At 47.8% G+C, this 71,648-nt stretch overlaps 2 protein-coding genes and 1 pseudogene across 3 annotated transcripts in view; 1 reads left to right on the plus strand and 2 right to left on the minus strand.

The window, feature by feature from the left end:
* The first annotated feature begins 9,596 nt into the window (after window positions 1-9,596).
* LOC309818522 (serpin A3-8-like) lies at window positions 9,597-25,478 on the plus strand (annotated as a pseudogene). Its single transcript has 5 exons — window positions 9,597-10,247; window positions 11,929-12,200; window positions 14,713-14,860; window positions 20,610-20,730; window positions 25,381-25,478. The product of its transcript is annotated as a serpin A3-8-like (transcript).
* Window positions 25,479-38,837: 13,359 nt separating this feature from the next.
* On the minus strand, window positions 38,838-45,420 carry SERPINA3 (serpin family A member 3; the record flags this gene model as incomplete). The annotated part of the gene is given in 5 exon segments (XM_082648258.1): window positions 38,838-39,065; window positions 40,125-40,275; window positions 42,811-42,949; window positions 42,952-43,083; window positions 44,769-45,420. Coding segments are annotated over 5 exon segments (1,302 nt in total).
* Window positions 45,421-68,124: 22,704 nt separating this feature from the next.
* Window positions 68,125-71,648, minus strand: part of SERPINA5 (serpin family A member 5) — an 11,733-nt gene continuing 8,209 nt past the window's right edge. Inside the window, exons 4-5 of the mRNA XM_082648189.1 lie at window positions 71,205-71,352; window positions 68,125-69,119 (exon numbers count right to left, since the gene is read on the minus strand). Coding sequence (XP_082504315.1) covers window positions 68,931-69,119; window positions 71,205-71,352 — 337 coding nt within the window. The 3' untranslated portion in view covers window positions 68,125-68,930. The remainder of the gene's footprint in view (window positions 69,120-71,204; window positions 71,353-71,648) is intronic.

Raw genomic sequence — 71,648 nt, forward strand, 5'->3', positions numbered from 1 at the left:
ATAAGCAGCCATAGGAAATAACACATCTGTCAACCTCTAGGTTTTGTTAGGTCTGATGGTGAAGGAGCAGCCCTACCTCTCCCTACACTGGTTGTGTTGAGCACCGCCTTTTGGAGGTTCCTGGGACAGATCTTTGTTCTGTGTTCCCCTTGGTCTTTCTCAGCCCCAGAGACAGACAGTCTCAGCCTGGCTAGTCAGAAAGTCAAAGTCAGGGACTTCCCTTGTGGCACAATGGGTAAGAATCCGCCTGCCAATGCAGGGGCACAGGTTTGAGCCCTGGTCCAGGAAGATCCCACATGCCATGGAGCAACTAAGCCCATGCGCCACAACTACTGAGCCCATGTATCACAGCTACTGAAGCCCACGCACCTACAGCCCATGCTCCACAACAAGAAAAGCCACCGCAATGAGAAGCCCTCGCACCACAACGAAGAGTAGCACCCGCTCGTCGCAACTAGAGGAAGCCCACGTGCAGCAACGAAGACCTGATGCAGCCAAAAATAAATTAAAAGATTAAAAAATTAATAATAAAAAAAGTCAAAGTCAGCCCTCCCTCCAGGGATCTCTGTGGGCCAAGCTCTTCCCAAGATCCCCTACGTCCCAGCTTCTCCCAGGACACTTGGACTCTGGTCTCCAGGTATTTGTCCACCCATGAGACAGGAAAACTCACACTGGTTGTTCCTGCAGGTCCCCTACAGCTCAAGGCTCCATCAATGTGCAATACCAACTTGATTAATACCCATGATTAATATCTTCCTTCCCCGTCTTATCAACCATTTTTTCTCTCTAGGTTATCAGCCTTTAAAAATGATCATTTCACTCAACATTAACCAAAAAAATGTATCTCTCACTCAGTGGTGACTGATGGGGACAGAGCATGCTTTCAGCTAGGACCCCACCCCACCTAAAGGACACAGGCTTCCTGTGCAGATCCACAGACAATCAATGCCTTAAAAAAGCCGTGGCCCCAACACTTGTGCAAGAATTATACTCCCAAGACTGTAATTTTCTTTCATATGCTCAAGCATGGAAATGTCTTCCTATTTTTTTTTAGGAAAGAGCAGGAAGGGTAGAGAGAGCCTGATTTTGGCTCTGGGTTGTTTTTTTTTTCCAAGCTCTACCAGCTCTACCATTTAACAGGTGCGGGTCCTTGTGCAAGCCATGAGATTAGATGTTGGAATTTTTCCTTCTTCCTAAACCACTTTCCTGGAGGTTAGCACAGACCAAGACCTAATAATCAAAGTAATCAACATAATCAGAAGCATAGCTACACAAAGAGGCAGTCAGTTGTAGCAAAGTCAGACAGAGACTATCTACTAGATGTTCTGCTTGTGGAACATGCAGCAATGACCTGGTCCCACCCAGGGAGTCCCACCTGGAGCCTGGTGGGACTGAATGGATGATTGACAATCTGGCAACCTGACCAGGAGCTAGGAGAAGGGGACTGGGGGAAATGAAAGAAGCAGAGGGTTTTTCAGGACCAAGAGGCCATAGAAGCAAGAGAGAGATGGAGAGAAGAAAGGAGAGAAAAACGAGAAGGTTCCAGTGGGGAAGGGCTTCCCTGCAACTGCAAGGAGGGTGGGATGGAATGGTGAGGTGGGAGGGAGGCAAAGAATTTCGCCCAAACCCCAGACCTCTATGGGCCATTTGTGGCTGGAAGCTGTGATGTGAGCCTGAACTAAAGGAGGGAAATGCTTCTTCACGTTTATGAATTCCATGTGCATCTGGTCACTTCCCAGTAAAACCAGGTCCCTAGCCAAATATGCCCACAGATTGTTTCTGTGCATCTCACAGGCTAAGAATTATATTTTAATATATTATATATAATATTATGAAAATATTTAAAAATTATATTTAACTTCCATTTATAAAAGTTTGCTAAAAAAAGGAAAAGAGAAGGAGACAAGGGAGGGGAAGGGAGGAGGTGACCAGATGTGTCTCTCAAAATGTAAAATAGTCACTCTCTGGCCTTTTACAGAAAACATTTGCAGGCCACTGGATTACTGACCCCAAACTTCCATTAAGGGTAACGTTCTAGAACTAGAGAGATGACTCACCTTGACAGTAGGAGATTTACCTGTTTCATTCCCTGCTGGATGTCTAGCTTCTAGGTTAAAACCTGGCTCATGAAATCACTTGTCTAATGTGTCATTTAAAGCTTGTGTTTCCTTATTTATTTTCATTTTCAATGATATGTCCATTGGTGAAATTGGGGCTTTAAAGTCCCCTACTATTATTGTGTTACTGCCAATTTCCCCTTTTATGGCTGTTAGCATTTGCCTTATGTATTGAGGTGCTCCTATGTTGGGTGCATAAATATTTACAATTGTTATATCTTCTTCTTGGATTGATCCCTTGATCATTATGTAGTGTCTGTCTTTGCCTCTTATAATAGTCTTTATTTTAAAGTCTATTTTGTCTGATATGAGAATTGCTACTACAGTTTTCTTTTGATTTCCATTTGCATGGAATATCTTTTTCCATCCCCTCACTTTCAGTCTGTATATGTCCCTAGGTCTGAAGCAGGTCTCTTGTAGACAGCATATATACAGGTCTTGTTTTTGTATCTATTCAGCCAGTCTATGTCTTTTGGTTGGAGCATTTAATCCATTTACATTTAAGGTAATTATCAATATGTATGTTCCTATTACCATTTTCTTAATTGTTTTGGGTTTGTTTTTGTAGGTCTTTTCCTTCTCTTGTGTTTCCCACTTAGAGAAGTTCCAATAGCATTTGTTGTAAAGATGTTTTGGTGGTGCTGAATTCTCTTAACTTTTGCTTGTCTGTAAAGCTTTTAATTTCTCTGTCAAACCTGAATGAGATCTTGCTGGGTAGAGTAATCTTGGTTGTAGGTTTTTCCCTTCCATCACTTTAAATATGTCCTGCCACTCCCTTCTGGCTTGCAGAGTTTCTGCTGAAAGATCAGCTGTTAACCTTATGGGGATTCCCTTATATGTTATTTGTTGCTTTTCCCTTGCTGCTTTTAATATGTTTTCTTTGTATTTAATTTTTGATAGTTTTATTAGTATGTGTCTCGGCATGTTTCTCTTTGGGTTTATCCTGCATGGGACTCTCTGCATTTCCTGGACTTGATTGACTATTTCCTTTCCCATGTTCGGGAAGTTTTCAACTATAACCTCTTCAAATATTTTCTCAGACCCTTTGTTTTTCTCTTCTTCTTCTGGGACTCCTAAATTCAAATGGTGGTGCATTTAATGTTGTCCTAGAGGTCTCTGAGCCTGTCTTCAATTCTTTTCATTCTTTTTTCTTTATTCTGCTCTGTGGTAGTTATTTCTATTATTTTATCTTCCAGATCACTTATCTGTTCTTCTGCCTCAGTTATTCTGCTATTGATTCCTTCTAGAGAATTTTTAATTTCATTTATTGTGTTGTTCATCATTGTTTGTTTGCTCTTTAGTTCTTCTAGGTCCCTGTTAAACGTTTCTTGTATTTTCCTCATTCTATTTCCGAGATTTTGGATCATCTTTACTATCATTATTCTGAATTCTTTTTCAGGTAGACTGCCTATTTCCTCTTCATTTGTTTGGTCTGGGGGTTTTTCACCTTGCTCCTTCATCTGCTGCATATTTCTCTGTCTTCTCTTTTTGTTTAACTTACTGTTTTTGGGGTCTCCTTTTTGCAGTCTGCACGTTCGTAGTTCCCATTATTTTTGGTGTCTGCCCACAGTGGGTGAGGTTGGTTCAGTGGCTTGTGTAGGCTTCCTGTTGGAGGGGACTGATGCCTATGTTCTGGTGGGTGGGGTTGGATCTTGTCCTTCTGGTGTGCAGGGCCACACCCGGTGGTGTGTTTTGGGGTCTCTGTGAACTTAGTATGACTTTAAGCAGCCTCTCTGCTAATGGGTGGGGTTGTGTTCCTGTCTTGCTAGTTGTTTGGTATGGGGTGTCCAGCACTGGAGCTTGCTGGCTGTTGAGTGGAGCTGGGCCTTAGTGTTGAGACGGAGATCTCTGGGAGAGCTCTCACCAATTGATATTATGCGGGGCCGGGAAGTCTCTGGTGGTCCAATGTCCTGAACTCAGCTCTTCCACCTCAGAGGCTCAGGCCTGACACCTGGGCGGGGCACCCAAACACTCACAGCTGCATGGCTCAGAAGAAAAGGAAGAAAAAACAAAATAAGAGCAGATAGAATTCCAAACCAAATGGTAAAAGCAAAACTAAACAGACAAAATTATACAAAAAAACATACACATACACACTTACAGAAAGAAAAAACAAACAAAAAATAAACAAGAAAAAACTAACAACAAAGAAACAAAACCAGACAGAACCCTCAGAGAAATGGTAAAAGTAAACCTAATCAGACAAAATCACACAAAGAAACATACACACACACACTCACAAAGAGGGAAAAAAGGAAAAAAAATTTAAAAAAAGGAAGAGAGCAACCAAACAAATAAACAAGTCCACCAATGATAACAAGCACTAAAAACTAAACTAAGATAGGACTTCCCTGGTGGCACAGTGGTTAAGAATCCACCTGCCAATGCTGGAGACACGGGTTCAAGCCCTGCTCTGGGAAGATCCCACATGCCACAGAGCAACTAAGCCCACGTGCCACAACTACTGAGACTGTGCTCTAGAGCCCATGAGCCACAACTACTGAGCCCGTGAGCCACAACTACTGAAGCCCACATGCCTAGAGCCCATGCTCCACAACAAGAGAAGCCACCGCAATGAGAAGCCTGCGCACCGCAACGAAGAGTAGCCCCCCTCGCCACAAATAGAGAAAGCCTGTGCGCAGCAACGAGGACCCAACACAGCCAAAAATAAATAAATAAATAAAAATTAAAAAGATAAAAACGAAACAAAACAAAAAAACTAAGCTAAGATAAACATAAAACCAAAAATAAATCAGATGCAGAAAGCAAACCCCATGTCTACAGTTGCTCCCAAAGTCCACCACCTCAATTTTAGGAACATTTGTTGTCTATTCAGGTATCCCACAGATGCAAGGTTTATCAAGTTGATTGTGGGGATTTAATCCGCTGCTCCTGGGGCTGCTGGGAGAGATTTCCCTTCCTCTTCTTCGTTCGCACAGCTCCTGGCGTTCAGGTTTGGTTTTGCCACTGCCTCTGTGTGTAGGCCACCCTCAGGTGTCTGTTCCCCGCCTAGACAGGAGGTGGTTGAAGCAGCAGCTGATTAGGGCTCTCTTGCTCACTCAGGCTACGGAGAGGGAGCGATATGGTAGTCATAATTGGAATACGGGACGAGCCTGTGGTGTCAGAGGCCAGCGTGACATTGCAGCAGCCTGAGGTGTGCCATGTGTTCTCCCAGGAATGTTGTCCCTGGGTCTCAGGAACCTGGCAGTAGCTGGCTCCCAGGGGGCGTGCGGATAGTGACCTGAGCTTGCACACAGGATTCTTGGTGGCAGTGGTGGCAGTGTTAGTAGTTCATGCCTGTCTCTGGGGTCAGAGCTGATAGCCATGGCTTGCGCCTATCTCTGGAGTTTGCTTAGGTGGGGCTCTGCTATCTGTGGGCACATAGAGCAGGAATCCCGTCTCCTCACGCACCCCAAAACAATGGTCTCTTGCCTCTTAGGCAGGTCCAGACTTTTTCCTGGACCCCTTCCTGGCTAGCTGTGGTGCACTAGCCCCCTTCAGGCTGTGTCCACGCAGCCAACCTCAGTCCTTTCCCGGGAATCTGACCTCCGAAGCCCGAGCCTCAGCTCCCAGCCCCTCCCACCCCGGTGGGTGAGCAGACAAGCCTCTCGGGCTGGTGAGTGCTGGTCAGCACCAGTCCTCTGTGTGGGAATCTCTCCGCTTTGCCCTCCGCACTCCTGTGGCTGTGCTCTCCTCCGAGGCTCCAAAGCTTCCCCCCCTCCACCACCCGCAGTCTCCACCTGTGAAGGGGCTTTTAGTGTGTGGAAACCTTTCCTCCTTCACAGCTCCCTCCCATTGGTGCAGGCCAGTCCCTATTCTTTTGTCTCTCTTTTTTCTTTTGCCCTACACAGGTACGAGGGGGAGTTTCTTGCCTTTTGGGAAGTCTGAGGTCTTCTGCCAGCGTTCAGTAGGTGTTCTGTAGGAGATATTCCACATGTAGATGTATTTCTGATGTATTTGTGGGGAGGAAGGTGATCTCCACGTCTTACTCCTCTGCTGCTTTGAAGCTCTCTCCCACTTAGTCTATTTAGACATGGCTTCCTTTCTCAAGAAACGGGGAGTGTATCAACATGCAAATCGAGCTATATACCTATGATTGAGCTGTATTGCATTTTAAACTTATCTGAGTTTGTGTTTGGAGATTCCTATCATATACACACACTTGCAAACAAACATAACTGGGAAATGTTGTTATCTGCTTTTAGAGATAAGGAGATGACAGTTGAGGGATTTCCAGTAAATGTCTTGAGGTCACACAGCTGGTGAGTAGACCTTCAGGATTCAGGTTTATCTCATGCCAAAGCCATACCCTCACCACTAACACAGTGGTCTCCAGTGGATTTGGTGGAATCCCTAGGGGTCACAGAGGTTTGCCATGGTTTGTCACGGATGGTTGGTTGTGAGTACGAGGCATGAAGGGACGGGTTTTTCCCCATGAGCCAAAGAAAGGCCTGGGATTACTTCAAAGAGAATGTAAGGAGACCTCAAAATCAAGGATGAAGGACAACCAGCTCTTAAGGTGAACCAATAGTGAAGGGTTAACCCAGGACAAAGGCCCAGACACAGCAGGACTGCAAAGACAGGTGGCGCCAGAGACAAGACGCCCCAGATATTTGTGCTTTGACGCTCGTGCTTTTGACATTCTCAGGGAGCCCTCGGGCTAACACCCCGACTCTGGGAATGGGGGAGTGTCTCAACATGCCAGTCGAGCTATACACATATAAGGTGTATTGCATTTTAAAGTTATCTGAGTTTGTGTTTGGAGATCCCTATCATATACACACACTCGCAAACAAACATAAGAAAAATGACATAAAAGAAACAGAAGATAATGTTCGCTAGGGATGTCCCAGAGTGATACAATTCTGGGGAATATTTTCAAATATTCTTCTTTCCATTTTCTGGGTTTTTACATGGTCCTCAATGAGTAAATCACAGAAAGGGGGAAAAACTAAGAAGAGTTGATGTTTTTTCTAAAAAAGAACAATAGTCATGAGGATTTTTCAAAGTCCCTTTTTCCATATTCTGACCTTTCACACATTCCTCAATGAGTTTTATTAAACAGGAGAAAACACTCTCAAGGAAAATTTTTTTTTGTTTATTTTTAGTTTAGGTTTTTAATTTTTTTTTAAGGGACAAAAAGCAGTTTCTGTAACTAGGTTGTTCAAATAGATCTAATAAATCTTGTTACCAGGAATGGTCATCTGCCCATTTCCAGTCTGAGGACAGAACACTGTGTTGTCCCCACAGACATTTCGCAAGCAGGGGAGGAGATCTTTGCGGGATAAATAGACAGCAGCACCCATGAGAATCCAGCATCCCGCGCAGGTGGCGGCTCTGGATCCACTCCCCACGTCCCGCTTTCCCAGGCAGTTAATCTGTGACGCTCCCACATTTGGAGAAACCTTTCTTAGGGTGGTTCTAGTACTCTGCATGGGGCCTGTGGAACATGAGGCAGGAGGGAGGCGGGAGGACCTGTGTCACGATGCTGGGAGGCTTCTGCGCCCTCTGAAGACCAGTCTTCTCTCTGGGTCTCAGTTTTGATTCTGCAAAGGGAGGGACATGCCACCAGGGCTTCTGGGGTCATTTCTGCCTTTGACTCTGGGGGATTCTTTTCTTTTCTTTAATATTTATTTATTTATTGGCTGCACTTGGTCTTAGTTGGGGCACTCGGGATCTTCGTGGCGGCTTGCAGAATCTTTAGTTGCAGCATGAGGGCTCTTAGTTGCAGCATGCAGGTTTTCTGAAGAGGGATCGAACCCCAGCCCCCTGCGTTGGGAGCACAGAGTCTTAAACACTGGACCACCAGGGAAGTCCCTCTGTGGGATTCTGATTTGAGCCAGCTGTGCACCCCATATAGCTGTGCATCCACCGCCAGGGTCAGAACTCCCACCAGGGCCATGAGGCACGTCTCCTTGTCCGGCACAGGGTGCTTCTCTCAACAGGGCCGGGTGGACAGAATTAGTGCCCTGGGTCCCTCTGGGCAGAGGCTACAAGGTCTCCAGGGGAGTTTCCTGGGCTACATTGTCCCTGAAGGGCCCCACAGCCAAGCAGGCAGGAGGTGAGTCTGTCCAGCACTGGAAAGACAGATTGCTCAGAAACAGAGCCCTCCAACCAGGCCAAATACACAGGTACTATTCCTCCAGAAATAATTTTGGGGATAATGTTTGACTCTTTTTTGAAAGAAATGGTTGCATCAGCACTAAGGAAACTGACATTTGGGACAATTGATCACCTCTGTCCCCCGGCTTGTCCGAAGGCCTCTCCACCGGCCTCTGGATGAGACTCAGCTCAGCTCCCGCCCCTCCACCCCTCCCAACTCTCTTCTCCCTCCTCTGCCCCTTTTCTCTCTCTCTTCCCTTCTTCTCCTCTCCCCCACACCACCCCAGAAGCCCTTTCTCCTCTGAACTCTGAGATGACGGGGCAGAGGCTGGAGGTAAACAGTCCTGTTTGCTGAGGTCACCAGCTTAGACCTCAGTCTCTCCTGGAGGCTTCCAGGCAGTAGCTCTGTCTCCTGTCCCCACGGATCACAGCTCTGGCTTGTAAGGTCCTAAAGAGGGTGGCATGTGGAGGTGACACCGTTGGAACTCTTCTTATGAGCCCAGAACCTTCATACTTCATGTCACCTGAGCCATTCAACATGGACAGAGATGGGACCTGAGGTTCAGTCACTTGCTTGTCACACACAGCACTCACAAATGGCCAAAATGAAATCCTTGCCCAGGACTCGGAGACTCTGAGCCCACCCGGCTTTCTCCCCACTAGGAGGCTTTTCCAAGCTTACGGTGGAATCAACCACCATGTGTCCACCTGCCAGGGGCTGAAGAGAACACTCTACCCTCCTTGTTCTTTACAGCAACACTGATCAGGCCCACCTAGGCTCCAGCGCTGGCCCCGCTGCTTGCGGTGGCCTCTCTCACTGAACTCTCACTGCAACGAGGTACCACAATGAGAGTGCCCCCCTAAGGCTACACGCTTGTCATCAAGAGGCCGGGAGAGGTGCTGTGTCCTCTGACTCAGTCCAGGGCTCCGTCCTGGGGGGCAGACAGGGGACATAGTGGAAACGGAGCCCCTGCTGCCTAGTCCCCTCTGACGGTGGCTGCTCTCCCAGCAGGAGGGGGATGGGTTCTCACTGGAAAGCACCTCACACCCATCACCAGCTCCCCCCTGGAGCCAGGCAACCCAGGCTTCTCAGCCTCGCTCCTCTACTTCCTTGCTGGGTGACCTTGGAAAAGCCCCTTTCCCTCTCTGTGCCCAGTTTCTCCATTGGGGAAATTGGTAACAATTACAAGACTTGCTTCAAAGGGTGAGAGGGAGCCCAAAGCCTCCTCATGTATGTTGGGAGCCCAGGAGGGTGCCTAGAACTGGGAGGTCACAAAGCAGCAGAGGCAGAGAGAACAGAGACCACGTGGGGACACTGGGTGGTGGTTGGGCCATCATCTGACACACCGAGACTTAAAGGAGCTTTGTTTTTCAGAGATGAGGGCAGAGGGAATGTCCCCCCTCCTGGCTCTGGGGCTCCTGGTGGCTGGGCTCTGCTCCAGTGTCCACTGCCTCCCAGGCGGCGGGCTTGACCCGGAGGATGTGACCCCAGAGGACCAACACAAAGGGGCACTTGTGGACGACCACACTTTCGTCTCCAGTAACACCGACTTCGCCTTCAGCCTCTACAAGCAGTTGGCTTTGAAGACCTCCAATGAGAACGTCATCTTCTCCCCCCTGAGCGTCTCCATGGCCTTGGCCTTCCTGTCCCTGGGGGCCCGCGGACCCACCCTGACGGAGACCTTGGAAGGCCTCAAGTTCAACCTCACAGAGACCCCGAGACAGAAATCCACCAGGGCTTCCAGCACCTCCTGCAGACGCTCGGCCGACCCAGCAGCCAGTTGCTGCTGAGTGTGGGCAACGCCATGTTCGTCCAGGAGCAGCTGAAGCTTCTGGACAAGTTCAGGGAAGATGCCCGGGCGCTGTGTGCCTCCGAGGCCTTCTCCACCGACTTCCGGGATTCCAACACTGCCAAGAAGCTCATCAATGACTATGTGAGGAATAAAACGCAGGGGAAAATCGTGGAGCTGTTCAAGCACCTTGACAAGCTCACAGAGATGATGCTGGTGAATTACGTCTTCTCTAAAGGTGAGTGGCCAGAATGGGGTTCGGGAAGATAAACGAAATTAGTTCTGAGGCTCCGGGACTATGTCTCTTCTGGCTCAGCCACCTGTGTTGTTAGCAAACCATTACAGAAGGGGCTCCCCGTGGCTTAGGGGAGCCTAGGCACCAAGGCCCCGCCCTGACCATAGGCTTCATCCACTTTAGCTTTATCCAAATTCTACTTCACTTTACAGGACATGAGTGCAGAGGAGCCGCTACTTTGTGTGAGGCAGAGAGAGACTTTTTTCTGACTTCAGCTTGCCTGGCTGCCAAAAGAAGAAGCTGTTCTTTCAGCTCTCTCCGGGGTGGCCGGGAACTCCAGGTTCCTGCCTGTTGAGATGCTTTCGGACACGCTCAGGAAGGCCTCTGCTGTGCGCACTGTGGGCTGTGTCTGACCTGGGCTCCCTCTAAGGGTCTTGGTCTCCGGGGCTTAAGGTGGGGCTGGCAGCCATCTTCACGGTGTGACAGCCTCTGAGCAGCCTGGACACCCCAAGGCTCTTCAGTTGTGTGCTTCTATCATCTTGAGGGTGGGAATGACAAGGCCACCATCTGGGGAAAGTCGCAGGAAGACAATATCCAGGGCAGTGTATTTTCCCAGATTCTAGTTGGACCGGTGCCCAGTCCCATTGATAGAAACTCGATATTGCAAACCTCAGCCTGGAAATTCATAAGGGTCAGAGTGAAGGCAGATAGATTTCATATATGGAGCCAGTAGTGCAATAGAGACCCAGAATAGATAAGGACAGGAAAAACTATCATCGAATCTGGGCGTGGTCAGGTGCCTAAGAGACACTAGCTGTGGGGAAACAAGTTAGCCCTGTACTGGGGGCTCCTGGCAGAGCCCAGGGCTACCCTTCCTGGGTCTGTGTTTTCGTCTATAAATGAAGGCACAGAATTGCATTTCTTTGGAAAAGGAATCCAGGCCAGGCCTGCTACAATTGTTCTTCGAGTCTCCTGTGCTTTCCTCTCCTATAACCCTGCACTGTCCTAGGATTTTATCCTCCGAAATCTCCCCACCAGGGGCACCCTAGCCAGCCCGGCGTTCTCTCTGCTCCTGCCTCTAACTCTGGGGACACAGGCAGGGGTGGAAACAAAGCAGGAAGCGGGGGTGGATACACACTCCATGAAGCCCCAGGGCCCTAATCTCCCCAAGAAGCCCCCATCACTGAATGCTCCATCCTCCTGCGGGGAGACCCCAGCTCTCTCCTCTGCTGACCCCGCCCTGCCCTCCTGGTACCCATGTGGCTCCTGCTTCAGCCTGGCTCACAAGGCTGCGAGGACATGTGTCCTCCCTGCAAAGCCAGTGACTAGCCACTGGTCACTAACACTGTTCCCTTTAAGGACCAGGAGCTCCCATTTCTCTGCAGTCCCAGCCTCACCCCATCTCTCCCTTGCCCTGTCCTGTTCCTGTTGGTTTCTCACGTAGCACAATTAACCAGGTTTGTTTCATGTCCCCCTTCCCAATCCAGACCTCTGGGCTCACCCCCGTCCCCAAGGGCCTACCCACCTGCCCAGGTATATGTGCAAACCTAGCAGGGCCATCCCTAGAGGCACGTGGGGGGCTGCTGGTGTGGGGAGGGTCTCCCCTGCTCAGGGACCAGGGCAGAGGAGTGAGACGCCTGCAGCCCTTGCACCACAGACCCCTCACCTGTCCCTCCACCTCTAGCCCAGTGGAAGAAGCCCTTTGATCCCAGCCATACTCATAAGTCAGAGTTCCACGTGAACGAGAACAGGACAGTGGAGGTGCCCATGATACCATTGGGGGCCTGGAAACGCCTTACTTCTGGGACGAGGAGCTGCCTGCACCGCGCTGGAGCTCAGGTACACCAGCGACGACAGCGCGCCCTTCATCCTCCCTGACGAGGGCAAAATGCACGACCTGGAGGCCAAGCTGCTCCCAGAGACGCTGAGGAGGTGGAGAGACTCCCTGCAGCCCAGGTGACTGTCCCCAGGACCCGGAGCTGTGGGCCCACCTGCCTTCTCGGCCCTTCCCCCTCTTCCAGGACTCCGGACCCGCAGCCCCCGGGCCTCAGTAATGTCCAGGGGCGGGGGCAGAGGTGGGAGGGCCCGTCCAGGGCTGACCTTGCCCTTGGCTGCCTGCGTGGCTCTGGGCCTGAGCTGTTCCTTCTCTAAGATGATGACATCAGAGGGGGCGGGGCTGAGGGTTCCTCTGACACTGACATGCGCTGAGTCCTGAGGATCCTCACACAACCCCCGACACTCATGCTGTTCTCTCCGTGGCTCCACCTCTTGCAGGTGGAGGGGGGCGGATGGGACTGGGATCAGTTGGGGGCTCAGGTGAGACAGACGTGAGCATCAGCTTTGCACGGGCTAAACATTAATTCACTCATTTATTCATTCAACCATTCAGCACTGATTGAATGAATGAATGAAGATCAAGCTACGTCTGAGGGACTAATTTAGACTCTGAGTGTAGGTCAGCGAATAAAACAGTAAATTCCCTGCCCTACGGGCACTTACTTTGCAGTTGGAGGAGACAGACAGGAAATAAATGTAGTAAATTATTTGCTAATTTGAGAGGGGAGAAATGGGGAGGTGGGGAGAGTAAAGCACAGTAAAATCGTGAAAAAATGGGGCCTGCAAGTAGCTTGTGATTGTAAGCAGGGTGGCCCTTAGGTGATGTTTGAGGTGAGGGATTGAGCCATGTGCATATGGTTTGGAAAAGCATTCCTGGCTGAGGGAACAGCCAGTGCAAAACCTGTAAGACAGGAGGGAGCCTGGTGTGGTTGAGGGTTAGTGAGGCCAGAGCAGCAGAGCAGAGGGAGTGAGAGGGAAAGTTGGGAGAGGTCAGGACCCCAGGGGGGATTCAGGTCACTTGGAGCCTTGCAAACCCCTCGACGCGCCCCCCTCTAAGGGAAATAGAGACTCATCACAAGGTTTTGGGCCAAAGAGTGAACGATCTGAGTCATGTTTTAAACGGATCACCCAGGTCGTCCAGTGGAGAACAGACAGCCGAGGACCAGCATGGAGGCAGGGAGGCCAGCCAGGTGCCCAGTGCACTCACCCAGGGGAGCCGCTGGGGATGCACCAGGAGGAACCGGGAAGGGCGGAAGGGGTCAGGCTCTGGATAAACTGAGTGCAGACACAGGAGACCAATAACAAGGGGGACAGCAGAGGGAGAGGCACTTCTGGGCGCAGTGTCTGCTGCAGCGGAGGTAGGGAAGGTTGTGGGCAGCTATGCAGATCCTAGGGGTAACAGGTGTGGAAAGTACATTATAAACCGCAAAGAATGAGAGACCTGCCTAGACGTGACATTGAGGCTGCAGTTCCTTCCCCAACCCCTGTCCAGGGGACCGGGCGCCTTGGGGCTGCCTGACTCTCAGCCCCTCCTCACTGCAGATCCCAGGAGACTCCAGGACACGGGACCCACCCTCCCCCTGCATGTACTCCCTTCCCAACCCTTTCCTTCCTCCAGTACCAAGAGCTACCACAGGGCGGGGGCTCAGTGAATAGTTGTAAGTGGATAGAATATTCATCAGACATCTTTGATTTACAAGCACTGGGGGGACAAGCATCTACACGTTCCTGGCCCATGGAGGGCGCTCACTAAGAATCTGTTGAATGAATGGATAAAGGGCGGGGGGAGGGAGGGAGGGAGGGAGGAAAGATGGCCTATGAGGAGGAATAGGTACCTCCCTGCTCCCAAGGGACTCAACGTTTAATGGGAGCCACAGCCTCCTCCTATTTGGCATCTGTAAGAGCTGACACCGTGACAAGAGTCTTAAGGGAAATAGAGACAGAGAGAGGAGGCATCTGTTGCTCCAAGAACCTGCTGCCACCTCTGCTCAGAAGCGGATGCATCCCTGCCCTCAAGGAGCTCACTGGGAAGACAAGATCGAGATGTTGGATTGGTTGATTCAGGTCCCCAAGGCCCTTGAATGCAGCCCCCAGCCCTCCACGTCCCGCCCAAGCCCCTTCCCGGCCCCTCCCCTCCCCACTGCCTGCACTCACGCTGCCTCTGTGCTGTGGGGCAGCCCTTCTCTCTTCCCTCTTTCCTGCAAGTGCATCCTCCTGCCTCCTGGACTCCTCTTCACCCAGTCAGCTCCGTTCACTCCTCCGGGACTCAGACTCCATGCCGCCTCCTGCAGGAAGCCTTCCTGGTGCCCATGGAGCAGCCGCCCCAGCACAGTCTCGCAGCTGCTGGAGTTAGGGTGTTTCCTGCACCCTACAGGCTTGCAGGGGCGAAGCAGGGCCAGGTGTGGTGCTGGTGCACTGCCTGGCATTTTAGACTCCTGCCTATGGGAATGCATAATTCACAGTTTAAGGAGAGTAAGCAGGAGGGGTAAAGAAAATGTGGAAAAGAACCTGTATTTCCAGCAAGAAGTGGGTGGTTGGAGAGGAAACCAAGGAAGACCACGCCAAGACATGGGAGAAAGGCAGGCTCTCAGTCCAGCAGACGTTCAGGTTTATTTTTCTCATTTCCTAGAAGAAGAGTTCACCCCCTCCTTCCAAAGTTTTCCATCTCCAGCGATTATGATCTGCAAGACATCCTTCCCCAGATGGGCATGGGGAAAGTCTTCCCCCCGGCAGCTGGCCAGTCAGACATTAAAGATGCAGAGGCGCTGGTGGTTTCCCAGGTGGGTGTTTAAACTTTGGACAATTCATCTCCACATGGGAGCTTGAATGGTGAAGGCCAGCCAGAGTTTTGTGTAAACTTGAATGAGTAAAATAACTGTATTTCTCTTTACTCAGTCATCTTCCCTGGACTCCTCAGAAGGGCTTGGTTACAACCATCCTGGGGGTGGTCCCACCTTCCCTGCAACATATTGTGACATGGAAGCCCATCTAGCGGGAGGGCCTGGGGTGGAATCAGCTGTGAACCCCCGTCTCATGCTCCAACTTTTACTGCCTATGCAATAAGTAATTCAAGTCCCGTACCCCTCACTTTCTTCATCTTTAAAAGGAGCGTTATAGCCCTTGGCTCATGTGCTATGTCTAGCAGAGCAGGTAAGAGGTAATAGGTACTAACAACAGCTACAGGACAGTATATTCCATCGTGATGGAAATATACTAAGAGCACAGGACAAGAACACCAGGGCCCCTGGTACTGTGATCCTAGAAGCAGAGAAGTCAGAGTGAATGGGGGAGGCTGGGCAGCCCTGCAGCCTCCCCTGCACCCCACCTGCCAAAGGACCTGGTAAAGGAGGCGTATGTGCCAAGGGGCCTGCGGGGTCCAGGGATGGGAAGCCATTTCCTATGCAAAGTAACTGAGCGCTAGGGCAGGAGAGGAGCAGAAAGCAGTGTCCGCCCATCTGCTACCTTGACGTGGGGGGACTGTGGACAGTTGCCTGTGCCTGTGACAGTTGCCCCCTCCCCTAAAATGGGGGGTGTTTTGAACTCAGACAGAGAGGGGTCCAGATCAGGGAACCCCTGCTCATTTCCTCTCTGACCCTGGCCCAGCACTCACAGCCTTTGACTGCACTTTGCACATCTGTGCGTCACGACTATGCAAACCAGCTGACAAGTTTGTTGGGAGAGACAAACAAGTTGAACAGGTTGACAGCACGGTGACGGCCAGCGGCAGAAGGTGGATGAATGTCCGTCCCCTTGGAGGCACTCAGGCAGCTGCTCACCTCCCACCCACCTCGTCTCTGGTGGGTAATGCTCTGGGGTCCCCCTGGTGGTCCGCAGCGCTGTGCTTGACGTGGGCAAGGAGGGCATGGAAGGAGCTGCTGCCATGGGAAGCAACTTGATCTACAAGACTAGAGAAGTGATCACTATGCATTTCAAAAGGCCCTTTGTGTTTCCCATACTCAGGAAAGACACCCAGAGCATCATCGTTTTGGGCAAAGTCACCAACCCCAGTCAAACCTAGAGCTCTCCCCTGAGTGGCGGGTCCCCTCGCTAAGGAGCTGGGTGCCCAGCTCCCTGGGGGCGGCCTGGTCCCTGTGCCCCGAGGAGCCCCCTGCCTGGTCCCACCTGCTCACCCTGGTGAAGGTGACAGTGACTCTGCTGGGGGTTTCACATGCCCAGGGAGTCTGTGTCCTGGTTAGAAGGAGGCTCTGAGCCCTACAAGAGCAATAAGCCACCTTCCTTGGACTGGACTCTTTCCCGTGTGTCTCCACCCTTACCTGCATGATCCCATGCCATGGGCAGCCTGGGCCCCGAGGCCAAGCCCCCCGACCTCCCACACACGCTCAGCCCGCCCCAGACTCTGGGCCCCTCAGCCTCTGCCTCACCAGCCAACCCAGAAGCAGGCTTTGTGCCTGTGACCAAGCCCACTGGACCTCAGGCCCAGGGCTGGGAGGGGCCCCTGCTGCCCGATGCCCACTTCCGGGGGCTCTGGTCCCAGGTCCAGGTTCACACTTCCATCCCCCAGGGCCCAGGATGTGCCCTCGTGCTGACATTGCAGGGGCTCCGACCCTCACCTCTTCTGGCACAGCCCCTGGACCCTTCACTCCTGCAGCTGAGCTGGGCCTCCCCCCAGGATCTCCCCTGCTGCCCCCCAGCACCTCAACCTGGGAGACCAACTACTTCCAGGTTCCCAGACGAGCTACTCCACCACCTGACGAGTTCCACATACTCGCCTGACAGAGGATTCCCCCTCAGCAGCCAGAACGGGGGTATGGGAGCAAAAGGTCAATAAACACACACCTGCAATAAAAGGAACCCACTTGGTTCTTCATGTCCCTGATGTGATCAGGGGCTGTGTCATCTCCAGGAAGGTCAGCTCCCGGCATAGATGATGACGTCACTCACAACTGAACGGTTGAGATCTCTCTGCCAGGCAGCCTGCTCAGACCTTTGCCTGGAATAACCCGTTTAGTCCTTGAAATGATCACATGAGATACTGGCTGTTACTCGTCCCATTTTACCGCTGAGGAAACTGAGGAACAGAGAGGCTCAGTCATTTCCCCCAAGGCCACACAGCTACTAATTATTGCCGGCAGGATGTTATCCCAACCTCCCGGATCAGAGAAACACTCTAAACCACAGAATGAATCTGCCCTCAAAGATTTTCACAGCAGTGACCCTCATGGGACTTAGGAACTGATGGGAAACACGGATGATGAAACAAGGCTCTGGAGGCTGACAGAGGATCAAACTCAGCCTGGGAAGTCGGCGAGCCATTCCTGGAGGAGGTGTTTTTTGTGCTGCCATCAGAGGAAGAATAAAATGCGGTAGGGTAAACAGAGAGGAGAATGTCCTTGGCAGGAGAAAGACATTTTCAAGAACGCGAAGGAAGCTGGGCAGACCTGGAGCAGGAAGCGGAGGGCCTGCAGAGGTGATGGGGCCATGATGGAGCCGCTGGACCACTGGGGGCCTGGCAGCCCAGTAAGGATGCTGGAAAGTTTCCATAGACCCCTGGGCAGCTTTAAAGGAATTTGAACAGAGGGTCTCTCCGAGCAGATTGGCATAGTAGAAAAATGAGTCCAGCTGCTGTGTAGACAAGCAATTCAGGGCCAGGACAGTGATGCAGGCTGGACATTAAAGGGGATGTTGCAGGAAATGGGGCCAAAGCCCAGGATGGAGAGGGAGAGCAGGGATGAGTGGAAGGCTGGGAGGAGAACCCATGTTTCTGTGAGTGGACGTGGGGAAGAAGCTCCTAGATGATGACAAAGCATCCCCTGAGGAAGGACCCCCAGCATGTTGGGAGGAGGGCAGGGGACACCCTCACATTCAGATCCCAGATGTGTGGTTCCCTGGAGACAGCCAAGGGATCTGTTCAGGCGAGTTCAGGAGAGAATCAGGGCTGGAGGGAAGCATGAGGATTCGTCCCCCAGGATGGGCAGGTGAGCGCTGAGGGGAGGAGGTCCCCTAAGCTGAGTGCCATGGGGTGAGAAGGGGAGGGCACCCGAAAGGGTGGGGCACCGAGGAGAAGGAACAGAGTGGGGAGGAGGGAGGGGCATGGGAGGAAAGCTGTCACCCCAGGACCACAGGAGAGGTACCCAGGGGACAGCGGAGGGGACTTAGGGGTAGGGAAGGATCAATGGTCCATGGGATGCAGTGATCTAAAGCCACAGGGGACGGGGCAAGGGCAGGGTGAACAGAGTGAGGGGAGGCCTGCCCTGGGCTGGAGGGGGAGGGAGGGAGAGCGAGAGGGTGTGCAGATGGCCTTTCTGGAGTTTAGCCTTCAGGGTGGTGAGATCTGGGCTGGAGTTGGCTTGTGTGCTTTAAAGACCCTGTAACCTTGGGCCCATTTGTGTGACCTTAGGAAAGATTCAGGAGGTGGGGCGACAGGCACCAGGGCTGCAGCGTGGCACAAGTCCTAAGGGACAGTGAATAGAGGCGACTTGACCCCATCCCTAACCTGGGGCTGCACACCCAGCAGGGATGCTGCATGTGATTATATAGTTTCCCAAATCCATTTTTTGAAGAGAATATCTTTTCCCCATTGATTGGTTTTTTGATCCCTAGTCAAATATTAATTGACTGTATGTGCAAGAGTCGACTTCTGGGCTCTTTATTCTGTTCCTTTCATCTATGTGAATATTTATGCCAGTACCATACTGTTTGATTACTATAGCTTTGTCATACAGTTTGAAATCAGGAAATGGGATGCCTCCAGCTTTGTTAGTTTTTCAGAGGTTTGCTTTGGAAAATTGCAAATATGTGGGGATTGAACACACCCCGAGGTGAAGACAAATGTCAATGTCACCTTTGGAGAGAATTGAGAACAGGCAGGGGGTCACCCTTTTGGCAGCCCATGGGAATGTGGGAATCTACACTCTGCACATCAAGCCTGGCTCCATAACCTACTCCTGATGTCCTTTATTACCTGTGTGACCCTGGGGGGACTGAGCCCCTGACCACCCTGAGCTTCTCTCTCCTTGTTTGTAAAATGGGGATGAATATTTTACAATAGCGTAATAGTATTATGATATGTAAATACTACTGCTCTCCGTGGGCCCCTCAGCCTCTCTGGAAGGTGGTTAATTTTAGAGGAAAACATGTATCACTGTGGTACAAGCTGCTCTGAAAGTAGGTGTGGATCTGAAGGCGAGGCTCTGCCAGGCTTTCAGATCTGGGGCAAGTTACCTAATCTTTGTGCCTCGGTTTTCTTATCTCTTAATGGACACAACAGTCTACCTTGTTGGGATGTGAAGATAATTCAATAAAAACTAATAATGTCCCATGCCTGGCATGATACTAAAGCCTTCATACTTCGATTGCGTGTGCATGTGCATGTGTAAGCACTTACATATAACACACGACAAGTGTTCATAGATGTGTATATGAGTAATGCCTTACTGGCTCAGGAAATAACTTTTCTTCTTTAAGAAATAATCTGTCGGGCTTCCCTGGTGGCGCAGTGGTTGAGAGTCCGCCTGCCGATGCAGGGGACGCAGGTTTGTGCCCCGGTCCGGGAAGATCCCACATGCCGCGGAGCGGCTGGGCCCGTGAGCCATGGCCGCTGAGCCTGCACGTCTGGAGCCTGTGCTCCGCAACGGGAGAGGCCACAACAGTGAGAGGCCCGCGTACCGCAAAAAAAAAAAAAAAAAAAAAAAAGAAAGAACTAGTCTGTCTGTTCATCTGTATACTAGGACCATTAATTTTAGCCTTATCAACTTCAAGCGGATGAGAAGATCGAAAGAGACTGTGGCTGTCAAAAACCACTTGAGACCCACAGAGCACTGTACAAATGTGAGGAGAAGGAATTCAATGCTGAATTAAGAGCGTGATTAAGGAGGGAAGCATACAATCCTCTTGGCTCTTTTGGAGGAAATAAAAGACCTTGAGGCTTTGGGATTCTTCCTGTTCTAACCCATGCCTCCTGGGACCTGCCAGAGGAAGGGGACTCATGCCCCTTAATTTAGTGCTTGCTTCCAGGGTTACTTCAAGTGGCGATCACAGCCCTCCTGCAGAAGAGTCACCAGAGAGGGGAAGGAAGGAGAGCTTAAATGCAGTGTCCCTGACTTCCCCCTGCCCTAAATCAGTCTCCTGGGGTAAGTGCAGGATTTTAAACAATCTCCCCAGGCAGTTGTCATGCACACTGAAGGTGCAAAATATTTCTTTGAAAGAAACTCAACAAGTAGCAATAAAATGGGACAGATGATGAGCTCCCCATCACTGGAGGTGTACAAGCAGATACGTCAAGGATTCAGTGGGCAGAAAATTCTTGATTGCCTCCTATGTCTAAGTCAGCAAGGGAGGCTTCTCAGATGCTGTGGAAAGGAGGGTTGTGATGTATTGCAGCCCTGACTCCGAGATGGAGATTCCACATTGGATATATGTTCTCTCACCTCTGAGGAGCACGTGATTCTCCAGGACTGCTGTAGTGTCATCCCGAGCTCTTCCACGCAGGCCTCGAACTTCCCCAGGATCTGCCTCTGCACGCTTGTGGATGCTTTTCTGGGCCTCCACCTGTTACTGCGTGGCCTCCAGGGGCCCGGGCCGTTAAATGTGCATCAGCCCACGGTCAGGGTATCTGAGCAGCAGATCCTGGAAGCCCTCCTGGATCTGGGCCTCGCACCCCACGTTGAGGTTGAACCAGGCCCTCCAAGAGGTGGGTCCTGCTGGGTGTTGGGGCCCCGAGGAAGAACACGTCCAAGGCCAAAGAGATGGTTACTGGGGAGAAGGGAGTGTTCTGTCCAGAGCACCCAAAGCCAAATGTCTGTAGAGGCTGAAAGCAAAGCCTACGTTGCTCTGGGAGAATTGGGGGCAGCCCAAGGCTGTCCTGGGGGCTGGGGTTGGTGAGATCAGAATCTTCTTGGTTAACCAGGGCCAGACAGTGAGCCACAGCCATGAACACGGTGATCAGCAGCTACCACCGACGGATCTCCGTCCTCGGGGCTCCTTGGTCTGGAAACAGGGGCAGGAAAGGACAACAACAATGACAAAAGTAATAGTAATGAGTGATATTACTGATTCTCGGAGTGTCTGCTGTGTGCCAGGCGCTGTGCAAATGCTTCAGGGTCATGACCTCTTTTTTTAAATTAATTAACTAATTAAACTTTTTATTTTATATTGGAGTACAATTGATTAACAATGTTTTAGTTTCAGGTGTACAATGAAGTGATTCAGTTATACATATACATGTATCTATTCTTTTTCAAATTCTTCTCCTGATCTACAGAATATTTTTTTCATCCTCACCACAGCCCAGTGAGGAAGGAAGGCGCTGTTTTCACATCTGCATTTGACAGAGAAGAAAACAGAGGCTTGGGAAGGTGAGGGAGCTGCCCAAGGTCAAGCAGCTGGTAGGTGGTGGAGTCAGGACTGAACCCAGAGCCTGGTGGGAGGCGGATTCATGACCAGATGAGCGGATCATCTAGCAGACAGCCTGTCTGAACAGAAGCGCCGGTACCTTGTGCACCTGCTGCGAGCGCCTGACACAAGCCAAGGACTGCTGGCAGCCAGCAGTATCTGTAAGAGGAGCAGAGTGGAATCCGCCTCTCACCATTGTGGCCTCTCCTGTTGCGGAGCACAGGCTCCGGACGTGCAGGCTCAGCGGCCATGGCTCACGGGCCCAGCTGCTCCGCGGCATGTGGGATCTTCCCGGACCGGGGCACGAACCCGTGTCCCCTGCATCGGCAGGCGGACTCTCAACCACTGCGCCACCAGGGAAGCCCCGCACTAGATTTTTTTAGGTAGAATTGTGAAGGACAAGTGGTCTCTCTCCCTACACTGGTTGTGTTGAGCCTCTAGGAGGTTCCTGGGACAGACCTTAGTTCTCTGGTTTTCCTGCTCTAGCTCAGCCCCGGGAACAGACAGACTCAGCTTGGCTAGTCAGAGAGTCTAAGTCAGCCCTCCCTCCAGGGGGCCCTGTGGACCAAGATCTTCCCAGGATCCTCTACGTCCCAGCATCTCCCAGGACCCTTGGACTCTGGTCTCCAGGTGCTTGTCCACCCATGAGACAGGAAACCTCCCACTGGTTGTGCCTGCAGGTCCCCTGCAGCTCAAGCCCCATCAATGTGCGATACAACTTGGTTACTAGCTATTGATTGATATCTTCCTTCCATGACTTGTCAACCATTTCTTTTCTCTAGGCTTCTTATCAGGAGCATTTAAACCTGCTCACTTTTCACTCAACTTTCAGTTTTCAAAAATATATGTCTTCCTCTCTTTTCCCCTCCAGCTCCCCTTTGTTTCTCTTTGTCTTTGATGACAAATTGCTAGAAAGAAATATCTCCCCTTGCTGTACCCCTGTGCACCACTGATTCTCTTCGAAACTCTACAATCTGCTTCCGCCCCCCATGTCTCCACTGCCATTGCTCCTGCGAGCCGCCAAAGACCCCACTTGGTAGGTCCAGCCTATCCTGTGGACACTGTCCTTTCCTCTCTCCCCACGTGTCCCCTCTTCCTAGTCCTTCTCTGTCTCTTTGGGTGCCCTCTCTTCCTTTTCCTTGTCCCTTAAGTGTGGTCATTCCTGATGACGGGGTCCCAGGCTCCCCTCTCTACACGCTCTCACCAGGAGGGAGTCCTCACCAGGAAGTCTCGTCTCTCCTCTGAATTAGCAGATTTCCAGGCCCTGCTCAGATTTCCTTGCTGAATGCCAGATCTGTAGAAGCAAATGCTCACTGTTCTTTTCATCGTGGATGCCGGCCAGGCATCTCAGGTCCGTATGGGAGCTCAGCCTCTTGCTCACAAATCATCGTCCTCTCCCTACGTTACCCATCTCTCCAAATGGCTCCCTCCAGTTTCTTTAGCTCCCAAGCTGGCAACCTGAATGTCACCTTTACTACAGACTGTCCTTATTTCTTCATGAATAATTGATTACTCAGTCCAATCCATGGTACCTAACCGTGTCTCAAAATGTCCCTTTTTCTCTACCTTCACATCTATATCCCCTGTCGGTCTACTACCCTCTTCTCCTTAATTCCTACGATTGTCTCCTGACTATGTTCCGTTCCATTTAGGCAGAGCCGTGTTGAATCGTGCAAAGAAATCACTGGGTCCAAGGAAGTGGGTGGATTGCAGCCAAGAGGATCCAACGTTAACCACTTTACTGGCTGCCATGATTTACAGAGCTTCACACGCAGATGACGGAGGTTCAGGAAGCGCAAAGCAGCTCCCAGGATCACTTAGCATTCCAGACTCAGCTGGGCTTAGAGCCCTGATGTCCTGACTCTCCTGTTCTCTGCACCTGAGCTGGGCAACTCCCTCCTCTGCAGGGAATTCTAGACTTTCTTAATGTTGCAGTACCTCACGTGGACCACCAAGGCACCCCATGGATTACACAGATCTGGGCTTAATTAAACTTGCTGAGTGGTAGGGACGATCACTTTGACAGCATCTCAGTAATGTTTCAAACGGGGAAGTTAGGAGAAATAAAAGGTTTCATTGGCTGGACTCAGTTCACAGTGGCTTTAGGGTGATAGTTAGAAAGTGTGGTCAGATTTTATAAACTAGATGAGAAGCCAAGGCTCTTATCTTTATAGCCCGTGAGTCTGTGCAGCGTCACTCTTAAAACAGCTTGCTGTGGGCTTATCTTGGGACACATGGGTCTGAACAAGCAGCTGTTAATAAATTCTGGACTTAGAGAGTACCTGTTTGGTATGGCATATCTGTTTTGCGAGTCCTGGTACAGTTTTCTTTGCAAATTGTGATTTCACTTTCATTGCTTATTAGGATTGACAACTCTGCCCAGAAAGAGGATGCTCTGGGCGTCTGGGCAATGAATGGGGCTGTTGAAATGCACAATGGTCGATTAAGTCCTCCTTGCAGAGGAGTGAATCTTGATACCCATGGTGGCAACTGCTTCCGTGTGCTTCCTCAGCCATCTCAACCCCAGCCCTCATGCACCATGGGGCCAGTAGAAGTTCACACACTTAGATATCAGAGCAGGTGTCTGGTGTGGCCCGGAGGGTGGGCAGTGCGGTGGGGCTGTGGAACCCAGCCTTTGACATATGGTAATAGTGGTATTATAGTAGTTGTAACTAATGGTCTTTTAGAGAAGATGCTCTCTGGTCGTTTAAGTGCTGAGGTAGTTAACAATGTCAGATATTTTTTTTTTTGCGGTACACAGGCCTCTCACTGTTGTGGCCTCTCCCACTGCGGAGCACAGGCTCCAGACGCGCAGGCTCAGCGGCCGTGGCTCATGGGCCCAGCCGCTCCGCGGCATGTGGGATCTTCCCGGACTGGGGCACGAACCCGCATCCCCTGCATCGGCAGGCAGACTCTCAACCACTGCGCCACCAGGGAAGCCCCAATGTCAGGTAATTTGGCCAAAGCTGTGTTACCATTAAGTGTCAAGCCAAGCCTGCTGAAGCCTGCTGACTCCAAAGTCACCATGGATAACTGCATGGCAGGAGGAAATACAGCAATATACGAATCACCCTGTGTGCTCAAACTCAAGGTACGCTAGCCTATTCAAACTCGAGGTACCATCTTGTTTCCAGATACCTCTATCTTTCCCCATCAGCCTCTCCTGTCATCACTCCTGATTTCCTCAGCCTGAAACATAAAAATCCCATCATTTGAACGACTCCCGGGTCATTATTTTCAATAGAATCATTTTTCCTTTGTGCTGGCCACGCATGTTTCCTCCATCCCTGTACCTGGGGGGGATCTTTGACTACCATATCATCCAGCAGTCTGCCCTCTTTTTGTCTATGTCTGGACTGTGGAGATACCTGGAAACCACACCCCTACACAGGTCAGTGACCTGTCCTCCAGTCCCCTAGGGACCCCACTCATGCCTGCTAGAACTTTGAGGTTTCCCAATGTCTTCTTGTCTCCCCTCTCCTAGACTTCCGATCCTTTTGCTTCCCCAAGATGGATTCAGTAGATAACATCTCTCTGCAGCACAGGGAAAATAGGAGTCATTTGAGACAAGCTCCCTCACCTTTTGACCACATGCTTAGAGCCACGCTCTCATCCTCTTGTCCTCTCTCTAGGGTGGAATATGTGCCACGCTTCTGGTCAAAGGGCTCCCCTTCTCGTGCTCAGCATCCCTTCCATCCCCATCTCACCATCTCTGATTAATTTCTTCTATCTGTTATCTTCAACTTCTTTTTCTTTGTGACTTTTATTATTTGAACATGCTCAAGTCTCTCATTTTTTAAAAACTGGAATGAAAATCCTCACTTTGTCCTAATTGATTCTCAAGGTCTCCTTTCTCCAGTTTCCTGCCTCTGATGTCAAATTGCTATGGAGCAAGGCTGACGTGGTGGACTCCCCTAACTGACCCTTCATCTGCCCACCCCACCACCAGTTCCTGCTTTCACCAAGGACCGCAGGACAAGGACACCAATGGATCACTGGTGGACCATCCCCAAGGGCCACGCTTCATCCTTCTCCTTGCCTGCCTAGCCTTGTCCCATGCTGTGACCACATCTTCCTTTGGCCGTCAAAAGACCACACCTTTCCTCTTCCTGCTGCTTTGCTGTCTCTTCAGAGGGCTTCTTGTGGTCCTCGAATTCCCTCACATGTTGGATTTTGGCTAAGTTTGGCTCCAGGCTCTGAGCACCATCCGTGATGTCTAAGATACCTGTCTCACCTCATGGTCTCACTCAACCACCGATGCACAATGAAATCCACCTCTCCAGCTCAAATTTTCCTACTGAGCGGAGGACCTTCAAGATGGCAGAGGAGTAAGGCATGGAGATCACCTTCCTCTCCACAAATACATCAGAAATACATCCACATGTGGAACAACTGCTACAGAACACCTACTGAACGCTGGCAGAAGACCTCAGACTTCCCAAAAGGCAAGAAACTCCCCATGTACCTGGGTAGGACAAAAGAAAAAACAGAGACAAAAGAATAGGGATGGGACCTGCACCTCTGGGAGGGAGCTGTGAAGGAGGAAAGGTTTCCACACACTAGAAGCCCCTTTACTGGCAGAGACGAGGAGTGGCAGGGAGGAAGCTTCGGAGCTGCGGAGGAGAGAGCAGCAACAGGGGTGCGGAGGGCAAAGTGGAGAGATTCCTGCACAGGGCATCGGTGCTGACCGGCACTCACCAGCCCGAGAGGCTTGTCTGCTCACCCACCAGGGCGGGCGGGGCTGGGAGCTGAGGCTCGGGCTTCGGGCTTCGGTAGGATCCCAGGGAGAGGACTGGGGTTGGCGGCGTGAACACAGCCTGCAGGGGGTTAGTGCACCACAGCTAGCCGGGAGGGAGTCCGGGAAAACGTCTGTACCTGCCGAAGAGACAGGAGACCATTGCTTCCGGGTGCATGAGGAGAGGGGATTCAGAGCACCGTCTAAACGAACTCCAGAGACGGGCGCGAGCCACAGCTATCAGCGCGGACCCCAGAGACGGGTATGGGACGCTAAGGCTGCTGCTGCCGCCACCAAGAAACCTGTGTGCGAGCACAGGTCACTATCCACACCTCCCCTCCCGGAGCCTGTGCAGCCCGCCACTGCCAGGGTCCCTGGATCCAGGGACAGCTTCCCCGGGAGAACGCACAGTGCACCTCAGGCTGGCAACGTCATGCCGGCCTCTGCTGCCGCAGGCCCGCCCCGCACTCCGTGACCCTCCCTTCACCCGGCCTGAGTGATCCAGAGCCTCCGAATCAGCGGCTCCTTTAACCCCGTCCTGTCTGAGCAAAGAACAGACGCCCTCCGGCGACCTACACGCACAGGCGGGGCCAAATCCAAAGCTGAACCCCAGGAGCTGTGCGAACAAAGAAGAGAAAAGGAAATTTCTCCCAGCGACCTCAGGAGCAGTGGATCAACTCTCCACAATCAACTTGATGTACCTGCATCTGTGGAATGGCTGAACAGACAACGAATCATCCCAAGTTGAGGTGGTGGACATTGGGAGCAGCTGTAGACTTGGGGTTTGCTTTCTGCATCTAATCTGTTTCTGGGTTTACGTTTATCTTAGTTTAGTATTTAGAGCTTATTATCATTGATAGATTTGTTTATTGATTTGGTTGCTCTCTTCCTTTTTTTTCAATGTATATATATTTTTATCCTTTTTCTCTTTTTGTGAGTGTGTATGTGTATCCTTCTTTGTGTGATTCTGTCTGTATAGCTTTGCTTTTACCATTTGTCCTAGGGTTCTTTCTGTCCTTATTTATTTATTTATTTTTGTATAGTTTTTAGCACTTGTTATCATTGGTGGATTTGTTTTTTGGTTTGGTTGTTCTCTCCTTTCTTTCTATTTTTAAATTTTTTATTATATTTTTTTAATTTATAATAATAATTTTTTATTTTAATAACTTTATTTTATTTTATTTTATTTATTTATTTTCTCTCACTTTTCTTCTGAGCCATGTGGCTGATGGGGTCTTGGTGCTCCAGCTGGGTGTCAGGCCTGAGCCTCTGAGGTGGGAGACCCGAGTTCAGGATATTGGTCCACCAGAGACCTCCCTGCCCCATGAAATACCAAAATGCGAAAGCTCTCCCAGAGATCTGCATCTCAGTGCTAAGATCCAGCTCTACTCAATGACCAGCAAGCTACAGTGCTGGACACCCTACGCCAAACAACTAGCAAGATAGGAACACAACCCCACCCATTAGCAGAGATGCTGCCTAAATTAATAATAAGGTCACAGACGCTTCAAAACACACCACCGGATGAAGTCCAGCCCACCAGAAAAGCAAGATCCAGCCTCATCCACCAGCACACAGGCACCAGTCCCCTCCACCAGGAAGCCTACACAACCCACTGAACCGCCTTACCCACTGGGGGGCAGACATCAAAAACAACGGGAACTACGAACCTGCAGCCTGCTAAAAGGAGACTCCAAACACAGTAAGATATGCAAAATGAGAAGACAGAGAAATACACAACAGATGAAGGAGCAAGGTAAAAACCCACCAGAACAAACAAATGAAGAGGAAGTAGGCAGTCTACCTGAAAGAGAATTAAGAGTAATGGTAGTAAAGATGATCCAAACTCTTGGAAAGAGAATGGAGAAAATACAAGAAAGGTTTAACAAGGACCCAGAAGAACAAAACAGCAAACAAACAATGATGACAACACAATAAATGAAATTAAAAATTCGTTAGGAGGAGACAAAAGCAGAATAACTGAGGCAGAAGAACGGATAAGTGACCAGGAAGATAAAATAGTGAAAATAACTACCACAGAGCATAATAAAGAAAAAAGAATGAAAAGAATTGAGGACAGTCTCAGAGACCTCTAGGACAACATTAAACAGACCAACATTTGAATTATAGGAGTCCCAGAAGAAGAAGAGAGAGAAAAAAAAAAAGGGACTGAGAAAATATTTGAAGTGATTATAGTTGAAAACTTCCCTAATATGGGAAAGGAAATAGTCAATCAAGTCCAGGAAGCACAGAGAGTCCCATACAGGATAAATCCAAGGGGAAACATGCCAAGACACATATTAATCAAGCTATCAAAAATTAAATTCAAAGAAAAAATATTAAAAGCAGCAAAGGAAAAACAAAAAATAACATACAAGGGAACTCCCATAAGGTTAGCAGTTGATCGTTCAGCAGAAACTCTGCAAGCCAGAAGGGAATGACAGGAAATATTTAAAGTGATGGAAGGGAAAAACCTACAACCAAGATTAGTCTGCCCAGCAAGGATCTCATTCAGATTTGACAGAGAAGTTAAAACCTTTACAGACAAGCAAAAGTTAAGAGAATTCAACACCACCAAACCATCTTTACAACAAATGCTAAAGGAACTTCTCTAGGCAGGAAACACAAGACAAGGAAAAGACCTACAATAACAAACCCAAAACAATTAAGAAAATGGTAATAGGAACATACATATCGATAATTACCTTAAATGTAAATGGATTAAATGCTCCAACCAAAAGACATAGACTGGTCGAATGGATACAAAAACAAGAGCCATATATATGCTGCCTACAAGACACCCACTTCAGACCTAGGGCACATACAGATGGAAAATGAGGGATGGTAAAAGATATTCCATGCAAATGGAAATCAAAAGAAACCTGGAGTAGCAATTCTCATATCAGACAAAATAGACTTTAAAATAAAGACTATTACAAGAGGCAAAGACAGACACTACATAATGATCAAGGGATCAATCCAAGAAGAAAATATAACAATTGTAAATATTTATGAACCCAACACAGGAACACCTCAACACATAAAGCAACTGCTAACAGCCATAAAAGGGAAATCAACAGTAACACAAACGTAATACGGGACTTTAACATCCCACTTTCACCAATGGACAGATCATCAAAAATGAAAATAAATAAGGAAATACAGCTTTAAATGATACATGAAGCAAGATGGACTTGGTTGCTATTTTTAGGTCATTACATCCAAAAATGAAAGAATACACTTTCTTCTCAAGTGCTTATGGAATATTCTCCAGGATAGATGATATCTTGGGTCATAAATCAAGCCTTGGTAAATTTAAGAAAATTGAAATCATATCAAGTAACATTTGCGACCACAATGCTATGAGACTAGATATCAATTACAGGGAAAAATCTGTAAAAACAGAAACACATGGAGGCTAAAAAATACACTACTAAATAACCAAGATATCACTGAAGAAATCAAAGAGGAAATCAAAAAATATCTAAATACAAATTACAATGAAAACATGACGACCCCAAACCTATAGGATGCAGCAATAGCTGTTCTAAGAGGGAAGTTTATAGTAATACTGTCCTACCTCAAGAAACAAGAAACATCTCAAATAAACAACCTAACCTTACACCTAAAGAAATTAGAGAAAGAAGAACAAAAGAATCCCAAAATTAGCAGAAGGAAAGAAAACATAAAGATCAGATCAGAAATAAATGAAAAAGAAATGAAGGAAACGATAGCAAAGATCAATAAAACTAAAAGCTGGTTCTTTGAGAAGATAAACAAAATTGATAAACCATTAGCCAGAATCATCAAGAAAAAAAGGGACAAGACACAAATTAATAGAATTAGAAATGAAAAAGGAGATGTAACAACTGACACTCCAGAAATACAAAGGATCATGAGAGATTACAACAAGCAACTACATGCCAATAAAATGGACAACCTGGAAGAAATGGACAAATTCTTAGAAAGGTATAACCTTCCAAGACTGAACCAGGAAGAAATAGAATACATAAACAGACCAATCACAAGCACTGAAATTGAAACTTTGATTAAAAATCTTCCAACAAACAAAAGTCCAGGACCAGATAGATTCACAGGCGAATTCTATCAAACATTTAAAGAAGAGCTAACACCTATCCTTCTCAAACTCTTCCAAAATATAGCAGAAGGAGGAACACTCCCAAACTCATTCTACAAGACCACCATCACTCTGATTCTAAGACCAGACAAAGATGTCACAAAATAGAAAACTACAGGCCAATATCACTGATGAACATAGATGCAAAAATCCTCAACAAAATACTAGCAAACAGAATCCAACAGCACATTAAAATGATCAAACACCATGATCAAGTGGGGTTTACCCCAGGAATGCAAGGATTCTTCAATATATGCAAATTAATCAATGTGATAAACCATATTAACAAACTGAAGGAGAAAAACCATATGATCATCTCAATAGATGCAGAGAAAGCTTTTGACAAAGTTCAACACCGATTTATCATAAAAACTCTCCAGAAAGTAGGCATAGAGGGAACTGACCTCAACATAATAAAGGCCATATAGGACAAACCCACAGTCAACATTGTTGTCAATGGTGAAAAACTGAAATCATTTCCACTAAGATCAGGAACAAGACAAGGTTGCCTACTCTCACTACTATTTTCCAACATAGTTTTGGAAGTTTTAGCCACAGCAATCAGAGAAGAAAAGAAATAAAAGGAATCCAAATTGGAAAAGAAGAAGTAAAACTCTCACTGTTTGCAGATGACATGATACTATACATAGAGAATCCTAAAGATGCTACCAGAAAATTTCTAGAGCTAATCAGTGAATTTGTTAGTGTATCAGGATACAAAATTAATGCACAGAAATCTCTTGCATTCCTATACACTACTGATGAAAAATATGAAAGAGAAATTAATGAAACACTCCCATGTACCATTGCAACAGAAAGAATAAAATACCTAGGCATAAACCTTCCTAAGGAGACAAAAGACCTGTATGCAGAAAACTATAAGACACTGATGAAAGAAATTAAAGATGATACAAACAGATAGAGAGATATACCATGTTATTGGATTGGAAGAACAAACATTGTGAAAATGACTATACTACCCAAAGCAATCTACAGATTCAATGCAATCCCTATCAAACTACCAATGGCATTCTTCACAGAACTAGAATACGAAATTTCACAATTTGTATGGAAACACAAAAGACCCTGAATAACCAAACAATGTTGAGAAAGAAAAACGTAGCTGGAGGTATCAGGCTCCCTGACTTCAGACTATACTACAAAGCTACAGTAATCGAGACAGTGTGGTACTGGCACAAAAACAGAAATATAGATCAATGGAACAGGATAGAAAACCCAGAGAGAAATCCACGCACATATGGTCACCTTTTCTTTGATAAAGGCGGCAAGAATGTACAATGGAGAAAAGACAGCCTCTTCAGTAAGTGGGGCTGGGAATACAGGACAGCCACATGTAAAAGAATGAAATTAGAACACTCCCTAAAACCATCTACAAAAATAAACTCAAAATGAATTAAAGACCTAAATGTAAGGCCAGACACTATCAAACTCTTAGAGGAAAACATAGGCAGAACACTCTATGACATAAATCACAGCAAGATCTTTTTTGACCCACCTCCTGGAGAAATGGAAATAAAAACAAAAATAAACTAATGGGACCTAAGGAAACTTAAAAGCTTTTACACAGCAAAGGAAACAATAAACAAAATGAAAAGGCAACCCTCAGAATGGGAGAAAATATTTGCAAATGAAGCAACTGACAAAGGATTAATCTCCAAAATACACAAGCAGCTCATGCAGCCCAAAACCAACAAAACAAACAACCCAATCCAGAAATGGGCAGAAGACCTAAATAGACATTTCTCCAAAGAAGATATACGGATTGCCAACAAACACGTGAAAGGATGCTCAACATCACTAATCATTAGAGAAATGCAAATCAAAACTACAATGAGGTATCACCTCACACCGGTCAGAATGGCCATCATCAGAGAATCTACAAACATTAAATGCTGGAGAGGATGTGGATGAAAGGGAACCCACTTGCACTGTTGGTGGGAATGTAAATTGATACAGCCACTATGGAGAACAGTATCGAGGTTCCTTAAAAAACTAAAAAAAAAACCTACCATACGACCCAGCAACCCCACTACTGGGCATATACCCTGAGAAAACCATAATTCAAAAAGTCATGTACCACGATGTTCATTGCAGCTCTATTTACAGTAGCCAGGACAGGGAAGCAACCTAAGTGTCCATCGACAGATGAATGGATAAAGAAGTTGTGGCACATATATACAATGGAATATTACTCAGCCATAAAAGGAAGCAGAATTGACTTATTTGTAGTGAGGTGGATGGACCTAGAGTCTGTCATACAGAGTGAAGTAAGTCAGGAAGAGAAAAATACCATATGCTAACACATATATATGGAATCTAAAAAAAAAAAAAGCTTCTGAAGAACCTAGGGGCAGGACAGGGATAAAGACGCAGACATAGAGAATGGACTTGAGGACATGAGGAGGGGGAAGGGTAAGCTGGGACGAAGTGAGAGAGTGACATGGACATATGTTCGCTACCAAATGTCAAATAGATAGCTAGTGGGAAGAAGATGCATAGCAGAGGGATATCAGCTTGGTGCTTTGTGTCCACCTAGAGGGGTGGGATAGGGAGGGTGGGAGGGAGACGCAAGAGGGAGGAGATATGGGGATATATGTATATGTATAGCTGATTCACTTTGTTATACAGCAGAAACTAACACACCATTGTAAAACAATTATACTCCAATAAAGATGTTAAAAAAAATTTTTCCTACTGAACTTCAGATCCACAGAGCCCATGATGTATTGGACTTCTCTTCATATACAACCTACAGTCATCTTAAACTTCACATGTCCAAATCAAAGCTTATCATCTTCCTGCAAAAAATGTTATTCATTTTGTAATCCTTAACTCACAGGACAATGTGGGAATTCCAGTTTCCCAAGGCTCCAGCCCAGCAACCTGGGGGTCATCTTTGATTTCTTCCTGTCCTCTTCACAACCAAGCACTAATTCCTGTCGATTATATATGTTAACATTTCTCCAATTTGTCTCCTTTTCTCTACCCATCTTCCCAATTCCTTGGCTCAGACTAGAAAAGCTGGTCTTTCTGTTTCTCCTCTTCTTATCCAACCCACACCCTACCCCCCCCCCATCCATCTTCCCCTCCTCAGCCAGGGTGATCTTTCCAAAGGGTAATCTCATCAATACATTACCTGTTTGTAATATTTCACCGTTACCCATCTCTTTGAATAATCTAACATCATGGTGGGTGATGCCAATAAGACGACCAAATAAACATCCCCTGATTGTACCCCCAGCCTGCAACAACAATAATTTGGCGTCCATCAGGCTGTGGGATCCAGCGCCATACACAAGGGACCTGGGAGGAATCTTGCCCTCCTGTGTGTCAGGTAACATTCATTCAGACCTCAGTCCCAGCTGTGGACCCTGAAGTGACCTGTCAGCTGGCTTCAGTCCCTCTTGACTGTGGTCTGGGATCCCCTGGAGAACACTGACTTAGAATATTACCCACAGACAAGAGAGCCTTGTGAATGTCCGTGAGTCTGGTGGAGAAGTTCCGGTTCACCCTGGAACAGAAACAAATTCTAAGTTTGGATGCACCCGAGAGAGTAAGAGGAACAGTTTGACTTATCCGTCACCGCTCTCCCAAGACAGCACAGCTTGATGCCCAGAGAGCCCTTCTCAGCCCGTGGTTTCTCCCACTGGGGAAAGTAAGAGCATGTGAGTGATTGCCTACCTTCCCCACCCCTGTGGAATGCTGCCAAAGAAGCCCATTTCTCTCTTGTGGCATCCAGAGTACTGATTCCTGAGCTGCACCACCTGGGAGCAGTGAGGGGTTGGAATAACATCAACCAGGGCTTGGAACATATCACAGCGTTGTGTAGCCTACAAACTGTGTCACAGACTCCATCAGGATGGCCACAAGCCACTGGTAAGCCTTACCCACGAATCCCCCCAGCTTGTCCACAAGGTACCCGCAGTGCTCTGCATGCCCCACTCCTACCCCATGGCCAGCTTCCTGTGCACACTCCCAGTGGCAGCAAGAGTGAGCTTTCTGGAAGAGTTTGAGAAGGATTGGTGTTAATTCTTCTTTAAGTGTTTGGTAGAATTTGTTACTGAAACCATCTGGTCCTGGGCTTCGCTTTGTTGGGAAATTTTTGATCATTGCTTCAATTTCCTTAATTATATTGATCAATTCAGATTTTCTACTTCTTCATCATTCAGTCTTGGTAGATTGTATGTTTCTAGGAATGTATCCATTTCTTCTAGGTTATCCAAAATGTTGGCATATACTTGTTTATACTAGTCTCTTATAATCCTTTGTATTTCTGTAGTATCAGTTGTAAAGTCTGTCTTTCATTTCTGATTTCATTTATTTAAGTCTGCTCTCTTTTTTTCCTTAGACTAGCTAAAGTTTTGTCAATTTTGTTCATTTTTTCAAAGAAGCAGCTCTTAGTTTCATTGATCTTTTCTGTTGTTTTTCTGGTCTCTGTTTCATTTTTTTCTGCTCTTTGTTTTCTCCTTTCTGTTAACTTTGGCTTAGTGTGTCCTTTTTCTAGTTCCTTATGTGTAAAGTTAGGTTGTTTATTTTGGATATTAACTCCTTATCATCTATCTGATAAGGAGTTAATATCCAAAATATATAATGAATCCACAAAACTTAATAACAATAAAGTAAATAATCTGATTTTTAAAAGGGCAGACCTGAATAGACACTTTTCTACAGAAGACGTACAAAAGGGCAACAGGTACATGAAGAGAGGTTCAACATCACTAATCATCAGGAAAATACAAATCAAAATCACAATGAAGTGTCACTTCACATCTGTTAGAATGGCTATAATGAAAAAGAAAACAGATTAACAAGTGTTGTCCAGGCTGTGGAGAAATGGGAACACTTGTATACTGTTAGTGGGATATAAACCAGAAAAGCCACCATAGAAAACATTGCAGAGATTCCTCAAAAAATTAAAAATAGATTTTCCACAATGATTCAGAACTTCTACTTCTGGATATATATCCAGAGGAAATGACATCACTACCTCAAAAAGATATCTGCGTTCCCATGTTGATTTCAGTATTATTCACAATAACCAAGTTATGGAAACAACCTAAGTATCTGTTTAAGTGTGAATGGATAAAGGAAATGGTACATACATGGATGGATAGATGCTTGGATGGGTGGATGCATGGATGGATGGATGGATGGGTATAGATATAGATATAGATATAGATATATATGAGCATTATTCAGTCATAAGAAAGAAGGAAATCTTGACATTTGCTACATCATGGGTGGAACTTGACAGCATTACGCCAGGTAAAATAAGTCAGACAGAAAGAGACAAATACTGTAGGATATCACTTATATATGAAATAAAAGAAACAAACTCATAGAAGCAGAGAGTAGAATGTTGGTTGCAAAAAGCTGAGGAGTGGTGAAATGAGGAGATGTTAGTCAAAGGGTAGAAACTTCCAGTTGGAAGTTGAGTAAATTTTGGGATCTAGTGTACAGCACGGTAACCGCAGTTAACAATATTGTATTTATGCTTGAAAGTTGCTGAGAGAGTAGCTCTTAAATATACTTACCACACACAAAAATGATAATTATGTAGGGAGATGGAAGTATTAAGTGACCTTATTCATAAGATATAAGTGTATGAAGTCACTGCTTTGTACACAATAAACTTACACAATGTTACAGGTCCATTACATCTCAATAAAGCTGGAAAAGAAAGAAAATTATTGACATGCTTTACAAGACATGGTCTTGTCTCTGTTGGTCCCCTGAGTTCAGGAGGTACCCGAATTTCCCCCAGACGCTGTGATCCAGACCATAGGATCTTCTTCTGCTCCAGGAACACAGCACACTCTCTCTTCTTTCCTGACAGCAAGTCTCCTCCTCGTGTCTGTCTTCTCTGTACAGGACAGCATTTGAAGACAGTGCTTCCAGGAGGCCAAACTCAACTTCCCCAGCCTGGGCTCGATCCCTGAACTCACCAGCTATCTGTGTGTGCCCATCAGAGTGGCTGCCGCATCCACATTCACCGTCTCCTTCCCATCAGGCTGTGGGCTCTATGGAGGCAAATTCCAGCTTGACCTTCTCTACCCAGAATGTCCAGCGCCAGCCCAGTGCCTGCACGTGGAGGACTTTAGATGTTGGCTGAATGACAGAGACCGAAGACATGTCTTTTCTTGTGTTGGTGCCTTTTCAGCCCTGGATTCCTTTCTGGTTAGTGATGGAGGGAATGGATGACACAGGAACCAGGGAGTCGTTGCAGGTGGTCAGTATCGGGAGGCCCGTCAAGGCCAACAGTAGGCGACCAGCAGGTAGGTGACCTTTTGGTCCCATGGGAAGGAGAAGAGGGACGCTAAGCCCGAGGCTCAAAGATCTGGAGCCCAGGTGTCCCCTCAGAGGAGGGCTCAGCCTTTCTCCAGTAACATCCAGACCCAGATGAGGATGAGCCCTGGGCTGAGGCACCAGCTCCTTGCACACCTGGACCCAGGGCGGGAGGGATGCAGCCCCGAGCCTCCTCCAGGGCGCTGCTAGGCAGGCCCAGCAAAGGGGCGAACAGCCACGAGCACCTGGGCTCAAGCAGGTGAGGAGTAATTCACACAAAAAGACGCTCTCAGAATGTACTGCCTCTGGAACCATCGGACTCGGAAGAAACATCTCAGTGACTTCCTGTCTTCTTACACATGTTCATGCATGTACACACACACACACAGAGTCTATCATTGATTCCACGGAACCACGCACCTGGGGTCCGAACCCAAATGTGTCCCCTTCCTGCTCCTCCTGCGGGGGGTCCTTCCTCAGGGGATGCTCTGTCATCACCCAGGAGCCAAACCCAGATGCCCCCTTTTACTGCCATCTCCCTACATCCACTCACAGAAACATGGGTTCTCCTCCCAGCCTTCCACTCATCCCTGCTCTTCTGCTCCAGCTGGACCCACTTTGGCCCCATTTCCTGCAGCATCCCCTTTAATGTCCAGCCTGCATCCCTGTCCTGGCCCTGAATTGCTTCTCTACACAGCAGCTGGAGTCATTTTTCTACTATGCCAATCTGCTCAGAGAGACCCTCTGTTCAAATTCCTTTAAAGCTGCCCAGGGGTCTATGGAACCTTTCCAGCATCCTTACCGAGCTGCCAGGCCCCCAGTGGTCCAGCGGCTCCATCATGGCCCCATCACCTCTGCAGGCCCTCCGCTTCCTGCTCCAGGTCTGCTCAGCTTCCTTCGCGTTCTTGAAAATGTCTTTCTCCTGCCAAGGACATTCTCCTCTCTGTTTACCCTACCGCATTTTATTCTTCCTCTGATGGCAGCACAAAAAACACCTCCTCCAGGAATGGCTCGCCGACTTCCCAGGCTGAGTTTGATCCTCTGTCAGCCTCCAGAGCCTTGTTTCATCACCCATGTTTCGCATCAGTTCCTAAGTCCCATGAGGGTCACTGCTGTGAAAATCTTTGAGGGCAGATTCATTCTGTGGTTTAGAGTGTTTCTCTGATCCGGGAGGTTGGGATAACATCCTGCCGGCAATAATTAGTAGCTGTGTGGCCTTGGGGGAAATGACTGAGCCTCTCTGTTCCTCAGTTTCCTCAGCGGTAAAATGGGATGAGTAACAGCAAGTATCTCATGTGATCATTTCAAGGACTAAACGGGTTATTCCAGGCAAAGGTCTGAGCAGGCTGCCTGGCAGAGAGATCTCAACCGTTCAGTTGTGGGTGACGTCATCATTTACGCCGGGAGCTGACCTTCCTGGAGAGGACACAGCCCCTGATCACATCAGGGACATGAAGAACCAAGTGAGTTCCTTTTATTGCAGGTGTGTGTTTATTGACCTTTTGCTCCCATACCCCCGTTCTGGCTGCTGAGGGGATCCTCTGTCAGGCGAGTATGTGGAACTCGTCAGGTGGTGGAGTAGCTCGTCTGGGAACCTGGAAGTAGTTGGTCTCCCAGGTTGAGGTGCTCGGGGGCAGCAGGGGAGACCCTGGGGGGAGGCCCAGCTCAGCTGCAGGAGTGAGGGGTCCAGGGGCTGTGCCAGAAGAGGTGAGGGTCGGAGCCCCTGCAATGTCAGCACGAGGGCACATCCTGGGCCCTGGGGGATGGAAGAGTGAACCTGGACCTGGGACCAGAGCCCCCGGAAGTGGGCATCGGGCAGCAGGGGCCCCTCCCAGCCCTGGGCCTGAGGTCCAGTGGGCTTGGTCGCAGGCACAAAGCCTGCTCCTGGGCTGGCTGGTGAGGCTGAGACAGAGGGGCCCAGAGTCTGGGGCGGACTGAGAGTGTGTGGGAGGTCGGGGGGCTTGGCCTCAGGGCCCAGGCTGCCCATGGCATGGGATCACGTAGGTAAGGGTGGAGACACACGGGAAAGAGTCCAGTCCAAGGAAGGTGGCTTATTGCTTTCGTAGGGCTCAGAGCCTCTTACTGACCAAGGCACAGACTCCCTGTGCATGTGGAGCCCCCAGCAGAGTCACTGTCACCTTCCCAAGGGTGAGCAGGTGGGACCAGGCAAGGGGCTCCTCGGTGCACAGGGGCCAAGCTGCCCCCAGGGACCAGGGCTACTAGCTACTTAGCGAGGGGAACTGCCACTCAGAGGGGAGGCCCAGGCTTGACTGGGTTTGGTGACTTTCCCCAAAAAGATGATGCTCTGAGTATCTTTGTGAATTACGGAAATCAGAAAGGGCCTGCCAAAACTAGCAATGAATGCTTGTAAGGTTGAAGTCATCATCTTGATTCCAGTGGCAGCAGCTCCTTCCATGCCTTCCTCGCCCACATCAAGCATGGTCTGGCGGACCACCTGTGGAGACCCCAGAGCATTACCCACTGGACACAGGGGAGTAGGATGTGAGCAGCTGCCTGACCCCCACTAAGGGGACTGGCATTCATTCACCTGATGCTGTCTGTCACCGTGCTGTCAACCTGTTCAATTTGTCCTCGCAACAAACTCTCAGCTAGTTTGCAGTCATGATGCGCAGATGTGCAAAGCGAGGCTGCGCGTGCTGGGCCCAGGGTCAGAGAGGCAAAGAGCAGGGGCTCCCTGATGTGGATCCCTCTCTGTCTGAGTCCAGAGACTGTGCTGCCCCAAAGCACCCCCTGGTATAGGGGGAGGGGCAAGGCAATACATTTTCTCACAGTCCGCTGTCCACAGTCCCTCCCTGTCGAAGCAGCAGATGGGTGGGCACTGCTTTTGCTCATCTCCTGCCCCAGTGGAAATGTCCCTGAGCCCTCGGCTACTTTGCGTAGGATGTGGCTTCCCATCCCTGGACCCCGCAGGCCCCTTGGCACATACGCCTCCTTTACCAGGTCCTTTGGCAGGTGGGGTGCAGGGGAGACCGCAGGGCTGCCCAGCCTCCCCCATTCACTCTGACTTCTCTGCTTCTAGGATTGCGGTACCAGGGCCTCTGGTATTCTTGTCTTGTGCTCTTAGGGTATTTCCATCACGATGGCCCTGTAGCCATTGTTAGTACCTATAACCTCTTACCTGCTCTGCTAGACTCTGCACGCTGGCTAAGAACTATCACCCTCATTTACAGATGAAAAAACTGAGGGGCACGAGATTTTAAGTATTTGACTCTATAGGCAGTGAAGAGTGGAGCTTGGCATGGGGTCCACTGCTGATTTCAGATCTTTCCCAATGATAGACTTCTGGGTCACATTAGATTTCAGGGAAAGTGGGCACAGCTCCCCACCATGATTGTAACCCAACTCTCCTGGGCTTAGGGAGTCCCAGGCGGCATGAGTGAGTTACAGGAAATTCAATGAATTTGAAAATTCAAAATTAGCCAAACATCTACCTGTCTGTCACCATTCAAGCTCCTATAAGAAGGATGAATTGTCCAAAGTTTTAAAGACTCACCTCGGAAACCCCCAGCTTGTTGACCTCTGTGATTCCTGACAGGTCAGACTCGTGGTTGAAGACTTTCTTAATACCCAGCTGGGAAAGTACGTTTCTCAGCTTATAGTCGCTGGAGATGGAAAACCTTGGCAAGTTGAGTTCATCTATCCGTCTAGGAAATGAGGAAAATAAACTGGAACTTCTGCTTGACTCAGAGCCCGCCTTTTCCCATCTCACAGCTTGGTCTTCTGTGGTTTCCTCTCCAGCTACTCCCTTCTCCCTGGAATAAGGACTCCTTTCCTCAGTTTCTAGACCCCTCGGGGTAACTCTCCTTAATTCGTTAATTATCCATCATGTCGGCAGGTATCTAACGTGCTAGGCAGAGCACAAGGGCTGGGGCTCAGGCGGTGCCCACATCTGGCCCTGCTTCTCCCTGTAAGCCCGTAGGGCATGGGAAACACCCTCCTCCAACAGGGATTCCACAGCTTCTGGGAGACTGTGCTGGGGCGGCTGCTCCATGGGCACCAGGAAGGCTTCCTGCAGGAGGTGGCATGGAGCCTGAGTCCCGGAGGAGTGAACGGAGCTGACTGGGTGAAGAGGAGTCCAGGAGGCAGGAGGATGCACTTGCAGGAAAGAGGGAAGAAAGAAGGGCTGCCCCACAGCACAGAGGCAGCCTGAGTGCGGGCAGTGGGGAAGGGAGGGGCCGGGAAGGGGCTTGGGTGGGACGTGGAGGGCTGGGGGCTGCATTCAAGGGCCTTGGGAACCTGAATCAACCAATCCAACATCTCGATCTTGTCTTCCCAGTGAGCTCCTTGAGGGCAGGGATGCATCCGCTTCTGAGCAGAGGTGGCAGCATGTTCTTGGAGCAACAGATGCCTCCTCTCTCTTTGTCTCTATTTCCTTTAAGACTCTTGTCACGGTGTCAGCTCTTACAGATGCCAAATACAAGGAGGCTGTGGCTCCCATTAAACGTTGAGTCCCTTGGGAGCAGGGAGGTACCTATTCCTCCTCATAGGCCATCTTTCCTCCCTCCTTCCCTCCCTCCCTCCCCCCGCCCTTTATCCATTCATTCAACAGATTCTTAGTGAGCGCCCTCCATGGGCCAGGAACGTGTAGATGCTTGTCCCCCCAGTGCTTGTAAATCAAAGATGTCTGATGAATATTCTATCCACTTACAACTATTCACTGAGCCCCCGCCCTGTGGTAGCTCTTGGTACTGGAGGAAGGAAAGGGTTGGGAAGGGAGTACATGCAGGGGGAGGGTGGGTCCCGTGTCCTGGAGTCTCCTGGGATCTGCAGTGAGGAGGGGCTGAGAGTCAGGCAGCCCCAAGGCGCCCGGTCCCCTGGACAGGGGTTGGGGAAGGAACTGCAGCCTCAATGTCACGTCTAGGCAGGTCTCTCATTCTTTGCGGTTTATAATGTACTTTCCACACCTGTTACCCCTAGGATCTGCATAGCTGCCCACAACCTTCCCTATCTCCGCTGCAGCAGACACTGCGCCCAGAAGTGCCTCTCCCTCTGCTGTCCCCCTTGTTATTGGTCTCCTGTGTCTGCACTCAGTTTATCCAGAGCCCGACCCCTTCCGCCCTTCCCGGTTCCTCCTGGTGTATCCCCAGCGGCTCCCCTGGGTGAGTCCACTGGGCGCCTGGCTGGCCTCCCTGCCTCCATGCTGGTCCACGGCTGTCTGTTCTCCACTGGACAACCTGGGTGATCCGTTTAAAACATGACTCAGATCGTTCACTCTTTGGCCCAAAACCTTGTGATGAGTCTCTATTTCCCTTAGAGGGGGGCGCGTCGAGGGGTCTGCAAGGCTCCAAGTGACCTGACTCCCCCCTGGGGTCCTGACCTCTCCCAACTTTCCCTCTCACTCCCTCTGCTCTGGCCTCACTAACCCTCAACCACACCAGGCTCCCTCCTGTCTTAACAGGTTTTGCACTGGCTGTTCCCTCAGCCAGGAACGCTTTTCCCCCCCATATGCACATGGCTCAATCCCTCATCTCAAACATCACCTAAGGGCCACCCTGCTTACAATCACAAGCTACTTGCGGGTCCCATTTTTTCATGATTTTACTGTGCTTTACTCTCCCCACCTCCCCATTTCTCCCCTCTCAAAGTAGCAAATAATTTACTACATTTATTTCCTGTCTGTCTCCTCCAACTGCAAAGTAAGTGCCCGTAGGGCAGGGAATTTACTGCTTTATTCGCTGACCTACCCTCAGAGTCTAAATTAGTCCCTCAGATGTAGCTTGATCTTCATTCATTCATTCAATCAGTGCTGAATGGTTGAATGAATAAATGAGTGAATTAATGTTTAGCCCGTGCAAAGCTGATGCTCACGTCTGTCTCACCTGAGCCCCCAACTGATCCCAGTCCCATCCGCCCCCCTCCACCTGCAAGAGGTGGAGCCACGGAGAGAACAGCATGAGTGTCGGGGGTTGTGTGAGGATCCTCAGGACTCAGCGCATGTCAGTGTCAGAGGAACCCTCAGCCCCGCCCCCTCTGATGTCATCATCTTAGAGAAGGAACAGCTCAGGCCCAGAGCCACGCAGGCAGCCAAGGGCAAGGTCAGCCCTGGACGGGCCCTCCCACCTCTGCCCCCGCCCCTGGACATTACTGAGGCCCGGGGGCTGCGGGTCCGGAGTCCTGGAAGAGGGGGAAGGGCCGAGAAGGCAGATGGGCCCACAGCTCCGGGTCCTGGGGACACTCACCTGGGCTGCAGGGAGTCTCTCCATCTCCTCAGCGTCTCTGGGAGCAGCTTGGCCTCCAGGTCGTGCATTTTGCCCTCGTCAGGGAGGATGAAGGGCGCGCTGTCGTCGCTGGTGTACCTGAGCTCCAGCGCGGGGCAGGCAGCTCCTCGTCCCGGAAGTAAGGCGTTTCCAGGCCCCCAGTGGTCATCATGGGCACCTCCACTGTCCTGTTCTCACTCACGTGGAACTCTGACTTATAAGTATGGCTGGGATCAAAGGGCTTCTTCCACTGGGCTAGAGGTGGAGGGACAGGTGAGGGGTCTGTGGTGCAAGGGCTGCAGGCGTCTCACTCCTCTGCCCTGGTCCCTGAGCAGGGGAGACCCTCCCCACACCAGCAGCCCCCCACGTGCCTCTAGGGATGGCCCTGCTAGGTTTGCACATATACCTGGGCAGGTGGGTAGGCCCTTGGGGACGGGGGTGAGCCCAGAGGTCTGGATTGGGAAGGGGGACATGAAACAAACCTGGTTAATTGTGCTACGTGAGAAACCAACAGGAACAGGACAGGGCAAGGGAGAGATGGGGTGAGGCTGGGACTGCAGAGAAATGGGAGCTCCTGGTCCTTAAAGGGAACAGTGTTAGTGACCAGTGGCTAGTCACTGGCTTTGCAGGGAGGACACATGTCCTCGCAGCCTTGTGAGCCAGGCTGAAGCAGGAGCCACATGGGTACCAGGAGGGCAGGGCGGGGTCAGCAGAGGAGAGAGCTGGGGTCTCCCCGCAGGAGGATGGAGCATTCAGTGATGGGGGCTTCTTGGGGAGATTAGGGCCCTGGGGCTTCATGGAGTGTGTATCCACCCCCGCTTCCTGCTTTGTTTCCAGCCCTGCCTGTGTCCCCAGAGTTAGAGGCAGGAGCAGAGGGAATGCAGGGCTGGCTGGGGTGCCCCTGGTGGGGAGATCTGGGAGGAGAAAGTCCTAGACCAGGGCAGGCTTGTAGGAGAGGAAAGCACAGGAGACTGAAAGAATAAACATAGCAGGACAGGCCTGGATTCGTTTTCCAGAGAAATGGGATTCTACGCTTTCATTTACAGAGGAAAACACAGACCCAGGAGGGCTGGCCACGGCTGCAGCCAGGAGCTCCCAGCACAGGGCTAACTTGTCTCCCCAGAGCTAGTGTCTCCTAGGCACGTGACCACCCCCTGCCTCAATGATCATTCCTTCTGTCTTTATCTATGCCGTGTCCCTATTTGCACTGCTGGCTCTATGTTTGAAATCTATCTGCCTTCTCTCTGATCCTTATGAGTTTTCAGGCTGAGGTTTGCAATCTTGAGTTTCTATCAATGGGACTGGTCACTGGGCCAGCTAGAATCTGGGAAAGAGTCTTGGCTGGATGCTGTCCTCTGAGTCTTCCCTCAGATGATGGCCTTGCCAGTTCCACCCTCATGGTCATGAAAGAGCACAACTGAAGTTCCTTGTGCTGGCCAGGCTGCTCAGAGGCTGTCACACTGTGAAGACGGCCACCAGCCTCACCTCAACCACCAGAGACCAAGTCCCCTTAGACGGAGCCCGTCAGACACAGCCCACAGTGTACACAGCTGAGGCCTTCCTGAGCATGTCCAAAAGCATCTCATTAGGGAGGAACCTGGAGTTCCCGGCCACCCCGGAGAGAGCTGAGACGAAAACTCCTTCCTTCTGGCAGCCGGGCAAGTTTAAATCAGAATAAAAAGTCTCCCTGTGGCTCAGACAAAAGGGTTAGTGGCTCCCCTGCACTTAAGTCCCGCACAGTCAGCTGTGGTTTAGAAAACCCCGAAATAGACAAAGCCTATGATCGAGGCAGAGCCTTGGAGCCCAAGCCCCCCTCAGCCAGGAGCAGCCTGCTCTGTAATGTTTTACCGAACGACACAGTTGGCAGAGGCTGGACAGAAATTGCCCTGAAGACACAAAACCAGAAGTGTGTTTCCTTCTGAATTAAACAGGGCACCCACCTTTAAAGTAGACGTAATTCACCAGGACCATCACTGTGCTCTGGGAAACATTTTTGAACAGCTCCACAATTTTCCCCTGCGTTTTATTCTTCACGTAGTCATTGATGAGCTTCTTGGCAGTGTCGGAATCCCGGAAGTCGGTGGAGAAGGCCTCGGAGGCACACAGCGCCCAGGCATCTTCCCTGAACTTGTCCTGAAGCTTCAGCTGCTCCTGGACGAACATGGCGTTGCCCACGCTCAGCTGCAACTGGTCGCTGGGTCGGCCGAGCGTCTGCAGGAGGTGCTGGAAGCCCTGGTGGATTTCTGTCTCAGGGCTCTCTGTGAGGTTGAACTTGAAGCCTTCCAGGGGCTCCGTCAGGGTGGGTCCGCGGGCCCCCAGGCACAGGAAGGCCAAGGCCATGGAGACGCTCAGGGGGGAGAAGATGACATTCTCATTGGAGGTCTTCAAAGCCAACTGCTTGTAGAGGCTGAGGGTGAAGTCGGTGTTACTGGAGACGAAAGTGTGGTCGTCCATAGGTGCCCCTTTGTGTTGGTCCTCTGGGGTCACATCCTCCGGGTCAAGCCCACCCCCTGGGAGGCAGTGGACACTGGAGCAGAGCCCAGCCACCAGGAGCCCCAGAGCCAGGAGGGGAGACATTCCCTCTGCCCTCATCTCTGAAAAGCAAAGCTCCTTTAAGTCTCGGTGTGTCAGATGATGGCCCAACCACCACCCAGTGTCCCCACGTGGTCTCTGCTCTCTCTGCCTCTGCTGCTTTGTGGCCTCCCAGTTCTAGGCACCCTCCTGGGCTCCCAACATACATGAGGAGGCTTTGGGCTCCCTCTCACCCTTTGAAGCAAGTCTTGTAATTGTTACCAATTTCCCCAATGGAGAAACTGGGCACAGAGAGGGAAAGGGGCTTTTCCAAGGTCACCCAGCAAGGAAGTAGAGGAGCGAGGGCAAGAAGCCTGGGTTGCCTGGCTCCAGTGGAGAGCTGGTGATGGGTTTGAGGTGCTTTCCAGTGAGAACCCATCCCCCTCCTGCTGGGAGAGCAGCCACCGTCAGAGGGGACTAGGCAGCAGGGGCTCCGTTTCCACTATGTCCCCTGTCTGCCCCCCAGGATGGAGCCCTGGACTTAGAGGACACAGCACCTCTCCCAGCCTCTTGATGACAAGTGTGTGACATTAGGGGGGCACTCTCATTGTGGTACCTCGTTGCAGTGAGGGTTCAATGAGAGAGGCCACCGCAAGCAGCGGGACCAGCGCTGGAGCCTAGGTGGCCCTGATAAGGGTTGCTGTAAAGATCAAAGGAGGGTAGAGTGTTCTTTTCAGCCCCTGGCAGGTGGACACATGGTGGTTGATTCCACCATAAACCTGTAAAGGCCTCCTAGTGGGGAGAAGCAGCGTGGTCTCAGAGTGCCAGAGACCTGGACAAGGATTCCATTTTGACCACTAGTGAGTGCTGTGTGGTGACAAACAAGTGACTGAGCCTCTCTGAGCCTCAGGTCCCATCTCTGTCCATGTTGAATGGCTCAGGTGACATAAAGTATGAAGGTGCTGGGTTCATAAGAGGAGTTCCAGAGGTGTCATCTCCTCCACATGCCACCGTCTCTAGGACCCTACAAGCCAGAGCTGTGATCCCTGAAGACAGGGGACAGAGGACAGAGCTACTGCATGAAAGTCTGAGAGAGGCTTAGCTCAAAGCTGGAGGCCTCAGCAAACAGGACTGCTTACCTTCAGCCTCTGGCCCCTCATCTCAGAGTTCAGAGGAGAAAGGACTGCTGGGGGGGAGGGGAGTGAAGGGGAGGGAGCTGAGCTGAGGCCAGTGGAAAGGCCTTAGGACAAGCCTGGGGACAGAGGCGATCAATTGCCCCAACTTTTAGTTTACTCAGGGCCAGTGCCGTCGTTTCTTTCAAAAAGAGTTAAACATTTTCCTCTAAAATTATTCCTGAAGAAATAGTGCTTTTGTTATTTGGCTGGATTGGAGAGCTGGCTCTGTTTCTGAGCAGTCTGTCTTTTCAGTTGCTGGACAGACGCACCTTCCTGTCTGCTTGACCGGGGACCCTATAGGGACAGTGGAGCCCAGGAAACTCCCCTAGAGGCCCCGCAGCCTCTGCTCAGAGGGACACTGTGCACTAATTCCATCCACCCGGCTCTCTGAGAGCATCACCTGTGCCAGGCAAGGAGACGCACTGCACGGCCCTCGGGAAGTTCTGACCCTGACGGTGGATGCACAGCTGTATAGGGTGCACAGCTGGCTCGAATCAGAATCCCACAGAGTCAAAAGCCAAAATGTTCCCAGAAGCCCTGGTAGCATGTCCCTCCCTTTGCAGGATGAAAACAGACCCAGAGGACTGGTCTTCAGACGGGGCAGAACACTCCCAGCATCGGACATAAGTCCCCCCACCTCCCTCCTGCCTCACGTTCCACAGGTCCCGTACAGGGTCCTAGAACCACCGTGGAAAGGGGGTCCCTTTGCTCTCAGTGTGGGAGCGTCACGGATTAACCGCTTGGGAGAGCGGGATGTGGGGAGTGGATCCAGAGCCGCCGCCTGTCCGGGATGCTGGATTCTCATGGGTGCTGCTATCTATTTATCCCGCAAAGAGCTCCTCCCCTGCTTGCACAATGTCTGCGGGGACAACAGTGTTCTGTCCTCAGACTGGAAATGGACAGATGACCATTCCTAGTAACAGGATTTATTACATCTATTTGAACAACCTTGTTACAGAAATCGCTAACGTTTTGTCTCTTAAAAGAAAACTGAAAATAAACAAATAAAAAAAATTTCCCTTGAGAGTGTTTTCTCCTGTTAAGAAAACTCATTTAAGTATGTGTGAAAGCTCAGAATATAAAAATAAGGGACATTGAAAAATATACCTATTGATCGTTAAAAAAATATATTGGTCTTGTTAGTTTTCCCCATGTTTATGATAACTTCACTGAGAACCACATAAAAACCCAGAGAATATAGAGAAAGACATTGGGAAATATTCCCTAGAATTGTGTCACTCTGGGACAGCCCCACCAAACATTATGCTGTGTTTCTTTTATAAGTCACTTTTCTTTGATTTGTGTATGTGTGTGCACCTGTCTGTATGTGATAGGAATGTCGAAACACAAACTCAGATATGTTTTTAATAGGTAATGCGCTTTGTCTAGAGCTCGATTTACATTCCCAGAGAGGGAGTGTGAGCTGGAAGGCCTCCGTGCTAGGTGTTGAGAGCGCAAGTGTCAGGGTTCTCTGGTCTCTGGCGCCATCTGTCTTTGGAGGCCTGCTGTGTCTGGGCCTTTGTCCTTACCCCTTCACTACTAGTTCACCCTAAGAGCTGGTTGACCTTCATCCCTGGCCTTGAGGTCTCCTTAGATTTCTCTTTGAGCTAATCCCAGGCCTTTCTAGAGCTCAAGGGAAAATCCTTCCCTTTTACCCCTCTTAGTCACAACCCTCCCTCCATGACAACTCTTGACAGACCTCTGTGACCCCTGGGGGTTCCACCAAGCATAGTTTGGAAACCACTGGCTTAGTGGTGAGGGTATGGCTTTAGCCTGAATACCTGAATCAAGAAAGTACTACTCACCAGGTGTGACCTCAAACAATTTACTGTAAATCCCTCAACATTAATCTCCTTGCCTCTGAAGTGCAGGTACAAAATTTCCCTGACGGAGGTGTCTATAAATATTAAGTGTAATAATACTGAATGGAAGCTCTAGTAGGACAGGATTTGGTTGGAGGGCTGTACAGTGCTTCCCTCTTTTACTACTTAGTAAATATTTATTGACGGTAAAGCATTGATGGGACTAAGAAGATTTTGGTCCCATCCTTCCTGAAATGACAATTTATGTCCTTTCAAACACCAAATAGTTCCAGAATAGTTACATATTTTTAAGCTACACAGTATCCAAAAATATAGTGGCTGAAACAAGACTGCAGTTTATTTCCATCTCATGTAGGTCCAGATGCCGGCAGTGGGTTGACACGGTGGTCCCACCATGTCAGGACTCAGGCTTCTTCTATCTTGTCGCTCCGCCATTCCTCACGTTTATTTGCCATGTCCCAGATGGGTCGTTGCTGTGTCCACCTTCCAGGTAAGGACAAGAGGGGAAGGTAACAGCACACCCTTTTCTTTGAATGGAATGTTCTAAATGTTGTCTGTAATTTCCACTTCTGTTCCACCAGCCAGAGTTTGGTCGTATGGTCACACCTACTGCAAAGTTGCAAAGGAAGCTGCCCAGTGCAGTCAATATTCTACGTTGGGTGCCATGTCTTAGCTAGAAATTGGGAGGGGGGAGAAAATGAGAATAGACGTTAGGCATCACTACTAACATGGTCCCAACATTTCCCCCGAGTGTTCCCAAATTCTCTGGCCCCAGGAGAGCCTTCATCTTCCTTAAAACTGAAATGACTTGGTCTGAACCTCCAGTCAATGTGAAGGCAGAAAATTTTTCTACTTTTTCCAAGTAACTCTGAGGATGTTTGAAGTGGTCCCCTCCAGGTCATCTCTGTACAGGCCACTGAGGCTACAGGATCACTGAAGGATATTTACCTCCTGAGTCAGCAATCTTTTTTGAATATTCCCTCCTGGGAGTCCAGGGGACCCTGGCAATATTTCTGGACCACACAAAAGGGAAAAAAAAAGAGAAATTAATGGCATACTTGTGTCTTAAGAGATACCCCTGCCCATAGGGATAGAGCTTTGACACCCTTGCTATATTCAAAATGTGGTCTGCAGACCAACAGCAGAGAGCTTGTAGAAAGGCAAACTCTTGGGACATACTCCAGGCCTACGAATACGGAATCTGTCTCCTGATAATCTCCCCAAGTATTCATATAGACCTTACGGGCTGATGGGGCACAGCCATGTAGCCTAAGCAGGTTGAAGGGAGCAGGATGCGCTGACTATGAAAACACAGAAGCCTGCAACAAGACGAGTTTTTTTAGAGTCTTAGGAATTGCGGTTTGGAAGATACCAATTCAGATAAAACCAAAAGAGTGTTCCAAGGAAGAGAAAGAGTCAGGAGCTTAGGGCTTCCCTGGTGGCGCAGTGGTTGAGAGTCCACCTGGTGATGCAGGGGACACGGGTTCGTGCCCCGGTCCGGGAGGATCCTACATGCCGCGGAGCGGCTGGGCCCATGAGCCATGGCCACTGAGCCTGTGCGCCTGGAGCCTGTGCTCCGCAACGGGAGAGGCCACAGCAGTGAGAAGCCCACGTACTTCAAAAAAAAAAAAAGAGTCAGGAGCTTATAAAGACAAAACCCACAAGGCTGTTAATGTTATCTGGCAAGAATTTTGATTGACTTTGACAAAAGAAAGGAAATCATTGTCCTTAAGAGATAGGTTGTCATGATTTTTTAAGGGTAAGGTTCCAATAAGTAGATAGGTCGTCACAAATTACTTTAGGGTAAGGGTCTGATATGTATCTTGAGTCTGAAGACTGGGCAGATGTTCTAGATGTCGATATTAAGAAAATAATTGGTCAAAGTTCAGAACCCATTTGAGCAGAGACGTGCATAAGTCACAATTCTGAATTCTTGACTTTCCGTTCACATTTCCCCCTTATGTTCGAGATCTTTTGGGAGAAAGCACTGGTGATCAACCATTTGTTTACTTGGCATCAGCGTGGACTTCTTTGGTGCTGAGAAGACTTATTCCCAGAGAATCATGTCCCATGGAGGAGGAGAAGAGGTGGTTGTGCAGGAGACATGCTTTTAGAGAGCTTATGGCCACATTTGAGCAATAAGGGGCCATCTAGGAAGTAAGTCTTAGGCAGCACTCAATAGAGGAGAAATTCATGGCTCTCCATTAGCAGGAATCTTATGGGAGTCATCAGTCACCTCCAGATGTCAAACTATCATTATTCCCTTGGAGGCTGTCATAGTACAACAGTGGGAAATATAAAACATAAGAAGTTGAAAACCAACAGAGAACAAATTAGAAAAATGATTAGCATGACTAGTTGCAATCTTGATTAAAATGAGGCACCAAGTCCAGCTGAAAAAGATTTCTAGATGTCAAGGTTTAAGTCTCTTTTTGCGGTTTAAAATGTCTCTGATGATGGCATCGTGCGTTTAGGTAATCGTTCTGAGTGACTTATACAGCAACAGGCACAAGGATTGTCTATACATGAGCTATTATGGTGATTTCCCTGAGGTTTATATCAAGCTGTACAATTTTAGCTTACCTGGCTTCAGAAAAAGGGCAGTTTTATTTCTCAATGATTCCAAGTCAAAAAAATTAGAGGAAAAACTGGAAACTGTACTTTGGAGAGTCAGAGCCAGATATTGGAGGAAACTAGAAGAATTCAGGATCTAGTTCAGTTTACAGGTAAATACCAAAACATCAAAGACAGTTAACAGCACCAGAATCTATTATCCACAAAGGTACATTACTGAAACATAATTTTTCTCTCTAAAATCACCCTCATCCTACCAAATATTGCCAAGTTAAGATTAATTTTTAGTTAACATAAGTCTGGGATCAATAAACTTGTCCTGTTTATTTATCTATGTGTAACAAAAATAGCAACTGATCACATAAGCTCTTTTAAATCTGCTTTCCTGGAACTTTTCATTAGGAATCTCAGAATGAACCTTTAAGGTCCTCTCAAGCCCAGTAAAGCCAAGTCATATACTTGCCATCAGACTTTGCCTGCAATACCTATAGATTTAGGTGAATCCCTCCCTTCTTGAGATCCCCCAAATATCTTGAGCTTCCTGCAATTGCCAGGAAGTGACCTTCCTTACTCACCTGATTAGACAGCTGGGAACCCTGTGAGCAAAGCACCAGACTGTTTTTCCAAGGGGATTGTTGGCTACATAAAGTCAATCTTAGTTCCTTAAAGCTGGATGGTAATATCTGAATTTATGCATACTCTTAAATATGGCATTCCAAACAAAGCCTTGGTAATAAATCAATGTTTTTCCAATTGTGTCCTGTTCTAAAGAGAGCAGACTATTTTGAATTTATGTAAATGACTAAATTGCCATGAAAATAAGAATAGTCATTAAGAGTTTCTGAGTCCTGGAGAGTTCAGATGGGGAGAAAAAATAATGTTTCATCTTTGTTTACAAAGCTATACAATATCAAAATGCTGCAAGTCATAGATGTCTTGAGAGAAGAGGGTTCCTTAAATCTGGTAGAATGAAACATTAAAAAATAGGGAACATTTAAACCAAAAAGTCATACAAATTATTATCATCTTCATCAGTTCACTCATTCCCATGAATTTAATTCTTGATTTTGATCTTTTTCCCCAGTTTTATGAAGCCATCAGTTTCTCCATTCGAGTTCTGTAAACTCTTATCCGGTTCAGTGATATGATCTGAAAGTTTATCAGAAAACTATACTCCAGAGAAAGTATCGGAGTCCTTCCTATGAATGTCTCTGAAGGTGAAACATATTTGTAAAAGCAGCAGTGTAAACAATAACTCTCTGTAAATGAAAAAAGACTTAAAAATACCCAATATTTAAGATCTGAGAGTTTGTTATAATGAAACTGACAAGAAAATTTGGCATTTCTGTGACACAACATTGGAAGAAAGGAACTAGATTTATGACTGATAACATTATACCAGGATGTATTACTTTTCCAAGAATTTTGCATAGTTTCTGAAACAAAACAAGTTTTTTTTCAAGCTATCAAAAGATTTGGTGAAACTATTTTAAAGTAGTTATACCAAAATACACAATTATTCTTAGAGTTCACCTAAAAACTCTCATCCCATTTACATTTAATTTACTTATGAAAATTTTATCACACCAAGTTATATTTCTTGCTAACAAATTTTATATTAAAATTGGGTTCACTAAAAGTATTATACTTAATGTTGATAACTCTAAAGACACAACCATATTAATTAAACTAACAAACTTAAATTAGCTTTTTAAAAAATTTTTATTGGAGTATAGTTGATCTAAATGTTGCATTAGTTTCAGGTGTACAGCAAAGAGAATCAGTTATACATATACATATGTCTACTCTTTTTAAGATTCTTTTCCCACATAGGCCATTACAGAGTACTGAGTAGAGTTCCCTGTGCTATACAGTAGATCCTTATTAGTTATATATTTTATATATAGTAGTGTGTATACATCAATCCCAACCTCCCAGTTTATCCCTTACCCCCTGGTAACCATAAGTTTGTTTTCTACATCTGTAATTCTATTTCTGTTTTGTAGATCAGTTCATTTGTACCCCTTTTTTTAGATTCCACATATAAGCAGTATCATATATGATGTTTGTCTTTCTCTGTCTGACTTACTTCACTCACTATGAAAATCTCTAGGTTCATCCATGTTGATGCAAATGGCATTATTTCATTTTTTATGGCTGAGTAATATTCCATTGTATATATATACACCACATCTTTATCCATTCCTCTGTTGATGGACATTTAGGTTGCTTCCATGTCTTGGCTATTGTAAATAGTGCTGCAATGAACATTGGGGTACATACATCTTTTCGAATTATGGCTTTCTCCAGATATATGCTCAGGAGTGGGATTGCTGGATCATGTAGTAGCTCTATTTTTAGTTTTTTAAGGAACCTCCATACTGTTCTTCATAGTGGCTGTACCAATTTACATTCCCACCAACAGTGATGAGGGTTCCAGCATTTATTGTCTGTAGATTTTTTGATGATGGCCATACTGACCAGTGAGAGGTGATGACTCATTGTAGTTTTGATTTTCATTTCTCTAATAGTGATGTTGAGCACCTTTTCATGTGCTTTTTAGCTACCTGTATGTCTTCTTTGGAGAAATGTCTATTTAGATCTTCTGCCCATTTTTTTGATTGCACTGTTTGTTCTTTTGATACTGAGCTGTATGTTCGTATATTTTGGAGATTAATTCCCTGTCAGTTGCTTCATTTGCAAATATTTTCTCCCATTCTGAGGGTTGTCTTTTCATTTTGTTTATGGTTTCCTTTGCTCTGAAAAAGATTTTAAGCTTAATTAGGTCCCTCTTATTTATTTTTGTTTTTATTTTCATTAATCTAGGAGGTGGATTGAGAAATATCTTGCTGCAATTTATGTCAAAAATGTTCTGCCTATTTTTCCTCTAAGAGTTTTATAGTATCCAGGCTTATATTTAGGTCTTTAATCCATTTTGAGTTTATTTTTGTGAATAGTGTTAAGAAGTGTTCTAATTTCATTCATTTACATTTAGCTGTCCAGTTTTTCCAGCACCACTTATTGAAAAGACTGTTTTCTCCATTGTATATTCTTGCCTCCTTTGTCATAGATTAGGTGACCATAGCTGCATGGGTTTATCTCTGGGCTTTCTATCCTGTTCCATTGATCTATATTTCTGTTTTTTGTGCCAGTACCATACTGTTTTGATGACTGTAGTTTTGTAGTATAGTCTGAAGTCAGGGAGTTTGAGTCCTCCAGCTCTTTTTCTTTATCAAGATTGCTTTGGCTATTCGGGGTCTATTGTGTTTCCATACAAATTGTAAAATTTTTTGTTCTAGTTCTGTGAAAAATGCCATTGGTAATTTGATAGGGATTGCATTGAATCTATAGATTGCTTTGTGTAGTATAGTCATTTTCACAATATTGATTCTTCCAATCCAAGAACATGGTATATCTCTCCCTCTGTTTGTGTCATCTTTAATAACTTTCATCAGTATGTTATAGTTTTCTGAGTACAGGTCTTTTGCCGCCTTAGGTAGTTTATTCCTAGGTATTTTATTCTTTTTGATGCAATGGTAAATGTGATTGTTTCCTTGATCTCTCTTTCCGATCTTTAATTGTTAGTGTATAGGAATGCCAGAGATTTCTGTGCATTAATCTTGTATCCTGCAACTTTACCAAATTCACTGGTGAGCTCAAGTAGTTTTCTGGTGGCATCTTTAGGATTTTCTATGAATAGTATCATGTTATCTGCAAACAGTGACAGTTTTACTTCTTCTTTTCCAATTTGTATCCCTTTTATTTCTTTTCCTTCTCTGATTGCCATGGCTAGGACTTCTAAAACTATGTTGAATAAGACTGGCAAGAGTGGACATTCTTGTCTTGTTCCTGATCTTAGAGGAAATGCTTTCAGTTTTTCACCATTGAGAATGATGTTTGCTGTGGCTTTGTCATATATGACCTTTAATATGTTGAGGTAGGTTCACTCTAAGTCCATTTTCTGGAAAGTTTTTATCATAAATGGGTTTTGAATTTTGTCAAAACACTTTTTCTGCATCTCTTGTGATGATCATATGCGTTTTATTCTTCAATTTGTTGATGTGGTGTATCACATTGATCGATTTGCAAATATTGAAAATCCTTGCATCCCTGGGAGAAATTCCACTGATCATGGTGTATGATCCCATTAATGTGTTGTTGGATTTGGTTTGCTATTATTTTGTTGAGGTTTTATGTGTCTATGTTCATCAGTGATATTCGCCGGTAATTTTCTTTTTTTGTGATATCGTTGTCTGGTTTTGGTATCAGGGTGATGGTGGCCTCATAGAATGAGTTTGGGGGTGTTCCTTCCTCTGCAAATTTTTGGAAGAGTTTGAGAAGGGTAGATGTTAACTATTCTCTAAATGTTTGGTAGAATTCCCCTGTGAAGCCATCTGGTCCTGGACTTTTCTTTGTTGGAAGAATTTTAATCACACTTTCAATATCAGTGCTTGTGATTGGTCCATTCATATTTTCTATTTCTTCCTGGTTCAGTCTTAGAAGGTTGTACTTTTCTAAGAATTTGTCCATTTCTTCCAGGTTGTCCATTTTATTGGTTTATAGTTGCTTGTAGTAGTCTTTTATGATCTTTTGTATTTCTGTGATGTCCGTCGTAACTTTTCCTTTTCTATTTCTAATTTTATTGATTTGAGTCTTCTCCTTTTTTTCTTGATGAGCCTGGCTAAAGGTTTATCAATTTTGTTTATCTTCTCAAAGAACCAGCTTTTAGTTTCATTGATCTTTACTATTGTTTTCTTTGTCTCTATTTCATTTATTTCTGTTTTGATCTTTATGGTTTCTTTCCTTCTACTAACTTTGGGTTTTGTTTGTTCTTCTTTCTCTAGTTGCTTTAGGTGTAAGATAGGTTGTTTATTTGAGATTTTTCTTGTTTCTTGAGGTAAGATTGCATTGCTATTAACTTCCCTCTTAGAACTGATTTTGCTGCATCCCATAGGCTTTGGATCATCGTGTTTTCATTGTCATTTGTCTCTAGGTATTTTTTTATTTCCTCTTTGATTTCTTCAGTGATCCATTGGTTATTTAGTAATATATTTTTTAGCCTCCATGTGTTTGTATTTTCTACCATTTTTTTTCCCTGTAATTGATTTCTAATCTCATAGTGTTGTGGTCAGAAAAGATGATTGATAGATTTCAATTTTCTTAAATTTACCAAGGCTTGATTTGTGAGCCAAGATGTGATCTATCCTGGAGAATATTCCATGTGCACTTGAGAAGAAAGTGTATTCTGCTGCTTTTGGATGGAATGTCCTATAATTATCAATCAAGTCTATCAGGTCTAATGTGTCATTTAAGACTTGTGTTTCCTTATTAATTTTCTGTCTGGATGATCTGTCCATTGGTGTAAGTGGGTTGTTAAAGTCCCACACTATTATTGTGTTACTGTCAATTTCCCTGTTATGGCTGTTAGCATTTGCCTTATATATTGAGGTGCTCCTATGTTGGGTGCATAAATATTTATAATTGTTATGTCTTTTTTTTTAATTGAACCCTTGATCATTATGTAGTGTCCATCCTTGTCTCTTGTAACAGTCTTTATTTTAAAGTCTATTTTGTCTGATATGAGTATTGCTACTCCAACTTTCTTTTGATTTCTACTTGCATGCAATATATTTTTTCATCCCCTCACTTTCTGTCTGTATGTGTCCCTAAGTCTGAAGTGGGTCTCTTTTATAAAGCATATATACAGGTCTGTTGTTTTTGTTTCCACTCAGCCATTCTATGTCTTTTGGTTGGTGCATTTAACCCATTTATATTTAAGGTAATTATCGATATGTATGTTCCTATTGTCGTTTTCTTAATTGTTTGGGGTTTGTTATTGTAGGTCTTTTTTCTTCCCTTCCTCTTTTGTTCTCTTCTCTTGTGTTTCCCGCCTAGAGAAGTTCCTTTAGCATTTGTTGTGAAGCTGGTTTGGAAGTGCTGAATTCTCTTAGTTTTTGCTTAACTGTAAGGTTTATGATTTCTCTGTCAAATCTGAAGGAGAGCCTTACTGGGTAGAGTATTCTTGGTTGTAGGTTCTTCCCTTTCATCACTTTAAATATATCATACCACTCCCTTCTGGCTTGCAGAGTTTCTGCTGAAAAATCAGCTGGTAACCTTAAAGGGAGTCTCTTGTATGTTATATGTTGCTTTTCCCTTGTTGCTTTTAATACTTTCTCTTTGTATTTAATTTTTGTTAGTTTGATCAATATGTGTCTCAGCATGTTCCTCCTTGGGTTTACCTGTATGGGACTTTCTGTGTTTCCTGGACTTGGGTGACTATTTCCATTCCTATGTTAGGGAAGTTTTTGACTATAATCTCTTCAAATATTTTCTCAGACACTTTCTCTTTTTCTTCTTCTTCTGGGACCCCTACAGTTTGAATGTTGGTGCATTTAATGTTGTCCCAGAGATCTCTGAGAATGTCCTGATTTCTTTTCATTCTTTTTTCTTTACTCTGTTCCACAGCAGAGATTTCCACCATTCTGTCTTCAAGGTCACTTATCCATTCTTCTGCCTTAGCTATTCTGCTATTGATTCCTTCTGCGGTATTTTTCATTTCAGTTATTGTACTGTTCATCTCTGTTTGCTTGTTCTTTAGTTCTTTTACATCTTTGTTAAACATTTCTTGTATCTTCTCAACCCGTGCCTCCATTCCTTCTCTGAGATCTTAGATCATCTTTACTATCATTACTCTGAATTCTTCTTCAGGTAGATTGCTTATTTCCTCTTCATTTATTTGCTCTTGTAGGCTTTTACCTTGCTCCTTCATCTGTGACATATTTTTTTGCTGTCTCATTTTTTCTTTCCTTTTTTTTATGAGTGGGATTGTGTTCTTGTCTTACTGGTTGTTTGGCCTCAGGCTTCCAACACTGGAGTTTGTAGTCTGTTGGGTAGAGCTAGGTCTTTGTGCTGAGATGAGGACCTCCAGGAGACCTCACTCCAGTGAATATTCCCTGGGGTCTGAGGTTCACTGCTAGTCCAGTGTTTGGACTCAGAGCTCCCACTGAAGGGGCTTTGCCCTGACTCCTGGCTCGTGAACCAAGATCCTGCAAGCCACATGGGGTGGCAAAAAAAGAAAGAAAAAGGAGAACAATTACAAAGAATAAAAACAAAATTAGGGCTTCCCTGGTGGCACAGTGGTTGAGAGTCCACCTGCCGATGCACGGGATACAGGTTCATGTCCCGGTCCGGGAAGATCCCACATGCCATGGAGTGGCTAGGCCCGTGAGCCGTGGCTGCTGAGCCTGCCCGTCCGGAGCCTGTGCTCCGCAGTGGGAGAGGCCACAATGGTGAGAGGCCTGTGTACCGCAAAAAATAAATAAATAAATAAAATAAAATTAGACTAGGAAACTAACAGATATGTTAGAAAGAATATAAAAATAAAAATATAGATGAAACAACAACCAGAAGGCAAAACAGAACCACAATAGTAAAAACAGAGGAGAAGAAAAAAAAAAGGTGGAAAATGTCTTGACTGTGGACTGTGGGGCCTAGGCAGGGGCAAGGTTTGGGTGGTGGGTGGGGCCTATGCTTAGGACCCACATGGCTGGAAAAGGCCCTGGGGAGGTGGGATTGGGGCTTAGGCTCAAAACAACAGAAAGGGCCCAGGCATACCTCTGGTCTCAGAGGGTGGGGGACCCCACCTGAGAACCGAGCAGGCTTCCTGGGCCCGAGTGGGTGGGACAAATGCCCTCTGCTCCTCTCCCACTCCTCTGGTCCTGGAGGGCCCCTCCCACCTGCCTCTTCTATTCTCCCCCAGCCTCCCTCCTACGTCCCCAGTACCAACACAACCTAGAGGGGGCCTCTGAGGGTGTAGGACACAGCTGAGAGCCAGGCAGACTTCCAGGGCTGATTGAGCATGGGAAACGCTTGGCACACTCCCCCTTATCCAAGCCCCCGAGGGTCCCTCCAGGCTTAGGAACCCCTCCTCCCATCTCAGCCAACCCCAGTGGTGCCTGTCCTGTCCAACTTCCACTTCTCCTCTCCCTTCAGTCCCTCCATGTCCTACTGGTTTGTTTAGGGGTTCTTCCTATCTCCTTGGGTGTTGAGGTCACCCACCAGCATCTGGCAGGCACCCTAGTTGTGGGGAGATGCGAACTCTGCATCTTCCCACACCACCATCTTGACCTCATGCATTTTTAATTGACTCAACTGTGAGGGCAGTGATTTTGCTGGATTCTGGGGATACAGTAAGCTGGTCATTTTAGAGGTACATCCACAAATTCTTTGATAATCCTGCCTTCAAGAGATGGAGTTTAATTACCCTCTCCTTGAGCTGGAGTGGACTTAGTGGCTTGTTGCTAATGAAAGGAATGTGAATGAAAGAATGTGGTATCATTTCTGAGACTGGGTTATAAAAAGATGCTACTTTTATCTTGGCTTCTCTCTCTCTCTCTCTCTCACACACACACACACACACACACACACACACACACACACACACACACATGCAGACTCTAGCGGAAGCCATGTCTGAAGCAGCCCTGTGAATAGACCCAAAGGCAAAGAGCTGAGGCCTCTTGCCAACAGCCATGTGAGTGAGTCTGGATGTGGAATTCCAGCCCCGGGCAGGTGTGCACAGTATCACAAGAGACCCTAAATCAAAACCACCCATCTCAGCCCCTCCCAGGTTCCAGACCCTCAGAAACTGTGAGATAATAAATGTTTTGTTGTCCCAAGCTGTAAACTTTTAGAATGATTTATTATACAGCCAGAGATTAACCCAGATCCACTTCACCTGCCCACTTGGCTCTCAGGATAGGGAAAGACAGTAAACCGGGACATTTGAGTATTATGGAAGAAAGCAGACACAGCATGGTGTGTGTCATACAGCTGATGCCTCAGTAAATGGGTGTTCCCTCAGCCTTTCCTCTTTTTAAACATGTTTACCCGTTCTTCCTTCACCACACAGAGGCCTGGTCATAATGAGGATGTAATCACAGGTGATCTAATCTTTATGTTAAGAACTCAAATTCTCACAAATACCTTCTGAGGGAGGTACAGTTATTCTGTTTTACATATGAGGAAATTGAGGTACAGAGAGATGAAGCGAATTCCCAAGGTTGCAAGGCAGTAAGTGCCTAGCGGGGATTCCACACCAGACCAGCTGGCTTTGGAGCCCACAGCGTTGTCCTCTCCAGGAAACACAGGCCTACACCTGACTGCCCTGTTCCCAGCCTGACTTCAGAGACACCACATGCAGCCCATGGGAAGGTGGAGGCATCCTGACTCTGCTCTGGGCCAGCCCATGGAAAGATCTGGCACCTGGTCCAGAAAACGTGTGTAATGGATCAGGATCCTAAGGTGTCTTCCTGGGACAGACCACACCATGTCCTCCACCTGCCTCTGGTTTGTAGAAAAACTTTAGCCTCCTAGGTCTTCCCCGAGTTCCAAAGAATAAATTTAATCAGAGAAGTGAGAAAATGCAGAAGCAAAGGAAAACAGTCAAGCAAGACAAAATAACCATAGTTTAGCCGTTAAACAAAATCAAGGATCTTTAGTTCCTCCTCAAGGGCTATAGATAATATTCTGAGCCATATCCTTTGAGTTATTTTGCAGATACTGAAACTCCAGCAGGTGGAAGCTGCCCATTAGCACATAGACCCCAGACCAGTTGAACCAGAAGGTTGATGATGTTGACTCCAAATTACCTCACCACCAACCAATCAGAAGAATGTCCATGAGCTGATCACGTACCCCACAACCCTCTCCCCTCCCCTTGTCTTTAAAAACATTTCCCTGAAAGCCATCAGGGAGTTTCTGGTCTTTTGAGCACTAGCTGCCTTACTCCTTGCTTGGCGCCTGCAATAAACGCTGCACTTTCCTTTACCACAACCTGGTGTCAGACTGGTTCGTTGCCCATGGGCGAGCAGACCCAAGTTTGGTTCAGTAACACAAGGACAGTAATAATTTCTGACTTTAGGGACTCTGGAGCATGAAGTCACCTGCAGGCTGCGGGACTCTTGGCTAATGTGGGTGCTGTTGACCAGAAGCCCTCGCATGCACTCCACTTCCTCCTGTACCCCCTCGGCAGCCTGGTCTGGCCTGAGACCCTCTCCTATACCACAGGGCTCTCCACTCTCCTTCACAGGTGGTTTCCTGTCACATCGATCACCTCCTGCCTCTTACCTGGGGTGCTGTAGCTCTCTCCATGTTTCAGAGATTTCTGGTAACCAGAATTTTGACATAGCTCCTCCTTGGCTTCTCTCTTTGGTGATCTATCCCACTGACTATGCCCTAAATAACCCCCCACCCCACAGTTCTCTGCTCCTCATCTCAGTGAACAGTGCCTCTATCTTCCCAGCTCAGCCAGGAACCTGGAGTCATCCTCCCTCCTCCAGCCTCCCCTTTAGTGAGGGGCGAGATCTCCCACTTCCACATCCCTGGAAACCACTTCTTATTCTCCATCTCTGCTGCCCACACTCTGGTCCCAGCTCCTGGCACTGCTCCCTGTGTGAGTGACCACTGGGTTGTCTGCACTCCTCCCCGCCTGCTCCTTCCCAGTCTGTTTTCTGCAAGGTCCCCAGAACATCTTTAGGGATACAGGCTCTTCAGGGCACTCTTGTGTTTGAAGTCTCCACCTCCAACCCCAGGCCTCCCTTCCAACCTCTGGTCCAGCAGCACCCACGTGGTCTGGACCTGCCCACCTCTGCAGCTGGGACACCAGCACCAGGTCCCCAAGCACATTCCTGAGTGTAGAGCTGTCCCTGCAGAGCCCACAGGTCCCTCAACTCATGCCAGGAGAAGGAAGGGTTTCAACTCCCTTTATAAACAAGGGGACCTCTGAGAACATTCTGTCTCAGGCTTCAGTTGGATGCAATCACCCATGAGTCAACCACTTTGTTATACCTAGGGCTGCACAGCATGTGGCAGGAAGCCCTCCCTGGTGCTTCTTGGTGGAATAGTCCCTCCTCTGACGCCTCCAAACCCGTTCCCACTCCCCTTACAGCAAGAGCCTTTGCCTGCTGTCCCCATGAGGTGACTTCCCCTCAGCTCTGCAGGGAGCACTGTTGGCTTTTGGCTGTGGGGATGGCTGCTTCTCGCTCACCCTTGTTCCCTACAGACAGAGCTGCCAGATTTGGCAAACGAATTCCTGGGACCTATCCCACAATTCCTGGGACATACTTATGCTAAAAAATGATTCATTATCTGGAATTCATATTTATCTGGGTGTCCTCTATGTTATTAGCAGCCCCACCTGCACGATGCCCTCGGGTAGGGGTCCAGGGCTCAAGGAATAGGGAGTCTTAGGCAGTGGCCTGAGGACTTGCAGAGGCATAGAGTCTTCGGCGGCCTCCCACTTGGCCCCTTCGTTCACTCACCCAACATTTGTTGAGGGCACTTTGGGTCAAGGCCCGTGCCAGGCACCGGGGTGAACCCTCAGGGATTTCCTGGTGTGTGAGAGACACAGAAACATAGAGAGATGATAACTATACAGTGTGGGAAGTGGTGGAGGGAGGGAGGGGTGTGGGGGGGGACCAGAAATGGTCTGGGGGAGTCAGGAAATCTCCACCACGGAGGGACCTCTGGGCAGAGTCCTGAGGATGTGCCTGGGTTTGTGTTTATTACCAGCTGTGGCTCGACAAGGACTAGCTGGAGAAATGCCTAATACTAAAGAGTGTCTGGGCCCTAGGGGTGTAGCGTATAAGAGTCTTCAGGCCCTGAAGCCGGATGGTGGCAGCTGCACGGAGGATGGGGCGCAGATTCCCTGCGGCCCGAGCCACATCGGAAACCCCGTGGTCTTCTGTCTGCCTGTGCATCCGAATCCTGAGAGGGGGTCGTTAAACATGCTGATTCTTCGGGTAAGGGCCAGGAATAGGCATTTCTAACAAGCTCCCTGGGTGATGCTGGTCACAGTCTGAGAAATGCTGCTGTAGGGTCAGGGCCCCTTCCCCTGTCTGGTTTCCTCCAAGCCTTCAAACAACCCCGTTACCATCACCCCATCGGGCAGTGGGGGAAATGGACACATGTGTTTGCTCAGCACACCTGGGAGCAGAGGCCGGGCCCTTGTCCCATACTCCTTTACCCCACGCCCACCAAACCCATCTTCCCAACCCCCAGCCCAACCCACCCCCACCCCGCTCGGGTCCCTTAACATCTGTGAAGGAAATGTACCTGTTGATCAAAGCCACGAATGGTTCATAGCAGCCTCTCTGGGAGACTGATGGAGAAGCAGGAGCACAGAGAGGGGAAGACTCTGAGCACCATCCCTCCCGCCCCACCCTGCCCAGGTACACAACGAATGCTCTGGTACAACCAGAGGCTGCAGCTGTAGTAGCTGCTGAGAAGCCACCCATCTCCAGAAGGCTGTGTGCACCCACGTGTGCACATATGGGCGAGTTAGCAATGCGGGCGTGTGTAGGAGCATTTCGTTATCTGTACTCTGCGTCTTCACAGAAAATCACCATCAGGAATGGCATGTGGTCTCTCGTACTGGATTCTCCCAAGTAGCCAAAGCGCTTTTGCGTCTGTAGATGTTGCCACCTTGGGGCCACCTCGTTCCCACCTCGTTCCTTGGGGATTGGTGGCAGATAGCCACTTTGGGGTGCAGCTCTCTAGGAAACAGGAGAAGGTCACTGATGTCACCCACTTGCCATCCCAGCCCCTTGCACAGGTGCCTCTCTGCCTCTTCATTAACTGAGACGATGTATGCAGAGGGCTTAGAAGAGTGCCAGGCACACAGTAGGTGGCATCCAAGTGCTATCCAGTGTTAGGAGTGCCTCCCCCGCCCCCAGCACCCTGCACAGCCTAACAGGTGCTGGTGAAGAGCGAGCCTCCCAGGCTCCAGCCACCTGTGTCCCGTCAGTTCCGTGAACAGGACACACTCTCCCACCTCTGGGTCTTCTTCGCTCACGTTGTGCGCAAGTAACTTTTGCTCCATTCACTCCTGCTTGTCCCTCAGCTCTTGGCTTCAATGCCACCACCCCAGAGCTCCCTCTGGAGCCCCAGCTGTAGAAAGTCCTTGGCTATCTCTCTTAGCGCCCTGTTCTCCTCCTTAACTGGTCTCCTGATTCTGCCTTCACAACCCTAACCCCACACCTATGCTCTTCCCTACTTTTTTTTTAACGTTTCACTAAAAAAAGTCAACTTTCTAGTTTGAAACAATTTTAGATATACAGAAAAGTCGTAATGACGGTGCAGAGAGCTCCTGCGACATAAGCATCTTACAGAGCCACGGTACATTTCTGAAAACTAAGGAGTGAGCCTTTTTACTGTATAGACTCATTTGGATTTCACTTTTTCCACTAATGTCCCTTTTCTTCTCCAGGATCCCATCCAAGAAACCACATTACACTTAGTTTCCAGGTCTCCTTAGTTTTACCTGGCCTGTGACAGTTTCTCAGGAGTCTTAATTTGTCCCAGCTGCCATAACAAAATACCACAGGCCGAGTGGCTTGTACGTGGTGGAAATCTACTCTTTACAGTTTTGAAGGCTGGACATCCAGGCTGGAGATCCGGGAACCAGCATGGCCAGGTGAGGGCTCTCTTCTGCTTGTGTCCACACATGGGAAGGAGCAAGAGAGAGCTCTGGGGTCTCTTTTTTTCTTTTTTTGTTTGTTTTAATATTTTTTTCTTATTAGTCATCCATTTTATACACATCAGTGTATACATGTCAATCCCAATCTCCCAATTCATCACACCACAACCCTCACCTCTGGGGTCTCTTTTTTTTTTTTTTTTCCAGTACGCGGGCCTCTCATTGTTGTGGTCTCTCCCGTTGCGGAGCACAGGCTCTGGACATGCAGGCTCAGCAGCCATGGCTCATGGGCCCAGCCACTCCACGGCATGTGGGATCTTCCCGGATCAGGGCATGAACCCATGTCCCCTGCATCGGCAGGTGGACTCTCAACCACTGCACCACCAGGGAAGCCCATCTGGGGTCTCTTTTAAGAGCACTAATCCCGTTCATGAAGGCTCCATCCTTATGACGTAGTCATCTCCCCATGACACCACCTTCTAATACCATCACACTGGGGGTGAGGATTTCAACATGTGAATTTTGAGGGAACACAAACCTTCAGTTCATAGCATCAGGCTTTCCTTGTTTTGCATAATCTTGGCACTTTTGAAGAGTACTGCTGGTCAGGTATTTTGTTGAATGTCCCTCAGTTGGGGTCTGTATGCTATTTTCTCATGATCAGAGTGAGGTTATGTGTTTGGGGGAAAATCCCACTGAGGCAATGCTCCCTTCTCATCACCCCATATCAGAAGAAAGAAGATGATAACACAACATACCACTGGTGAAGTTGACCTTGACCACACAGTCAAGGTATTTCACCCAAGGTCGTGGATGTCAGGTCTCTCCACCTAGCACTACTGTTCTTTACTTCCTGCTCTAATTGTCAAACTCACTCTCCATAGCATTTGCCATCAACTGACATGCGATGTATTTTACTTTTCTTTTTTATTCTTTGTTATTTTTTTTGTTATGGTCACTCCATACTAGAATATAGTTCCTCCAGAGCAGAGATCTTTGTTGTTTTCTTCATTTATCTCCAGCACCTAGAGCAGTGCCAGGGGATATTCAATAAACATCTGTGGACAAAAGAATTACCCTCACCAGAGTTTGTAATTCTGCTCGTTTGTTTGTATACTTGGTTATTGCCTAAGCCCGTGTCTGCTGGGCTCAACATTACACCCTTTTACTAGCTCCTTGCCTGATTCCCTGTAGGCACCCCATGAGCAATGGCCTTTGGATGAAAGGGCTAAATAAACAAGTGTAGTCTGGGCAAGGCTGTTTAATGGGGCACGAAGTGCTTCCTCTGGAGACCAAGTTCATTCTTTTTGGTGTGGGTTTCTGCAGGGAGAGGTGGAGGAAGGAGTCCTGGGCCCTAGCCCTGTTCCTCCACTTTCTGGCAGCAGCGGAGTCCACACAGGGAGGGCCTCAGAGTGCACGTGGTCAGAGAGGGAAATGAAAGTGGGTTCCTAAGAACACGAATGAACTTGGCAACAGCTTCCAAGAAACTCAAAGGTGGGGTGACTGCTATGGGTTGGATTGTGTCCCCCTAAATTCCTATGTTGAAGTCCTAACCCCCAGTACCACAGAACGTGACTGGAATTGGAGATGGCATCTTTAAAGAGATGATTAAGTTAAAATTAGGGTGGGCCCCAATCCAATATGACTGGTGGAGATTGGGAGATGAGAAGATTTGGACACAGACATACACACACCCAGGGAAGCCCATGTGAGGACACAGAGAGAAGACGGTCATCTACAAACACAAAAGAGAGCCCTCAGAAGGAACCAGCCCTGATGACACCTTGATCTCAGACTTCCAGCCTCCAGGACTGTAAGATAATACATTTATGTTGTTAAGCCACTCCGTCTGTGGGACTTTGTTATGGCAGCCCTAGTAAATGAATACGGCGGCTAAGAAAGTGGGTCCTGAGGGGGACAGCCATGCCTATAATGTGGGCTCTGACAGACCTGGTACTTTATCTCACCTGATGAATGAGGTCTATCCCAGGGAGGGGCAGGCGGGGCTGATGGAGAAGCAGGTGTGGATGGGTGTGAGCGCCCCCTAGGGGGATGAGTGAAGCATCTATGGTATGCACAGATGGGAGAGTGAGGGGCAGGAAGAGGTCCAGGGACTGATTTAGGTGTGGCATGGATGGCCAAACTACCCTGAAATCAGGAGGAGAAAGGAGACAAAACCTGGGCCTCATGTGCAGAGTCCCTGTCACTGGACCGCAAGCACTGTCCCCTCTTTCCTCCTTGCTCTCCTTCCCACTCCCTGCCCTGGTCCAGGCTGAAGTCTCCACAATTTGCCATCCACACTGTAGCTCACTCAGCCTCATGCTCTCTCCAGCTGTTCCCTTGGCCTGGAAGTCCCAGCTCTGTTCCCAAGTCTGCTGTCTGTGAAGCCCTACATGCTCTTCAAGATCAGCTCAGAGTCACTTCTTCAGCAAAACCTTCCCTGAGACCTCAGAAGTTAACTCTCTTTCTCTCTCTCTGAGTTGCTCTATCAGTTTGTTCAGCCCAGGATCGTGTGACAATTGACTTACATGACCTGCCGTGACTCCCAGCTCAGAGCTTCCTTCCATGATACCCCAAATCGGCCGCCCTGAGCCCGGCCCGATCCCCACACGGGAGCTGTTTTGTGACTGTTTGCTGAGTGAACTTTAGATAGCGCTGGACCTTGGCCTTACACACATGGCACAGCCAGGACCTCCCCCTGACCTTGGACTGGCTGAGTAAATTCTGAGAAAAATATTTGCCAAAAAAGAACAGGTGTTGCGAAAGGAAAAGGCACACAGGAGCGGGTCTGGCTCCATGAGGAGGCCCCATCCTCCAGAGCTTCCCAAGCCCAAAGCAAAAACGCAGACAAGGCGTCTGGCTCTGGTTGCAGCCATCTACCCTGCCGCCGGCCGACATCTGTGCCATCTGGGTCCCCGAGCCTGGGCCTTACACTGTCACCAGCAGGGGGGCTCTGGGCAAGCACTTATGTTGCCCTCTGTGAAATGAGGACGCTGAGGTTGACCTTACAGGGTTGCTGAAGGATTAACGACATCACAGATGCAAAGTATCCCCACTGCTGGCATATAGTAGATGCTCAGTACTTTGAGGGGTGGTCAGAGCTTGGGGTTCTGACCCCGTTAGTTCTAAGGGGCACCCACACAGTCCAGTCTCTGGGGTCAGAGTGCTGGCCGCAGGTTCATGGAAAGCAAGCTTTGGGCATGTAAGTTGGGGCGACAGGCACTCAGGGGTCAGACTTGGGGGCAGCTAATTAGGGGAAAGTCTGAGACTGAGTGAAGGACTCATTCACTCATTCATTCATTGATTCTTGAAAGGGTCCAATCCCTTTTATTTGATAGACAAGGAAGCATGGTGGGTTTCGTGAAGGAGGAGAGTGAGCCTACCTGGATGACAAGGGAGCTGGTGCCCGGATGCACTTGACCTGGGCTTCTGTTTCTGGCTCATGTCTCCTCTGCGGCAGAGCCCGGGGCTGAGAGGGTGGTCCAGGGGCCACACTCCTGGGGTCAAATCCTGCCTCCACCACCAAGGAGCTGTGAGACTAGGTATATTACCTATTCTCTACAAGCTTCACCGTCCCTATCTGTAAAGTGGGGATAAGAGGAGTGCCTGCCTCGTACAGGATATTGTGAGGGGTAAGTGCAACCATTCAGATTAAGCTCCTAGCATCAGTCCTGGAACATAAGCTATTAATGTTGCTGTTCCCAGAGCTACTTCCAGAAGGACAATGACACCCAGTGTTTGCAAAATGCTTTATTGTTATTGCTGACACTAAAATCCACAGTTAGTCATCAGGGTCTTCAACTGGTACTCTAGTATTTGCAACAGGCCTCCATTCTCCCACCCCCAGCCAAGCCCACGAGGTTGTAAATGTACCCACAGGATGGTACAAACCTGAGATGGCCGTGTCCACCCTGCCGTCCACCTGCTTTCCTTAAAAGATGGGTGGCACTTGGATGCATTGAAATCACCTGATTTGTGGGGAACATTCTACACTTTTTATATGATTTCAAGGATCCTCCAGTCCTTGACCTGACCCTTCATCGTATACGTGGGGAAACCGAAGTCCAGAGAGCGACAGTATTACCCAATGTCACACAGCTGGGACAGAAGCCCCACTTCATACCCCCATTCCAGTGTCCTTTCCAAACCATGGCAAACTGGTAGCTGGTATTACAGACAGGTGGGGAACTAGGCTTGGGAATATGCTTCCTGGTGGAAATATCTACTGGAACAATCCTCCTGGATTGGATTCTGAGCTTCTCTCTGCCACTGGCATGCTGTGTGGCCTCTCTGGATCTCAGTGCTAGTCTCCATGGATGAAGGGTGAGAGCAAAACCAAATGTTCTCCAAAGCACCCGTCTTGCAATCGTGTGGAAAGAAGCAATCATCAGTATTTCAATGTTATTGTTATTATTATTATTTGTGGAAGCCTCATTGGTCAATTAAACCTGTGTATATCACCAGCTCCCAGCAGATACATGGCCATAGTGCACCCTCATCTTCCACTATGGAAGCCCGTGCCTTTCAGGAGAAATCCCCATCTCAAGGGCGAGTCACTTTGCCGAGGAAAAGGATGTGTTTGTTGTTCTCCACAATGAGCATCAGAAAGGGCCTGTTGAATACTACCTTTTGAGAGCTCATCCGGGCAGATCTGAACATGAAGATTGTCCCCGTGGCTGCAGCCGCTTGGGTTCCCGACTCATCCACCTCCACCATGGCTTTGTGAACCATCTGCAGGGGAGACATCAGGCGTCACCGAGCCACCAGGGGCTGGGAGATGCCATCAGGGGGAAACAGACAAGTTTCTGCCAGCAGCATCACTGTGAAAGTTTCTGTGCTCCTGAGCCATGAAGCAGATAGGAGATGATGTGATTGAACAACTACTGCGCACCACGGCTTACAGGTGAGCGCATGCATGTCTTTCATTGAATTCTCACTGCATCTAGCAGCAAGGGTGTGACTCTCCAAGTTTATAGAGAGAAAGGAGGCTCAGAGAGGTCGAGTAATTGCTGGAGGATGCTAGCTCCTTCACACACCAGCTGGTGAGTGAAGGAGCTAGCATCCAATTCTTAGTTTTGATTGCTTCAGACAAGACACCTTCCCCCAAGGCACGGTGCTGGGTAGGGTTTCCCATTGTTCAGGGACAAGATGCAAAGTGAAACTTTTGCTTCCTGAGGGAAAAGAGGAGAGAGAGAGAGAAAGGATTTGGAATGAGGAATGGGATGGAATAGGATAGGATAGGATAGGACAGGATAGGATAGGATAGGATAGGATAAGATAGGATAGGATAGGATAGGATAAGATAGGATAGGATAAGGTAGGATAGGATAAGATAAGATAGGATAAGGTAGGATAGGATAGGATAGGATAAGATAGGGTAGGATAAGATAGGATAGGATAGGATAGGATAGGATAAGATAGGATAGGATAGGATAGGATAGGATAAGATAGGATAGGATAAGATAGGATAGGATAGGATAAGATAGGATAGGATAAGATAGGATAGGATAAAATAGGATAGGATAGGATAGGATAGGATAGGATAAGGTAGGATAGGATAGGATAGGATAGGATAAGATAGGATAGGATAGGATAGGATAAGATAGGATAGGATAAGATAGGATAGGATAGGATAAGATAGGATAGGATAGGATAGGATAAGGTAGGATAGGATAGGATAGAATAGGATAGGATAAGATAGGATAGGATAGGATAAGATAGGATAGGATAGGATAGGATAGGATAAGATAGGATAGGATAGGATAAGATAGGATAGGATAGGATAGGATAAGATAGGATAGGATAAGGTAGGATAGGATAAGATAAGATAGGATAAGGTAGGATAGGATAGGATAGGATAAGATAGGGTAGGATAAGATAGGATAGGATAGGATAGGATAGGATAGGATAAGATAGGATAGGATAAGATAGGATAGGATAGGATAGGATAAGATAGGATAGGATAAGATAGGATAGGATAAAATAGGATAGGATAGGATAGGATAGGATAGGATAAGGTAGGATAGGATAGGATAGGATAGGATAAGATAGGATAGGATAGGATAAGATAGGATAGGATAGGATAAGATAGGATAGGATAGGATAGGATAAGGTAGGATAGGATAGGATAGAATAGGATAGGATAAGATAGGATAGGATAGGATAAGATAGGATAGGATAGGATAGGATAGGATAGGATAGGATAAGATAGGATACGATAGGATAGGATAAGATAGGATAGGATAGGATAGGATAGGATAGGATAGAATAAGATAGGATAGGATAAGGTAGGATAGGATAGGATAGGATAGGATAAGATAGGATAGGATAAGATAGGATAGGATAAGGTAGGATAAGATAGGATAGGATAGGATAGGATAGAATAAGATAGGATAGGATAAGGTAGGATAAGATAGGATAGGATAAGATAGGATAGGATAGGATAGGATAGGATAAGATAGGATAGGATAAGATAGGATAGGATAGGATAGGATAGGATAGGATAAGATAGGATAGGATAGGATAGGATAGGATAGGATAAGATAGGATACGATAGGATAGGATAAGATAGGATAGGATACGATAGGATAGGATAAGATAGGATAGGATAAGATAGGATAGGATAGGATAGGATAAGATAGGGTAGGATAGAATAGGATAAGATAGGATAGGATAAGATAGGATAGGATAGGATAGGATAGGATAAGATAGGATAGGATAGGATAAGATAGGATAGGATAGGATAGGATAGGATAGGATAAGATAGGATAGGATAGAAATTTCTGAAAGCAGGTGCTCAGGAGCTTCTGAGCTCACCTCAGACACCTGGATGTTGGAATGGTTGGAGATGCCGGTCAGGTCAGCATAGGAGGTGAAGACATCTCTGATCCCCAGCTTGGGGAGGACTTTCTCCAGCTGATAGGAGCCCTCAATGGAGAACTTGGGTAGGTGAAGCTCAAGCTGTCTGGAAAGAGAAGACCTTTCTTGGACCCTCCCAGAGCACTGGCTCCCTGAGCTCACATTCCTGCCATCTCCTCTTGGTTTCATAATGCTCCTCCAGCACGTTGCCTACAATGGAACCCATCCTACTCTACACTTGGACCTGGGCTGCCCCCAGAGGTCACTGCCCACTCTGACGGCCCCACCAGAAAACCCAGCTTCCAGCCCTGGTCCCTCTAACTGGGTCAGGCCAGAGGGCTGGGACTTCACATGATGCCTCTGGGCTGGGAGGCGGCTCCCAGGCCAGGTGAGTTCTCCCAC

The sequence above is a fragment of the Grampus griseus genome, assembly GCF_964374135.1.
Source record: "Grampus griseus genome assembly, chromosome: 2".
NCBI lineage: Eukaryota > Metazoa > Chordata > Mammalia > Artiodactyla > Delphinidae > Grampus > Grampus griseus.